Source organism: Oncorhynchus tshawytscha, linkage group LG10, assembly GCF_018296145.1.
Source record: "Oncorhynchus tshawytscha isolate Ot180627B linkage group LG10, Otsh_v2.0, whole genome shotgun sequence".
Taxonomy (NCBI): Eukaryota; Metazoa; Chordata; class Actinopteri; order Salmoniformes; family Salmonidae; genus Oncorhynchus; species Oncorhynchus tshawytscha.
The window spans coordinates 49,518,042-49,589,299 of NC_056438.1; the positions used below are offsets into that span (position 1 = coordinate 49,518,042).

Genomic DNA, 71,258 nt, shown 5'->3' on the forward strand with positions numbered 1-71,258 from the left:
TGGTCTGATGAAACAAAAATAGAACTGTTTAGCCATAATGACCATCGTTATGTTTGGAGGAAAAAGGGGGATGCTTGCAAGCCGAAGAACACCATCCCAACCGTGAAGCACGGGGGTTGCAGCATCATGTTGCGGGGGTGTATTCAGCATCATGTTGTATATGTATTTGGCTAGGTGTATGTAAACTTTCGACTTCAACTAAAACTAAATGTCCTTAGTTCAATCAAAAAAATTGTGTATACGTATGTGTAGTTTTATACAGGCAAAGTGTGTCTAGGATTTTCACATTGCCTGGAAAAGACCCATCTGCACTGTCTTTGATGATGTGGACAATTGAATAAATTGGGGAAGGGCACAATGTATGGAACATCAACCTACAGACACACAGTATACTAGGCTAGCACGTGTAGGCTACATCAGAATTTAATATTGAACTGGACAGTAATGATTTAGATTTAGTATGCTGTCGATTGAATATTTGCCATTTATAAAGGGGGTTCTCTACTTTGATAATAATATATATTGGTTTCTGATGAATAAGAGTAGAATCACCACCGTTGACACTGGATTTAATTGCGCAAGCACTACTGAGCTCATGGAAGCTAGGCTACTCTATGTGATTCATTCTCTGCACGTTCTCTGATCCGTGTGACGCTGACGGTGGTCATTCTCTGCACGGTCTCATCTTTGTGATACTGAGAGTTCTCTATCAAATGCACATAAAACATCCATCAATCACATTCACAACAAGATTACGTGGTTTAAAGCCACATATTTGTTAAAAACTGGTTACAACTGCACAAAGGCTCAGAGATTACATAGGTTATGTAATAACAAGCTAATACAGTACTGTGAAAAACAGTCAGTTCTCGCGATGGGTGTATCTTCCATCTTGCCACGTTCGAGCGCTGACGTAAAACGGTTATGTCTAGATGGAATACAGCTTTTGTCAAATGAATGTCAAAAATATATTTTTTTGCATTTTAGCTAACCCTAACCTTAACATAAGTATCCTAAACTGCTACGTTAATTATACTAACATGCTGCGTAAGTTCTTCTAAAAAACTGCCGCACACTAGGAGCTCAGATGCAATCATTTAATAACCTAATAACCAACGTTTCGACAGACAAGCTGTCTTCTTCAGCGTAGTTGTCATAACCTACGAAAAGTCAATTTTGACAAAAGCTGTATCCCTTATAGTTAAAACCACATAAAGGGGGGATAAACAAGGCGGTTCTAGCCTGCGGGGGTATCCCAATGACTGTATCCATACGATTGAATAAGACAACCACCCCTGAAAGCGAATTGGACGAGATTTTCCTTTTCTCCGCCCACCTTGTCTTCGTGAAGCTCGCACTGGCTGAGGGCGCATTCACTAAACAGCAGACGGGGTTGCTATGGGCTTCGGGTTATGAGGGCAGAGATTTGATTTCTATTGGGCCACCTTTAGTGCAAGAAATTGAGAGTGAAGCTCGTTAATTTTGAATTTGCACATTTCTACTTGAATTCAAGCAACTTCGAATAGCCATGGCCCCGAAGAAAAACGCACGAGGACACAAAATGAAAGGTTCGTAATTTTAGTAGTGGCAGTGGTGCATGGAACCAACCTTCACTTAGCTGCAGAATGGCTTTAAAAGTTAATCGGGGGGCAATATTGACATTTTCATTTAAGCATTGCAAGTTAGCCTACAACAATACGATATAACAAATACAATAAATAATACGAAGCCTATAAAACTGGAGAGTATGTAGCATAACGTCAACAATATACCAACAAAGTAAGCCAGCAATTGTGCCCCTTTTTACGGAACCATCAACTGTACAGTACATTGTTTCGAGTTATAGTAAACAACACAAACAGTGTCTCTTTATATCCAGATTTCAGACGCTTTCCCTATCTTACTATACATACTATTCATGACAGGGCATTTGTTCGATTTGAAAAATGTTCGTGCAATTCGTCAGGTTGCAAAGAATAGTTTGCACGACCAAAGCCCGTGCATTTTAGATTGGCTATGGTATCTGTATCATCTTGTGCTCACGTATGACAATATGTGTCATTTTACGCAGCGAGACCAATTACAATATCAACCTCGTAGACTTCAGCGGAAACGGCATCAGTTGCGCGTATTGTTCCCCCCCATTTACTTTTCCTTCATTTCTCCCAAGTGCTCACGTGTCAATAGTGGGAGAACGTGGGAGGGGTTACACGTGGCTTATATCGTCACTGTTGCGAACCAGGACCCATATGGATCCCTTTGAAATTATATGGACACCCCTTTTTCTCATCGCAGGACCGCTCCCCAAGTTATCGAGATGATGAATTATATTGGCATGGGCTAAGCTCCCTGCTTTAAACTTTCTAAACTATTGGTTTCAGGGCAGACTGCAAGGGGGTGCTTGTACAAGTCATGCTAAATATTGGGCCCCTTTTCAAAAACTCCAGTGTCATTGTGACACGTGTCCTTAGAAAAGTTTACCCGAAATTTTATTGTATTTAAAAAATAAATATATTTAACCTTTATTTAACCAGGCAAGTCAGTTGTTTTTCGTAGACATCTAGTTCTTGTAGACTTATATAACCTTAGAATGTGTTGCACAAAGGTAAGTAGATTGTGGCAATCTTCTGTTACTATCAGTGTTTCAGTGCCCCACATTTTTAGGCTACTTCCATAACTAGTTTTTCTTATTCATCTGATATAGAACGCAGCATTTATACCATGTTTTGTTACACTTTCAAAAAGATGATAATCATCAGGCGACTATCATGCAAATCGATCATATCGGTGTGAATATTATGGTTCCTGCCATAAGGGAACGTTTAGAAGTCATCAAGTAAGCAATTGCAAACTTTTTATCAACTTCAAGTGGTTGCAAATGAGTTGAAGGTACACACTTTGCATGTTATGCATGATCAAACGGTGGTTGTATTAATAAAAAGTCCTTTGGAACATTATGTACTGTTCTTATCGGAGCGTTTCACAACTCAAGGCTCCTCCCCTTACATGTATGTTGAAGTTGTACAGGGGCATATTCATTAGGTGAACTGTTCAGGAAGTTGCTGATAGTTCAGGAAGTTGCTGATAGAAATGTAATTTGTAGAACTGACACTATTCAACAAGAAAGACGCATCTGTGATACATTTCTGTTAGTTAACATGGGTTATGTTGCACCCCCCCTGAACAAGCCTCATACTCACTTCCCAACATCTGATGACTACCAACTGCGTGCCTATAGCTCCCGTGTGGCACAGTGGTCTAACAGGCTGACTACACCTCTCGTGTCGAGTGCGCGAGCATTGCAAAATAAAATTTGATATCTATATTATTCAATAATTGCACCCACACTGCTCGCACGCATTGCCAAGGGCTAAAATAGAAGTCAGTTCTATTTCTGACGCAGATTGCACTGCAAGTCCTGCCTCTCCCATTTCCTCATTGGTTTATAGAAGCAGGTACCCATGTGCCATCTCCTCATTGGTTATACCCACATGGCTGACTGAAAGACAAACGAGGTCAGTGACGGTAATGCACCTAATTTATGAAAGTTGCCAATCGCAATATAAAGTCAAGAGAAGAAAAGGCCTGGAAGGAGGAGAGATGACTAGAAACGATTCGGTTGACCGTTTTATGTGTGAATTAATTGGTGGAGTAGAGGACCTTGTGCATTTCAGGTAAAATAACAACTCAAATGTTTATATCCCAGGACAAATTAGCTAGCAACAGCAAGCTAGCTAAATAGGACAAATTAGCTAGCAACAGCAAGCTAGCTAAATAGGACAAATTAGCTAGCAAGTGCAAGCTAGCTAGCTAAATTGCCATAAATGTTTAATGCTTTTCGACCTGTCCCCAAATTAATATAATTGAACCTGCTTGCCGTGATCGCATTTGGTGTGGGAGGACAAAATACATTTGTGCGCGATGGCGCACAATGGGGCATGCGCGCAGCCGGGATTGGGTTCCGTGTAAGGCACTGCATCTCAGTGTGGGAGGCATCACTACAGACACCCTGGTTCGAGTCCAGGCTGTATCACAACCGGCTGTTATTGGGAGTCCCTTAGGGTGGCGCACAAATGGCCCAGCGTCATCTGGGTTTAGCGGGTGTCGGCTGTCATTGTAAATCAGAATTAGTTCTTGACTGACTTGTCTAACTAAATAAAGTTTACATTTCAAAAATAATTTAAAGCTATAGGGACTTATTGATGCCTCAACGTGAAAGCTATTTCCTAGTTTCCCTTTCAACATGCTGCATTTATGTAATAATACAGAAGAAGTATGTGGAAGTCAGTTACTATACTGTATGACCAAAATATAAAAACAGCTGTTCCTTTTGAATCTGCATCCTTTCAACATATTGTTTGTTCAGAGGTTGGATTGTCATTGATATTCTACACAGTGTTTCTATTGACATGCCATATTTTATTATGCCTTGTCATATTATTATTTATAAACAATGAATTTGCTCCCTCCAGCCTCTTCTCTCAGCCTGATGGTTTAATTGGACGAAGGCCACAGAACTGGTAAAGGCAACAACTGACATGTGACCTTGTGTGTTTTCTTTGCATTGTATCTCCCACCCCCCAAACTAAATACTATTCTTAGTTAGGGAATAATCTTGCATGTGTGGTGTGAGCTTGTTTGTAGGGGATGTTGTTTTGCTTGCCTGTTCTGCTTTGGATTTTGCACCGAGCTGTACAAGAGTTGTAGGACTGAAAATGTTGTATAACTGATGAATGAGGGTTGTGAACATTTTGCACATTCTTGTCAGCTATGCTGAAGTTTTTTGGTTTGTTGCTCTCACTGATCCTTGAGTTAATTTTTACTGCTATTGAATTGATGGCACCGAAGTATCAGTATTTGAATAAGTCAATTTGCCCACTTTATTACTAGAGTCCTTTGTACAGTATGTGGTCCTGCTGCGTCTCAGAGACCGGACTCTGTTTGTTCAGTTTGCACTATGGTTCTGAATGTCTTTGTTCTACAGACGTTAAAGGACACAAGCATGTCTTTATGGAGAGTCAGTAAGGTGGTTTTGAAACGATTTAGGCTAATTGCTTTTAAATTGTGTCTGGCGCTACATCAGCGAAAAAGCTTCATTTTAGATTTCAACTGAGCATCATAGTTCATTTCCTGATGCTCCCACATAGTCCATAGAATGCTGTTATGTTACTGGTAATGTGAGCAGTATCTCTAAAGGTAACTTTGGTTATGAATGGAGGCTGGTGTGTTGGCCCTATGTGCTTGAAGGAAGTATTTAGCAGCATCAAATCAAATGTTATCTGTCACATGCGCCGAATACAACAGGTGTAGATCTTACAGTAAAATCTGACTTACAAGCCCTTAACCAACAATGTAGTTTTAAGAAAAATAAGTGTGAAGTTAAAAAAAAAAATAGATAAGTTCAAAATATCCAATAGTTAAAGAGCACCAGTAAAAAAACAGCAACGAGGCTATATACAGGGGGTACCGGTACAGGGTCAATGTGCAGGGGCACCGGTTAGTCAAGGTATTTGAGGAGGGGGACGTGTAGCCATTTGATTAGTTTACCCTGTATCTTTCCTGTATCTGGTCTGGGAGTCTCTTCCACTCCCCTTTCTGTGGACTTGGTAACTTGTGACTGGCCCTTTTAGCCAAACCATGACAGTGTATGAAGTAACCAGGTGGTATTAGTTGGGAAACCAAACAGATCATGATTAAATCAAACTGGCCTTGTGTGAGAGCCAGGGGGTGGGGGAGTCGAGGACGGTGGTAACATTATCTTGTCAATGTGACCACATGCACCAACTTAAGTCCCTAAAATCGAGGTGTGCGTGTGTCTGTGAGAGAGAGAGAGAGAGAGAGAGAGAGCATGTGTTTGAAAGAGAAGGGGACTGTGTCAAAGCAGACATTCCACAGGATCCTTATGCAAGCTCAAACAGAACAACATACCCACAAATGACACCAGCAGAGAAAGAGAACAGAGAGAGCGAGTTTCTTACAACTAACTACACAATTAAAAAGGAAGTAACAGTATTCAGTTGGTAGTCTGTCTGTGGCCAGAAACAAGTCTGGCCAGTGTGAGTGAGGGGGTATGTCTCTCCAGAGAGAGTCGGTAGGGAAGGTTGTAGTAAACGCTTCGGCAGCAAAAATTGGATTGATACAGAGATTAGCATGGCCCCTCTGAAAGGATGACATGCAAAATCCGTAAACGCCTGCACAAATGGCTTAGGGGCTTTAAAACGTAGGTCTGCTAGATTAGGGCTGCAACCTTTTCAGGACTGTCAGTACCCATGTTCCAACGGGGAATGCAAACAGTTTAGACAGTTTGTTGGCATTTATTTTTAGGCTCACTTGGTAGGCTATTTTCATTCTCTTGTAATCTTGTGAAGGCTAAGTGTTTGAAAATGTGAGCGAGTAGCAAATACCTTATGCAAAACAGATGCAAATAGTTTTATTATTGAAAACGGATAGTAAAATGTTTCCTTGTACCTTTATTTAACTAGGCAAGTCAGTTAAGAACAAATTCTTATTTACAATGACGACCTACCCCGGATGACGTTGAGCGCTGCCCTATGGGACTCCCGATCACGGCCGGTTGTGTTTCAGCCAACTTATCATCTGCCAATATCCTGTTATTTCTGTATTCTGTATCAGCTAAAAATATGTGTATCACTTATACAGTACGCAGGCTTTTAGCATGTCCCCTTTTACACTAGGGCTGGGCGATTTTTATCGAATCAATTTGAATTGATGTTTTTACAAAATATTCCAAATGCCTTGTTTAGCAAGAATAATGTTTTTCTTTCTGTTTTTTTTATGAGCGATTGTCTTGATTGTTCTCATGTTTTCTTTTTGGTCTCGTCTCCTTCGCTTCTTCTGTGCTGTGTGCACCTTCCCATTTACACCAGAGATCTGTATGTAATGAGGTGATGCTAGGGCAGGGCGGTATACCGTTTTTTATGATATACAGTGTGTTTGGAAAGTATTCAGACCCCTTGACTTTTTTTCCACATTTTGTTACGTTACAGCCTTATTTTAAAATGGATGAAATAGTTATTTCCCCTCATCAATCTACACACAATATCCCATAATGACAAAGTAAAAATCCAAACCGGTCCGTGCATCAATACTGGTTGGTAGGAAGGTAGGTATTTATTTATTTATTGTAGGTCGGCCGATTAATCGGAATTGCCGATTAATTAGGGCCAAATTCAAGTTTTCGTAACAATCAGAAATCAGTGTTTTTGGGCGCCGATTTTTTAAATTTTTATACCTTTATTTAACTAGGCAAGTCAGTTAAGAACACATTCTTATTTTCAATGACGGCCTAGGAACGGTGGGTTAACTGCCTTGTTCAGGGGCAGAACGGCAGATTTTCACCTTGTCAGTTCGGGGGATCCAATCTTGCAACCTTACAGTTAACTAGTCCAACGCAATAACGACCTGCCTCTCTCTCGTTGCACTTCACAAGGAAGCGCTTGTTACGCGAATGCAGTAAGCCAAGGTAAGTTGCTAGCTAGCATTAAACTTATCTTATAAAAACAATCAATCATAATCACTAGTTAACTACACATGGTTGATGATATTACTAGATATTATCTAGCGTGTCCTGCGTTGCATATAATCTGACTGAGCATTCAAGCATACAAGTATCTAAGTATCTGACTGAGCGGTTTTAGGCAGAAGCAGGCGTGTAAACATTCATTCAAACAGCACTTTCGTGCGTCAAGCATTGCGCTGTTTATGACTTCAAGCCTATCAACTCCCGAGATGAGGCTGGTGTAAATTAAGTGAAATGGCTAGCTAGTTAGCGCACGCTAATAGCGTTTCAAACGTCACTCGCTCTGAGCCTTCTAGTAGTTGTTCCCATTGCTCTGCATGGGTAACGCTGCTTCGATGGTGGCTGTTGCCGTTGTGTTGCTGGTTCAAGCCCAGGGAGGAGCGAGGAGAGGGACGGAAGCTATACTGTTACACTGGCAACACTAAAGTGCCTATAAGAACATCCAATAGTCGAAGGTTAATGAAATAGTCCTATAATTCCTATAATAAGTACAACCTAAAACGTCTGAGCAAGGAACTTAAACATTAGCTTTCTTACATAGCACATATTGCACTTTTACTTTCTTCTCCAACACTTTGTTTTTGCATTATTTAAACCAAATTGAACATGTTTCATTATTTATTTGAGGCTAAATTGATTTTATTGATGTATTATATTAAGTTAAAATAAGTGTTAATTCAGTATTGTTTTAATTGTCATTATTACAAGTACATTTTTAAAAATCTGCCGATTAATCGGTATCGGCTTTTTTGGGCCTCCAATAATCGGTATTGGCGTTGAAAAATCATAATCGGTCGACCTCTAGTATGTATGTATGTATGTATGTATGTATGTACAGTGCCTTGCGAAAGTATTCGGCCCCCTTGAACTTTGCGACCTTTTGCCACATTTCAGGCTTCAAACATAAAGATATAAAACTGTATTTTTTTGTGAAGAATCAACAACAAGTGGGACACAATCATGAAGTGGAATGACATTTATTGGATATTTCAAACTTTTTTAACAAATCAAAAACTGAAAAATTGGGCGTGCAAAATTATTCAGCCCCCTTAAGTTAATACTTTGTAGCGCCACCTTTTGCTGCGATTACAGCTGTAAGTCGCTTGGGGTATGTCTGTGGCAAAAGGTCGCAAAGTTCAAGGGGGCCGAATACTTTCGCAAGGCACTGTATGTATGTATGTATGTATGTATGTATGTATGTATGTATGTATGTATGTATGGTTGAAAGAATTTCAAGAGTGTGCGAAGCTGTCATCAATGCAAAGGGTGGCTATTTGAAGAATCTCTAATATAAAACACTTTTTTGGTTACTACATGATTCCATATGTGTTATTTCATAGTTTTGATGTCTTCACTATTATTCTACAATATAGAAAATAGTAAAAATAAAGAAAAATACTTGAATGAGTAGGTGTTCTAAAACTTTTGACCGGTTGTATGTATGTATGTATATATGTATGTATGTATGTATGTATGTATGTATGTATGTATGTATGTATGTATGTATGTATGTATGTATGTATGTATGTATGTATGTATGTATGTATGTATGTATATACGTACGTACAGTGGGGCAAAAAAGTATTTAGTCAGCCACCAATTGTGCAAGTTCTCCCACTTAAAAAGATGAGAGAGGCCTGTAATTTTCATCATAGGTACACTTCAATATGACAGACAAAATTAGAAAAAATATCCAGAAAATCACATTGTAGGACTTTTTATGAATTTATTTGCAAATTATGGTGGAAAATAAGTATTTGGTCACCTACAAACAAGCAAGATTTCTGGCTCTCACAGACCTGTAACTTCTTCTTTAAGAGGCTCCTCTGTCCTCCACTCGTTACCTGTATTCAAAAGTGACCAAAACATCAGCCAGGAAGCATAGGAACTGAGAAGTGGTCTGTAGTCACCACCTGCAGAACCACTCCTTTATTGGGGGTGTCTTGCTAATTGCCTATAATTTCCACCTGTTGTCTATTCTATTGGCACAACAGTATGTAAAATTTATTGTCAATCAGTGTTGCTTCCTAAATGGACAGTTTGATTTCACAGAAGTGTGATTGACTTGGAGTTACATTGTGTTGTTTAAGTGTTCCCTTTATTTTTTTGAGCAGTGTATATATATATGTATGTATGTATGTACACATACACACACAAGTAATGGACATTAGACCTGGAGAAATTTGTCCTTTGGTCTGGAGTCCAAATTGGAGATTTTTGGTTCCAACCGCCGTGTCTTTGTGATATGCGGTGTGGGTTAACGGATGATCTCTGCATGTGTATTTCCCACCGTAAAGCATGGAAGAGGAGGTGTGATGTGTGGGTGTGTTTTGCTTGTGACATTGTCAGTGATTTATTTAGAATTCAAGGCACACTTAGTCAGCATGGCTACCACAGCATTCTGCAGTGATACGCCGTCCCATCTGGTTTGGGCTTAGTGGGATATAATTTTTTCCCAACAGGACAACAACCCAACACACCTCCAGGCTGTGTAAGGGCTATTTGACCAAGAAGAAAAATGACAGAGTGCTGCATGAGATGACCTGGCCTCCACAATCCCCCAACCTCAACCAAATTGAGATGGTTTGGGATGAGTTGGGCAGCAGAGTGAAGGAAAAGCAGCCAACAAGTGCTCAGCATATGTGGGAACTCCTTCAAGACTGTTGGGAAAGCATTCCAGTTGAAGCTGGTTGAGAGAATGCCAAGAGTATGCAAAGCTGTCATCAATGCAAAGGGTTTCTACTTTTATTAATCTCAAATAGAAAATATATTTTGATTTGTTTAACACTTTTTTTGGGTTACTACATGATTCAATATGTGTGTCCAAACTTTTGACTGGTACTAAAAAGTACAAATAAAAGCTAGGGGCGTGAATCAGAAAACCAGTCTATTTTGTGTGACCAATATTAGCCTCATACAGCGCGACACATCTCCTTCATATAGAGTTGATCAAGCTGTTGGTTGTGGCCTGTGGAATGGTGTCCCACTCCTCTTCAATGGCTGTGCAAAGTTGCTGGATATAGATGGGAACTGGAACACGCTGCCGTACACTTCAATACAGAGCATCCCAAACATGCTCAATGGGTGACATGTCTAGTGAGCATGCAGGCCATGGAAGAACTGAGACATTTTCCATAGGAAAAATCCCACTCCTCTAACAATAGGGGGAGTCATCCCAAAATCGAGAAGGCCGATGACACGCTTAGGTCCAAAATAAGCTGATAAAATGCATTGGGCTTATTTTGGACAGATTTTGATGAGTGAAACCTTGCCTCACCTCTTCCTCTCTGTTTATACACACACACAGCAACCCCCCCCCCCGCCACTCCCACAACACAATGAGAGGTCATTTCTTCCTCCCCGACAAAAAGTTTTAACTTGCTATTTGCATTTGAGGTTTGGTCCATCAGAATGGGTCATAGGCCACTTGATTTCAACATCTGAACAAAGTGGACAGGCTAGCCTGCTGTTCAAACAGTTGGAGAAGGACAGAACGGTGTGTTCATAACAATTCAACTGTTCTGCCTTGTTAACTAGCAAATAGATCAAAGTTGGCTAAACTTAGTGTTCATTTTCCATAATGCCAGCTACAAGAACTAAATGTGCATTATACATGGTGCTGGTTAAAATTGTAACAAAAAGGGCATTTTCATGGACAGATTTGAAAGCCAGATCAGTGATTATTGCAACTATTTTGATAAAATAATGTAATTATTCGTGGGTCTTGTGTTTGTGGAAGGCTTATTTAGCCTAAGTATAATTTCACAAGCCCTGAATTCATTAGATTATTGCTGACTGGGCCTCTCGAGTGGTGTAGCGGTCTACGGCACTGCATCGCTAGTGCTAGAGGTGTTACTTACAGATCCAGGTTCGTTCCAAGGCTGTGTCACAACCGGCCGTGATCGGGAGTCCCATAGGACGGCGCAAAATTGGCCCAGCACCGTCCGGTTTGGGGGAGGGTTTGGCAGGGGGGCTTTACCTGACTCATTGCACTCTAGCGACTCCTTGTGGGCGCCTGCAGGCTGACCTCGGTCGTCAGTTGAACAGTGTTTCCTCCGACACATTGGTGTGGCTGGTTCCCGGGTTAAGGGGGTGTTAAGTAGCGCAGTCTGGCGGGTTTCGGAGGGCGCACGAGTCAACCTTCGACTCCCGAGCCCGTTGGGGAGTTGCAGCGATAAAACGAGATCGAAATTGGGGAGAGAAAAGGGGGTAAAATAGACCCAAAAAATAAATAATAATAACTAAGATTATTGCTGACTGTTTAAAGTGCAGTGTATTTGACCTTTAATTGTACAACAAATCTTATTTAGAGATAACATTTTTAAAAATCTGTGAATAGCCCATAAGTTTGAAAAGGCCATATTTTACACCCCTGCTGGCTTACCCCTACTCGCTAACCACTAGCAGCCTTAAAACACCTCACTTATTAGCAGTTCATCACATTAGCATTTCTCGTATTGTTACACAAAATCAAGATGAACCTTTACCATCATAGTAGACATTGAACATCTATAACCAAACTGGCTAAAACTCTGTTGTTAGCTGTCAGTGCTATAGTTAGCCACATGCTAACATTACTAACGTTTTACTCGCAGTAGTAACAGTAAATCCAGATAATGGCTAACACAAACATTGGCTACCATGATCTCCTGCAAGTTATATTGGCCAATAAAGATCAGGCAGTTCAGCAGAAATAAATATCTTGGAATAAACTGACATTAATCTGATTTGGTATTTGAACTTAATTTCTGTAAAACGTGCAGTGTTGGAGTTGTTGTAGCTTGCTATCTAGCAAGCTTATTCCATCCCCAAACACCTGCTAGATCCGAGTGGGCTAGTTTGTTTTGCATGGCCCGGTGCTCTTAGATAGCCAGCTATTTTTTTATTTTGATCAAATAGGAACATAACTCTATGGACACTTTAGTACCTCCCGATTGGCCAACATCACCGATGCGACCAGTCGGCTGTTCCTTTGTTGATGTCAAAGAAGCAATGTATTGTTGGAGTTTTGATAAATGGAATTCGGATTGCAAAAGAAGTGTTTAATAAACAAAAAATAAGCTTAAGCATAAGAATATAATCAATCTATGCTGTTAGATTTGTGGAGTCTCTCTCTCGTGCAACCTTTCCTTTTAACATGACCAACAACTTTCCGACCAGGGTTGTGACAGCGCATGACATAGTAGTTTGTGTTTTCCTGTGTTTTATATTTTAATGTGATTTCTAGGACCGGGATGGTACCAGTATTGCAACTAAGTATTGCAACTATTTTTTTCCATGGCAAAAATGATAACACAGAAGCAGAGCTCTCTTTGGTCCTTTCAAAACAATAAAATACTGTATGTTATAGCTTGGAAAATAAAGAACTGTGAGACTTGATGACAACATAATGTTTGTTTCCAATGTTAGGGATGTTTTCCTAAAGAAGTAAAATCCGCTTTGTGCTTTGTTTCCTTGCCACGATACTAACAAGTATTGCGATACTAGTATCTCCTGGCCCTGGTGATTTCCATGTGTGCTTGGCAATGTGAGGCCCATTGTGCGTTTTGCTTTGATTTGTGGTCATGTGAGAGATATTCTGGATGAGCAACATTTTTACTTTACCCTCTTTTTCTCTCTTGTGATATCCAATTGGTAGTTACAATCTTGTCTCATCGCTGCAACTCCCCTACGGACTCGGGAGAGGCTAAGGTCGAGAGCCATGCGTCCTCAGAAACACAACCCTGCCAAACCGCACTGCCTCTTGACACACTGCTCGCACCAATGTGTCAGGGGAAACACCGCCTGACTGACGACCGAAAGTCAGCTTGCAGGGGCTCGGCCCGCCACAAGGAGTCACTAGAGCACGATGAGACAAGGAAATCCCGGGCCGTTAAAACCTTCCCCTAATCCGGACGACGCTGGGCCAAATGTGCACCGCCTCACGGGTCTCCCAGTCACGGCCGGATGTGACAACAGCCTGGGATCGAACTGCGATGCTGTGCCTTAGACCGCTGCGCCCCTCTGGAGGCTTGGATGAGCAACATTTAACACATTGGCAATAACCCAGCTCCTTCCCCAAAATACACACAATTCTTTGCAGCAGATTTGCTTTGTACTCTACCTATGTCAGGCAGGTGATGTACGTTTGTGTTTGTGAATGACGTCCCTCAATCCCGAGTGTGCAGAGAAGTTTTGAAATGACTCTACTCTCTCGGAGAGCCTGCTTAAACCGCCCATGTAGGTCTAATGAGTATCCCCCTGGCAGCCAAGCAAAGTCCCTGAAAGTCTGCCAGGATTTACATGGGCTGTGGCCTGTAGCCTTTAAATCCCTCCCCCTCAGCCCGCTCCACCACACGGTAGTGTGTGAATGAGTGTCAGCCAGTTCACTTAGTGAAGCTCTCCCCTTCTCTGCCTGTTGCTGTTTTATTGTTACTGTGGTGGGAGGTAAAAATGACAGCCATTTTTTTATGATCCTTTGAATCCCTGGGGTTCTGTCCTGAGGGATGCCGGATAATGTCACATTGGCATGGCGTTAACACCGCCTCTCCATATCAATGCCTGAATGTCTTCTGGTGGACGAGCAGACAGCTCTAAAAATAGCCCTATTAGCCGGTTCAGGTCCCATATCGGGTTCCTGCTGAGTTTGCCTGGAACAAATAGAGGAGGGTAGCTGTTGCAAAGGGGTTTGGGGGAAGGATAAGGGAGATAAGACTCACTGAAGCTTTTCCCATTCGGACGGGTCAGGGACGGTCTGCATGGATGGAAGTGCCGATAGTCAAGCCCACCCCGGTGTTGGAACCCGCGGTGGTTGTCGAACACACAGAAGGTAGATGGAGCGATGTCATCAGTTAACAACCTTCTCCGGAATGAGGGTTACTTTAAAAGACATTGGTTCAACCCGTGAAATGTTCCTTTTTTGGTGATGGTGGACAAACCGTTGTGATTATGAGGGGTGCACATCTGGGCGTTTGTTATACTCAACTGAGGCATGATGTGGAGCACGACACAGCTCTGTCGATAAGGTCATAGGATTGTGCCTAGTTTTTGGATTAGTTTCGGTGCAGATGTGGAACCACTTTATTGAACTTTTGGAAATAAAATCTCAAACTGTAGTGTGTAGATGAGGTTTGCATGAAAGTGAAGTCGAATGACCAATGGTTGCATTGATTATGACTGATGGCATTTGGAGATTTTTTTCAGGACTATTCATATCAAAAAAATATAAAGAACTGTCAATGACATAAGCAGGTGCTGTGTGTCTATATATGGTGTCCAGTAAGCGTTTCACTGTTACCCTACACTTGTTGATTATGAAGCATGTGACAAATATCAGTTAATTTGATCTGTATGTGTGAAATGGTTTGACCTAGCTTTAGGTTAGCAGACTCTGCACCTGTTCATTATTCCACTGCCGTCTCTTCGAATATACTGTTGTTTTTACCCATACAGTGCTCTGTGTTCAGTGTCAACAGAAACCTGAATGATTACTCCACTGCTTTTGTATTTTTGCCTCTCTGGGGACCATACTGAATTCTGAATTCAGTTACTTGAAAGCTCTAGGCCTCTGTTCAGGCCTCTTGAGGTTTGCAATGTGGCATTCTTTGGTTTTCATGCTATATATAGGCAACATTTTATCTACTTTTTTGTTTGTTGTAAGTATCAAAAATGTGGTCAGTGGCTTATGAGGTTTATCCATTCTTACCCATTTAACTTCCCATTTTATATCTCTGACTGCAAAACAAAACAAAAAAATGCTTAAGTCATCAGTAATATCGCAAGATATCTCTTTGCCGTCAGCTTCTTTTAACCACAAAAGCTTTCTGATTTCTGGAACATTTAGGCCTAGGCCTGTATTTTGACCACCTTACACCTCAAATGGAACACATTGCATTTGTGTGTGGCTCATGTATACACATGTCTTTATCCTGTATAGTATTAGTTTCAGGTCTGACTCTCTGACTCATCTCTCTCCCACCCACCATCACAGAAGCCAAAGCACAGCTGGCCAGTAAGAATGGCAAGAAGCCTGAGGTAGCAGGAGGAAGCTCCTTCTTCACCTGGTTCATGGTTCTTGCCCTCCTGGGCGTCTGGACCTCTGTGGCCGTCGTCTACTTCGACCTGGTCGACTACCAAGGCGTCATCGGTAAGTGACACCTTAAAGGAGCAGTGCAGTGGAAAATGTGATTTTTCCTGTGTGGCCCCTCTCTCAGGCCACTCCCAGACAGTCCTAGCAAAAGTCTTGCTTGAGAAATTGCTTTTTTGCCAAGAAGCTGTTTTTGTTTCTCTTTGGCCATTTCAATTGAAAGAAATCAAAGTAAGGTACTTAATTGTAACCCAGAACCCATTTGATATTGAGATAAAAATGGCTTCATTGAACCTTTTAACAGGAAACATAAATGCTACAGTACTGTAGCAGGGCTACATTTCCTGCTAGCTACAGCAGTCTGTCACAGTCAGTTGGTAGAACCTTCAGCCTTTGCTACAGTCATGAATGCCATTGAGGACTAACCCAAAGTGATACTGAGTGCTTTGATGCATTTTAACATTGAACTTTCAACTTCTCAACCATGACGTAGTTTTATCTATAGTGCATGTGTGCACTTGCTCAGTGTGTGGATCTGAATATGTCTGTTTACTAACTCATGTTTGGATCTCAAATTGATAGTTAATCATTTATTAATCTTGCAAATATTTGTATTTCTCCAATGTGAATGTTTTTGTCTGGTCTTAATCTTGCATGCAGCCAATGCAAAGGACTTGCACATTAAGCTCTCTGAGACACTGCAAGGTATGATATTTGCGCCCATGATCATGCCCCCAAATAACCATGAGACTCACCCGCCCTCCAGTCCCAATTGAAATAATCCATTTATTTCCCATACATATCGTCTAATCACTTGCTTTTGACTAAATTCTTATTGCAAGAAAATACAACATTTTTAAGTTGCATTTGTCATAAAAGAGATGTAACCTTTTTTTAATAGTCACACTGTATTTTTTTAATGATGCAAAGCTGGCAAAATAATATTTTGAATCATTGCTTCCTTGCTTTTTTATGCTGAGCTAGTCATGTTTATTTAAATAAGACAGTGTGGCTATGTTGTGATAGGGGTTGGAACCGGTTCAGGGAACAGTTAATAACGTTCTTTTACGTTCGGGGCATTTTTTGGGGGTCCCACAAACGCAACAACTCGCATGTGCCAAAGCCCTCACTCTGTCACTCAAATTTATTCCAGGGTCTGCCTGCCAGCTGAAAAACTTTGCACGCTCTTGTGTGTGTGTGTGTGCGCAACTTGCCTCTCCCCCTCCGAAGCTTAGGCTACTGTAACCTGTTGACATTACAAGCGTAGTTCAGAAATTGAGAAGATTTTTAATTAGAGAAGAATGGATTCACTTTTTCAGTGCTAGTTATGGATAATATAGTATCACGTTTCACATTGGATATATTAACTACTACAAGTTGAGACACGTTTTTAATTCTGCACTAACAAGCTCGTTAACTAGCTAGCTCTGGTCCAACTCTCAGAAGTTGAAAGACATTCAAAGTTCCTCTGTAGAAGCCGTTCCTCTCTAGGTGTAATTCTGTGGGTCTAATTCCGATAATGCATGTCATAAGATGCCCAGTGCCTTAAGCCAATCCTCCTCCTCCACCCACTCTCGCTCTCTCCCCGCAAAATTTCAGTCCCATCTAGCGCCCTACACTTGATTGTCTATTGCGCATTGTAAACAACTATTGCTACGCAGCCAATAGCACCCAGGCCAAAATGACTAGGCCTATACCGTGCACGCTCCATAGCAAGTGCCTGTATCCACATTGATTGGTGAAGTAATTGAATGTCAGGCTAATGTACATTTTTGTTCGAATTGGTTCAGGACTTTTTTATTTTTCCGGTAGGAACAGAACAAAAAAAAGATTGGTTTGTTTCAGAACGAAAAATGTGTAGCTCATCATTAAAACATTGAAATGCTAACATGTTACTATAAGGCTAATCTCTCATGGGCAGATTCTGCGCGTAGGCTCATGCTATTCTCGGATCCCGAAATTGAGATCCGAACGGACTTGGATCTGTGAAATTCCCAGCTCACAGGATCCTGTTATTTCTTTTCAAAGTTAGTATCCGATTCGGATCTGAGGTGGACCAGATCCTACCCAAAATATATCAGATGAATCGGATCCAAATTGGGTCGGGTCTGTATCGGACCCAAATGGATCTGAAATATTAAAAATGGCACATTATTGCTGCACAAGCCTTGTCTGGCAGGCAGTGAACGTTAAAGTTTCACATGCATTTTCTGTTGTCAGCCTATTTAAAATAATTGAGTTGTGGTCTACACTACAGCTTAGTATTTTGATAAATTACATCCCTAATTTAGAAAGTTGACACAAGAAGGGAAGGGGGTGTATGTGTGGAGAAGGCTCACTAGTAGGAACATCTCTCTCCAGAATGCCCTCTGTCTCCCGCTAATTTGTGTGCATTTATTGTTTCATTACGTCAATTGTTTGCTCTTTGTTAATGTTTGTTTAAAGAATTGCTTGAGCACGTACAGAAGTGCCTGGAAGTGCACTGAAGGCATTCTTTCAAAAAGTATACTCTGCCATTAGACTTTATATGGGCAAATAAAAATGAAAGTTTTACGTCTACCCAAGTCTGAGGGTGGTTTTAATTGTATCAACACGCCACCCAAGGCTTTTACTTGAGACATATTGTTAAATGCACTAAAGAGGAACAATGAGCAATCTTGAGGGAACCCTATTTGAGTCAGGAAATTATATTCATATTGTGGGTAAGATGAACAAAACCTTGCAGAGAGCATATCCAACTGACAACCTCTTCGGGGAAAAAAAAAAGAACTATTGGAACCATGACTTAAACATAACTGATATTGGCACAAGATGCAGAGAATGTTGGGGGGGGGCAGCAGTTTCCTTTTGCGAGGGTGGAGACTTCTAACACACATAGACCCAGAAGTTTATCACACAGCTGACCAAATTACACAAGATTTAACTTCTGGGTTAACCAAGTTTTGATGTTTTATTACTTTATTATGTAACCAGATTTACCAGAAACGCTAATATGACCATTCAAAAAATTACTCATGATAATATTGCTTATCGTAGAAATAAATAGCAATACTTCTGGAAATGCAGAAATGAACAGAGATGATTATCCTCATCCTCATCCAAGAATGATAGCAATTAACATACTGTTTTTGTTATTATAATTTCAATGCTAATATCCCCCTTCCTATGCTATTTTCATTGCGTGGGGTATAGTAACCCACCCCCATTTCACCATACATACCCAACCCCCACTGACCCGGGGATAAAGACTAACTCCAATTACTTTACTAGGTCAACTTTCGTCCTATGATGCTGATGGAGATGGTGACTTCGATGTGGAGGATGCTAAAGTACTGCTAGGCAAGTTCATCGATTTGAACTGGATTGTTATTTATTGACGTGTGTTTGTGTGATTACATAACTGATTTGGGTTTTCTTTTGCATGACTGACTGGTTTAAGCGATCTCTGCCACAAGATACTATTTTAGTCAATTCTACCAAACTGGACAATGAATCAACAAAGTCTGCATGTGCCTGTTGTGAAAAGGGGTTTCGAAGTTTGATTCCATACTGACTGTTGCGTTTCACTTCCACTGACATAACATCCAGGGGCTATTGCTGCATGCTTTAAGAATGACTCAGTCATAACAAAGACTTCTGTGTTCTCTCATCTCTAAGTCACTTGTTATATGATCTTAAAGTTGCTCATTTCTTTCTAATCAAAAGGGAAGAACCTACTTCAGGAGTGTTTGGTCCAATGAGTTGGTTCCATGTTCTGGTACTCGGTCTACTCTGCTGCTGTCTGCCATAAAGACTACTGCTCTGCTTTGTCACCCAGACCACTGCCTGTCTGGCACAGCTGTGGTCACTGCTGCTAGTGATAGATTCTATAGAGTCCCTCTGAATGCCCGCCCACCCCCCTCTAGGCTATGCTATTGCTATTCTCTCCTCTCTTTAGTCTCCAACCCTGCTTCATGCAATCTTAGACCTGCATAGTTTCCCTCGCTGCCTGACCTCGCTTAAAACTTTCCACCCTTTCCTTTCCTCCCTTTTTTCCCCTGCTCTACCACCTTTTTGTCTTCTTTCTTTTTCTCCCTCCCTATCTCCCTTTCCTTGTTTTCCCCTCTGTTTGCGTAGGCCTGACCAAAGATGGCAGTCAGGAAAGGTCGGACTCCCTCGAGGAGGTCCCGGATATGTTAGTGGAGGAGGGCTCCGATTGGTTTCAAGGCTTCTTCACCTTCCTCTATGGCCTCATACACCCGTTTGAGGATGAGGAGGGAGCGGCGGAGGAGGAAAGTGCTGGCACTTCTCAGACTGACTGGGTTCAGGGAAAGAGTTGTGTGATCTTAGGCCTCCACAACCAGCAGGCCTTGCTTACCATAACCAGTAGCCAGATCCCCCGTGGCATGAAGTCCCAAGTGGACTTGTTGCTTCTTTAGACTTGTTTCCCATTTGCTTGAGATGCGTTTGTTGAAAAACACTCTGTAAAAATCACCATTCCCTGGAAGAATCATTTGAAGGGTTAAGTCGTGTAGATGTTGACCCGTCAAGTCTTTTTTGAAGATGTTTGACGGTGGGACGAAGACTATGCCTTCAGGATTTTTGCAGCAGTTTTAAATGCCAGCCAGCTTTTCTATGGTGTGCATTTCCACTTAACAGACTGCAAACACCCGATTTTATGCAATGAACAGCTGCACTTGGGTAACAGATCGGTTCTCTTTTTTCCAACCACAGTACTGCATGCCCTAGGGCCCTAACGTTAGCACATTTTTATCCACTTAGCAGGAATTATATTTATACTTTTTTACTTTAGTTTGACCTTTCGTCTAAGTTTTTACTTTATTGAAAGTTTTGTGGAAGATTATAATTTTTCTTTATCAGTGAAGCATTCCCTCATTATCATGTTTATTTTTCTGTTGTCCATATTAGGATTACCATTCATGTTCTGTCTTTGTTGGTTTTTTAACGTATTCAGGTCTGCTATTTGTCCCTAATCCCTGTCTTCATCATCCATTTTGTTAAACACAATTAAAAACGTGTTTTTCAGATGATTTATTCGCTAAGGTTTATGTGTTTTTTTGTGAATGTTCTTTTTTTCCTTGCATGGTAAAGTATAGATTTTTGGGGGGGGATGAAACTTTGCACATAAGATATTTAGAGACCGGCTTGCTGGAGCACTGCACAGGTGTTAATCATTTCTTGTTAGCTGTCCACTTTTGTTAAAGCCAACCCTTTGAGAAACTAGCTTTCGACTGTTCCTTAAACCAATTTTTTAGACGTCCTGGGACAGGGTTAGGAAATATGATGTTGCATACTTAGTCCGAGGTGGTTTTGGAAAAACGTGCTCCCTGATGTGGAGGATTCCATGCTTTTTGAGCCCGACTATGAGTTCAAGGACTTTTACCGAATTCCACACTCCGTGGACCTTTTACCTGCTTTGAGACGCAGATCATAACCTGAACCCCAGATCTCTGAAATGGGTTAATGCTGACTCCCACTCGCCCTAAAGAGACTTACCCAGCTAGTTTAGATTTCAAACTCTAAACATGCGGTCTATAGAGGGAACTCAAGAAATTCCAGTCATTTGTGATGGTATGTATGGTCAAAAATGTGTTGTCTATGACAACATTGAAAGCAAACGAAGACAGGTTTCTTGTAAATACTCGCAAACACATGTCTGGCACAAAAGGTTTAAGGAATGGCACTGTCAAAGATACAATAAACCTGCTGAGCAAGCTTTTGGGTGGAATCCATTCGGATTTCGTATTGGCTTTCACTCATTTAGAGGCTTGACTTAGTACTCAAGTACAATGACCAAGCATTGACCGTATAGCTAGGAACAGGTTGAACTGGTGAGATTCATGCTCTCGTGTGAAAATAAGTCATAGTGGCTGTAGTAGATTATGTCGCCGCAGCTCAAGCGGGTCATGTAATACTTAACTGCCCATTTTAAAATAGAACTAGACAAGTGACCCAATTTGGTGAGGTGTGGTCATGTTGCGTGCCCTTTTGGGTTATTAGCATTACCCTGTCAAACAAGCCCTGAAGGACTTGATGTTGCTTTTTAGTTGTCGGGGCTGGCGAAGAGGCAAGTGGAGTATGCGCACAACCAGTGACTCCTGGATGGCCATTGTACAAATGGTGCTTTGACGCCCCTTTTGATTGTGGACAACTGTAAAAATGTATTTCCAGGTGAACAAAAGAAGAGCAGTCGCAGATAAAGTCAATCATAAATCAATTTGATTTAATACAAGTTGCAACAGGGAGACAACACCAGCCCAAGACGCTTGTAGGAAGCAAAAAACTAAAGGCAGTGACTGTCAGCTGCTACAGAATCATTGTTTCACAGAATACAATAATAATCAGTGTCCTCGGTCCTTGTACCTCCAATCACTATCAACAGATATGAGTTTAATCCATAACATGTGACCAACCAGTGTGTTAAAAACAGAACACTGGATATCATGTGTATTACAGAAAGGGAAAAATATATACATTTGCTAAACATTTTGTTAATCACTCTAAACTGAATATGAACTTTACTCATCTTAAATATTTCCATTGCAACTACCTATCTATTGTTTGGGCTTTGATGATGATTGGTCTTTGGCACCATTGACAAATATGATTCCAAATGTATTGATAAAGTGTAAAATGAGTTATACAGTAATGTCACACTCACATGGTCATCATTTCCAAGTCATACTCTTACAAGTAGTGTAATAAAACCATCAGAATAGGAGGTACGGGTAAACACATGCAATCGTGAATGTGTGGCAGGGGTCCACAGTGTGACCATTTTACTTGTATTTTGCACCTAAATATTTTGCTGTAAGACCTGGAATTGTATTTAGGAGCACCAGTGCGCCTAGAAAAATGAAGGATTCTAGCTTTATTACCTCAAAATATTTTGGATTGTGCTCCCAAATTTCCTGGTGTGCTCCTACATTTTTCAACTTAGGCGCACATGCTGCTTGTAAAAATGGTCAGCGTAGAGCCCTGAATGGTAGCATCTGTCCGTCCGCCTTTTGGGTTTGGCATGGGCATGTTTTGAGTTGTCAAATTTTGTTCTGGTCATTTTTGGATATTAGTTTTGCCTGGTGTTCATTAGTAATGGTCACAGTAAGTAATGGTCATTGTTAGATTCTAATGCCATGTTCCTTTTGAAAAATATCAGATGAACCTCGACCCGATCAGAAAAGAGCGAGACACAGAGGTACTTCACCTGCTCCCCTTTTTTTATTCTCTCTGCTGAGAGCAAAACTTCAAGCAGCTCTGAGTAGCCGACTACGCCACATGTCAATTTTCAGATGCGTGAATGCATGGCATTCCATTCATGGAAAGCAGGTCTGCTAGTTAAAGAAACCTGTATATTCTGCTAAAGTTTTGAAATAGAACATTGCTAGGTTAGTATTGATTTATGTTGGTGGTCATAGTTTTTTTTTAAATCTTCTTAGCCAGCTTAATCGAACCAGAATCTCCAAAAACAAAGGTCAAGAAAAAAGAGGTGGCTACTGAGACCAAAGGTACTTTGTTGTGGATGAATGTCCAGATTGCTTTGTAGTCTAGTCCATGCTCTCAACATGTGTTGAAGCGTTTTGTCTGCTTTTCCATGTTATCAACATGCACATTTAGTTTTTTTTGGGAGGGGGGCTGTAACTTAGAATCTGTTTGAGGTCTGGCTGGTTTTAGTTTTGTTAATTCGTACTGAATTTGCCCCTGATTTCGTGACTTCACCCGCAGCCACTATTTGGCAATGCCAGACGAGGGGTGGCCCAAGTAGATTCTGCCTGCATTATTACTAACAATACTCCATGTCAAAGGCTTTACTATTAGATTGTGAGAGAAAATCTTAGCCCCATCCATGAGTGAGCTTGCCACGGGCGTCAATGAAAGCTAAGAGAGGTACAAGACTTCCCTCCATCTGTTATTGGTTGAGCCTGGTTTTGTTCTGTTGTAACGGTTGCTCTCCCCTACTATAGGCAAGCTCTGCGATTCGGCTGTTCCTATTGGCGGTTGAGCACCAAGCAGATACACCAGTCTTACTGAGACTATATCCATATTTTAACTATTTGTTTTCCTAAACCTCAGATGAAAATCCAGGACATGTTTCCAAGAGAAAAGCCAAAAAAGGTATTGCATGAGGATCAGTGTGGGTTCCAGTGTGCAGTAGAGTTTGAGCTATGAAGATCTTGCTTACCATAGTTCTAATAACCACATTGGGATCTTTTGAATTTAAGTGTACTAGTAGAAAGAATATGATTGCTTCTTGACATACAATCATGAATTGGTTTCTAGCCGCATGCTGTATTTGACTACCCCTTTTGTAGTTATAAGGTATTTGGTATGAAATAATTGAAATCCATCATGTCTGCGTGGTGTGCTGAGTGTAATATTGGACAACATCATATAACTGTTGGACCAACTGAATCCCATCTGTGTAGTAAAATGTGTTTGACCACAGATGTTGTCTGGAAAGCGAAACCTTTCCAAAGTGCAGCAAAATGCCAGTTGTTGTTATCCTAACATACCCCGTCAGCAAATCCAATTACCCAGGGTGCTTTGCAACCTACTAAACGCTTGAAGTGTGGTCAGCAATATGCTTGCGTTGTGGCCCTAGCAGCGAAAAAACTGTCAAAGCCGCTAAATGGTATTCTCGTGTCCCAGAAAACCCTCTTACCAAAGACGTGGGCTGGAAGCTGAGGGAGGCCCTGAACCAGCAGCTGGCCATCATCCATGAGCGATTGGAGGCCAAAAAGATTGCCAAGATGGCGCTGGCCGAGGTGAGGAACATCCTGGCCAGGGAGAAGGAGAAGGTCCTAGGGGTGACGAGGGACGAGGTGGCAAAGAAGGCTAAGGTGGCAACGGCAGCTAGGATGGAGGACAAGCCAGAGAAGGGGGAGTTTAAGAAGGCCTTGGGCAAGATTAGGAGAGACAAAGAGAAGGAGGGAGAAAATAAGAAACAGGAGCAGGGCAAGAAAGCTAAGAAGAATGCAACAAAGCCAGACAAGAAGTCAGTGAAAGAGGTGAAGGGTAAAAGGGTGGAGGTCCCCAAAGACGCCAAAAATAAAGAGTCCCCCAAAGCGGCTGCTAAAAAGCTCAAGATGTCTGATAAGGGGGTCCGGAAATGATGCTAAACTCTTCACACCTGCACTGATGTCGGTGATCTTTCACTCCCTCTGCTGACACAGATGTTAAAAGATTCAGGTGAAACACCACCTGTGAGAGGTCTCCAGTGACAGACCCCTGCGAATGGGAGTAGGAAACCCCATACTGTGCAGGACAGCCATTTCCGCAATGTATAGTGCATAGTGTTTTAGCCACTTCCTGCTTGTGGTAAAAATCATAATGCTGTCCTCTATAGAAGTATGAACTGGACAAGGAAAGGCGCCAAGAGGATGGCAAGGTGCTGTAAGCTTAGTTTCAGATGTGGTTTAGTTTTGTGTTAATTTACATCAGAAAATATAGCTTTATTTAAAGTCGCTAGACAAGATATTTGTAGAATTAGACAATGATTTATTTTGCATTTGGTGGAGAAGTGGATTTGAAAGGATCAGCTATGTGCTTGTTCTTTGTTAATAAAGTTGCTGGATTCTTGAAGGTTTCCTGTTTTTTAATACTTTTTAATAAGATGTTTTGGTGTTACACAAATGGCCAATTGTATGCATACATCCACAAGGTTTGGGTTAGACAGTGTGCCTAAATGGGCATTCCCTCCCAGTCGTTTGTATTGGAATACTCTTTCCTTTTTCTTTTCTCCCCTGTCTTGTTATCTCTTAGCACTGCAGACCTCACCTTTTCACAGCATATCAGAACACAATACCAATTCAGTGTTTAAGTGCAAATGTAAACCCAAATCAGTCTTTCAATGTTATATTATTGTTTTTAATTATGTTAATTTCTAAAAGTGTATGCATATGACCTCCTAGACCTAAATCCCAATGTACATTACTGTATTGTTTCTAGCCATATAAACTCAGCAAAAAAAAAGAAACGTCCTCACTGTCAACTGCATTTATTTTCAGCAAACTTAACATGTGTAAATATTTGTATGAACGTAACAACTGAGACATAAACTGAACAAGTTCCACCGACATGTGACTAACATTAATGGAATAATGTGTCCCTGAACAAAGGGGGGTCAAAATCAAAAATAAGTCACCAGCTGCATTAAGTACTGCAGTGCATCTCCTCCTCATGGACTGCACCAGATTTGCCAGTTCTTGCTCTGAGATGTTACCCCACTCTTCCACCAAGGCACCTGCAAGTTAACTGACATTTCTTGGGGGAATGGCCCTAGCCCTCACCCTCCGATCCAACAGGTCCCAAACGTGCTCAATGGGGTTGAGAGCCGGGCTCTTCGCTGGCCATGGCAGAACAATGACATTCTTGTCTTGGTGGCATTGTTATGCTGGAGGGTCATGTCAGGATGAGCCTGCAGGAAGGGTACCATATGAGGGAGGAGGATGTCTTCCCTGTAACGCACAGCGTTGAGATTGTCCGCAATGACAACAAGCTCAGTCCGATGATGCTGTGACATACCGCCACAGACCATGACGGACCCTCCACTTCCAAATCTACCCCGCTCCAGAGTACAGGCCTCGGTGTAACGCTCATTCCTTCGACGATAAACGCGAATCCGACCTTCACCCCTGGTGAGACAAAACCGTCAGTGAAGAGCACTTTTTGCCAGTCTTGTCTGTTCCAGCGACGGTGGGCTTGTTCCCATAGGCAACGTTATTGCCGGTGAGGACCTGCCTTACAACAGGCCTACAAGCCCTCACTCCAGCCTCTCTCAGCCTATTGAGGACAGTCTGAGCACTGATGGAGGGATTGTGCGTTCCTGGTGTAACTCAGGCAGTTGTTGTTGCCATTCTGTACCTGTCCCGCAGGTGTGATGTTCGGATGTACCGATCCTGTGCAGGTGTTGTTACACATGGTCTGCCACTGCGAGGACGATCAGCTGTCCGTCCCGTCTCCCTGTAGCGCTGTCTTAGGCGTCTCACAGTACAAACATTTCAATTTATTGCCCTGGCCACATCTGCAGTCCTCATGCCTCCTTGCAGCATGCCTAAGGCACGTTCACACAGATGAGCAGGGACCATGGGCATCTTTCTTTTGGTGTTTTTCAGAGTCAGTAGAAAAGCCTCTTTAGTGTCCTAAGTTTTCATAACTGTGACCTTAATTGCCTACCGTCTGTAAGCTGTTAGTGTCTTAACAACCGTTCCACAGGTGCATGTTCATTCATTTTTTTAATATATATTTTTTTACCTTTATTTAACTAGGCTGATCTGTGAAGTTATTTGGATTTTTACGTATTATCTTTGAAAGACAGGGTCCTGAAAAAGGGACATTTCTTTTTTTTGCTGAGTTTACATGAATATTACTATGCCAAATACAGTATACATTATACAGAGTTGTAGCCTCTGTAAAGGCACTTCTCCTGAACAAGAGCTGTTACCATGTCATCCTCACCCCCCTGCATCACTTGTAAAACCCTCAGGGCTGAAAGAGAAGGCTACCGTCGTCATTACCAGAGATGCAGCACCAGAGGAGGCTCCTGCAGCACCTGTGGAAGAAGGTAGAACTCCTGCTGGTCTACACGTGTACACACACACACCTTAACTGTGGTAGATGGTAAAGGTCATGAGAGGAAATGTATGTCATGGAACACGCACACTACCCACAGACACAGGAGAAGGCTCCAGTAGCACCGTACTGGATACAACAAAGGCATCTTCTACACTGTTCTCAACTGTACATAAACAATGTGACCAGTGGTTATTTTTTTGAAATACTCAAACATAGCCTACTACTTAATTTCCTCATTACAATTCCATTCAACATCCCTTTGTCAGATGTTTATGCAGTATCCTAATTGCTTAAACATGCAAGTTATTCATCACTATTCTCATTGAATTTGAACTGTGGGCTTGACTAGAAAAAACAGCATCCGTCTACAACATCACGAGCTGTTAAGGCCTTCCCGCAATGTACGTCGGATTCCGTCTTTTACGATTATTAGATGCCGCACTGTGTGACGTTAACCAATTTTAAAAATCTTGACGTCAACCTGGTCAGATTGTACGATTTGCTTCAGTTCATTTGTCACATTCTGTGGTTGGCTTGCAGACAAAATGAGGGGGGAAAAAACAGAAAATCACATTTTAGGATTTTTAAATACTTATTTTCCACCATAATTTGCAAATAAATTCCTTAAAAATCCTACTACAATGTGATTTTCTGGATTTTTTCCCCCTCATTTTGTCTGTCATAGTTGAAGTGTACCTATGATGAAAATTACAGGCCTCTCTCATCTTTTTAAGTGGGAGAACTTGCACAATTGGTGGCTGACTAAATACTTTTTTGCCCCACTGTACCTACCATGGTTTAAGTCAGCCGTTTCTATTCTGAAGGGCTACGGGTTAGAAATCTATATTTGAAGGAGCATACACTTTTTTTAAATTATTGACACACCATGGAAAGTCACCTCATAAAGTTAGTGCACTTTCTTAAATGTGCCGTAAGACATTTGGAATGTTCTGTGCGAGAAGAAAATGATGAAGTATGCCAGATAAGGCCGTAGTTCAAGTAAAAGGATCAACTGCGATCAGGATGGTCTTAACTGTTCCCCTCTACCCCCCTTATCTCTTTCCCCGCGTCCCTTTGCTTTAGCCGCACCAGAACCCGTTGTTGAAGAAGTGATCGAGGCCACAGAAGCAGAGGAAGTTGCTGCTCCCCTACCAGGTCTGTAAGCTTGAAGAAGATATTGAAATGGTCTTTTTTTTCAAGGAAAAAGTCAGCCAATATCATAGACATGTATCAGACATATATCACGTAGTGTCATTTTCAGTTATCAGCTAAGTTGCATAATGCTTTCACTTCCTTACAGAGCCTGAGGTTGTGGAAGAACCTGAGGTGGTTGAGGAGGAAGAAGAGCCGGAGGTGGATGAGCCTGAAATCATTGAGGAAGAGCCTGAGGTTCTGGAGGAGGAAGAAGAGCCTGAGGTGGATGAGCCTGAAATCATTGAGGAAGAGCCTGAGGTTCTGGAGGAGGAAGAAGAGCCTGAGGTGGATGAGCCTGAAATCATTGAGGAAGAGCCTGAGGTTCTGGAGGAGGAAGAAGAGCTTGAGGTGGATGAGCCTGAAATCATTGAGGAAGATCCTGCGGTTCCGGAGGGGGGGAGGAGGTCGCCCCAGTCGAGGAGGAGGAGGTCGCCCCAGTCGAGGAGGAGGAGGTCGCCCCAGTCGAGGAGGAGGAGGTCGCCCCAGTCGAGGAGGAGGAGGAGGTCGCCCCAGTCGAGGAGGAGGTCGCCCCAGTCGAGGAGGAGGTCGCCCCAGTCGAGGAGGAGGAGGAGGTCGCCCCAGTCGAGGAGGAGGAGGAGGTCGCCCCAGTCGAGGAGGAGGTCGCCCCAGTCGAGAAGGAGGAGGTCGCCCCAGTCGAGGAGGAGGAAGAAGCCGCCCCAGTCGAGGAGGAGGCCGCCCCAGTCGAGGAGGAGGAGGAGGCCGCCCCAGTCGAGGAGGAGGAGGAGGCCCCCATTGAAAAGGTAGAGGAAGCCGCCCAAGTCGAGGAGGAAGAGGCTGCCCCCATTGAAAAGGTAGAGGAAGCCGCCCAAGTCGAGGAGGAAGAGGCTGCCCCCATTGAAAAGGTAGAGGAAGTCGAGGAGGAAGTTGCCGCCATTGAGGAGGAAGCCGCACCAGTTGAGGAGGAGGTTGCTGAAGAGGCTGCCCCGGTTGAGGAAGTGGATTCTCCCACAGAAGAGGCTGTTGAGGAGGAGGCCGCTGAGGAGGAAGTTGCTGCATCAGTTGAGGAGGAAGTCGCTGTTGAGGAAGAGGCTGCCCCCGCAGAAGAAGAGGCTGCACCAGTTGAGGAGGAGGCCGTGGAGGAGGCGGAAGAGGCAGAGGAGGAGCCAGCAACAGAGGAGGGTAAGGAAAAATGATCCAGAACAGAACAAAAGGTTTTTAGTCCAGGGGTAGGCTTAATCCAGAGGTAGGCTTAATCTGGGTCCAGAAATTATTGAAAGAAAATCCTCTCAAGGCCTCGGTTTTTGCTGATGAGGTGTTTGTCTTCACACAGTTTAAAACGAGCACAGTTGAACACCAAGTGCTGCATTGCAGAAGTGTATGCACACAATGTCTTTTCTGATAAGAGTAGCTACATGTTTGTAGAGGTCGGGCAGTGGCCCCTTTCCCATCTAATCTTGGGGTAGTGGATAGGGCACTCACTTTTCTGTCTCTCCTATCTGCTTTTTGTGTTGCTCATGTCACCTCATTTTGTATTATTTCTTATTGTTTTTGCATTGTGGAGAAGGAACCTGCAAGTAAGCATATCGTTGGATGATGTATACCATGCGTATCCCGTACATACGACTAATAAAACTTGAAACTTAAGTCTCTCTGCTCATTTTGTGGATGAATTCGTCAATTCTCAATGTGAGGCTGTCATTCATTGTCTTTTGAAAAACAGTGTTCTAATACAACTTGTTCCTTTGCTCCACAGAAGAGCTGGTAGAAGAAACAGCAGCAGAAGATTCAGAACAAACAGAAGAAGCCGAATCAGAAGCTGAGTCAGAAGAAACTCAACAGGAGGAAGCTCTTCGGGAAGAGTTTGCAGGTACGTGTTGAGTGTGATTTTATGTACATGTACCTCCACTCAGTTGAGGGCAAGAATATTCAGATGTCATTCTTCAGTGCCTCCTCTCTCTCTCCGTTTTAACTAACTGCAACTGCTGGTTTTCTGTTGCAGAGGAAGCAGCTGAAGTAGATGAGCTGGAGGAGTTGATAGGTTGGTGATAAGATTATTTTAACTCCAGTCCAATGTTATTACTATGAACAGTTCTCCTGCATAAGCTTTCATGGTGGTCATTGACCCTGTTCTCTGAAAGCATGTCCAGTAAAAAGCATGTGTGTTGAAGCATTTTTATTTGATTTTTTATTCTAACTTTGGCTTGTTTCGTTTCAACAGAAGAGCTTTCCCAGGCAGAAGAACAGATGGAAGATGAGCCAACAGGTACACTTTCATTTAAAAACTTGTCAGAACGCAATTGCATCTTCTCATTCCTTTTTACTCTATTGTATGACTGCACAGCAGGAAGTTTAGAGTCAGACATTCAACAAGTTCAGAATCATCATTTCATAGAATCGACATTTCACAGCTGAATGCTGGCCTACTGTAATTAGTCCATAATCATTGTTTAATAGATAGTTTGCACTTTGGCTATTAACCAGCAGTATGGTTTCATGCCATCTAAGAAGCCCAGCTTTCTCAGTGAAGCTGACCTGTGGGCATGTATCCACAGCAGACACAAATAGGCGGTCTTTCTTTGTATGTCGTACAATAAGATATTCCTGACTTTGAAGCCCATGCCAGTGAGGAAACACGTGATTAGTAGGTAGCGTGTGCTCTAATATGTGTAGGCCACATGTAGTCTGTGGATTAATCCTATCAAGGTAGGTAGACTTAACTCTCCCTTGTGGTGAGTAATGAAGGCCAGTGAAGCTATTTGTAGAGTATGCTATAGCTCCCCCTTGAGGCTGGTTTATGAAACACAGCTTATGAAATGGCTCTCACAGGAGTCGACTAACTAGTCAACTCATTCCATGCATTTTTCATATCTTGATATTGTTTGAGGATTTTTGTTAAATGACTTGTGATGTGACTACAACTGAAATAGAAGGCCTCCATCCTGTTTTTGTCTGTTAGATTGTGTGGTGAATTCTTTATTATATGATGTATCAATCGTGTAAAGTGTTATATTGTCAAAATGTTTTTTCTACATGATGTAATTGTATTATGAATTCAATTGAATGGTAACTGCTTTTTTATTCCATCACTGTCACTTAGTGAGGTCAGTATCTTCTTTCCATAGAAACGCCGAGCCTGCGGTCTCAGCGCGGTAAGACTGATTGAGGACCAGCCCACATCGCATCCCACTGAGCGCATGCAGCCGCGCTTTCCCACCTCCAGAGAATGAAAAGCGCCATCACGGCCTTCAACACTCTCCTATTTGTCCTATTTCTCACTCGCATACCCAGAAACTTGTTTTTCTCACTTCCAGAACTTGTTAGATTTTTTCATTTACCCTATATATATTTTTTTCTTTTCTTTTTTTTCTTCTTATAATGACAAGTATCAATGAATTTCTCTTACAGATGTAGGTAGATAATGGGAGGGTAGCTTTTCGCTAATGGAATGTAGGTTGTTTTCCATTTCCTGTGTATAGCAAGCAGAGGTACATGTTGCTAGTCAAAGAACTTCACGTCTGAGCCGAGTTCAGTTTTTTGTTAAATGTGAAGATGCAAAGCTGCAGTTTTGTATTACCAGTATGTATTGAGTCTACATGTCAAGATGTTGCATATCTAGGGCAAAGTTATGCTGACAGGTGAACAGACGAGTCTGGTGATGTAGGGTGAGTGTGTGAGCTTCCATATGTGTATGACTGAGAATGTGTATAGATGTACACTACATGACCAAAAGTATGTGAACACCTGCTCGTCGCACATATCATTCCAAAATCATGGGCATTAATATGGAGTTGGTCTCCCCTTTGCTGCTATAACAGCCGCCACTTCACTCTTCTGGGAAGGCTTTTCTACTAGATGTTGGAACATTGCTGCGGGGACATTCTTCCATTCAGCCACAAGAACATTTGTGAGGTTGAGCACTGATGTTGGGCGATTAGGCCTGCCTCGCAGTCGGTGTTCCAATTCATCCCAAAGGTTTTCGATGGGGTTGAGGTCAGGGCTCTGTACAGGCCAGTCGTTGTTCCACACTGATCTCGACAAACCATTTCTATATGGACCTTGCTTTGTGCATGGGGGCATTGTCATACTAAAACAGGAAAGGGCCTTCCCCAAACTGCTGTCACAAACTTAAAGCACAGAATCTGCTAGAATTTCATTGTATGCTGTACCATTATGATTTCCCTTCACTGGAACTAAGGAGCCTAGCCCGAACCAATAAAAACAGCCCCAGACCATTATTCCTCCTCCACCAAACTTCACAGTTAGCACTATGCATTGGGGCAGGTAGCGTTCTCCAGGCATCCACTAAACCCAGATTCATCCTTTGGACTGCCAGATGGTGAAGCATGATTCATCACTCCAGAGAATGCGTTTCCACTGCTCCAGAGTCCAATGGCGGTCCGCTTTACACCACTCCAGCCAGCTTGTCATCGCGTATGGTGATCTTAGGCTTGTGTGTGGCTGCTCGGCCATGGAAACCCATTTCATGAAGCCTGGACGAACAGTTATTGTGCTGACAGCACGTACAGTTGACTGGGGCAGCTCTAGCAGGGCAAAAATTTGACTGACTTGTTGGAAAGGTGGCATCCTATGACGGTGCCACGTTTAAAGTCATTGAGCTGTTCAGTAAGACCATTCTACTTCCAATGTTTGTTTATGGAGATTGCATGGCTTTGTGCTCAATTTTTATTAACCTGCCAGCAACGGCAGTGGCTGAAATAGCTGAATCCACTAATTTGAAGGGGTGTCCACATACTTTTGTATATATAGTGTATGTTTGCCTGTGTGCATTTTATAGACTGTATGTCTATAAAACAATCCTATGAGCCATAGTTCTCATTAAGATGCGTTTGAGACTCGTTTCAATTTCAGTTTTGTTTGTTCCAACTCCTAGTACCTTGCTCTCACTGTTACTTCTTTAATACTGAAAGTGTTTTTGACTTACTCATACCTCCAGCCAGAACGGTGAACATCTAACGGAACACAGTGAGTTATCCCCAAGCCAGGCTTGTGTCCATTTTTTTACGATTTTATTTATTTTGTGGTCTTTTTTAAACTTTTTTTTTACTGTATTTGGGTTGGATGTAAACTCTCCAAATGGGAGAAATGTTGGCATATGCCATTTGTTCTGGGAAAAACAGATTTTTACCTGGAGACGAAGGAAGGGCATGTCTCAGAGTCTGGTAGTAACTCTTAGGTGCAGCTCAGTGTGGGCGTAGCTGTTATGGGTTAATGGTCTGACCCAACCCAGTCTCCTGATAAAACAGGCTGCTGTGCAGTGTCCCAGGTCCTCCAATAGATCTGCTCTCCACACGCACACATGTGGTCCAACAGGAACATGATTATTCAAAATTCATCATTCAGTACACGTAAACTGTAAAAAAAGATATATATATATATTTAAAGTCTGCGTCAGTAATGTTCATAAACTTTGGTTCCCTTTCTCTCTAAATGTACAGTTCCACTTTCACTTGTATATTAACTGGCTCAAGCCCCGGGTAAGTGCTTCATTTGGAACAAAGGTTTTTGAATGTCTGTAATTGTTGCTGATTTAGCAGACACCCGGACCACCTCTTTTTGTCCCTCTGCATGTGTTTCAGTGCGTGGCCCCCCCCCAAAACCAACTGTTCAAAGAGAAACACTGTTGTACATCTAGAAGGGAACTTGACAGTGTAACCTGCTCACTCTGTCCTAGCGACATCTAACTCGACTTGTGCTAGTATTTAATATTGATGTTGTCGTTAATGATGTTGTCATGGTTTGTTTTTACTACAAGGATGATGCTAGCTCATGCTTTGAACTTAAGGCTGTACGGTGAAGAAAAAGAAAAATGATTTAATTTTTTTCAAGGAAACTCAGTCGTGTGCTTAGTTTATGTTCCTCCAACGATGTAATGTTTCTGTGAATTCAGATGAGTGCGTTTTTGTTTGAAATTTTTCCATTGTAGAAGTTTTCTGTACATTGTGGTAATAAGGGGCCTGCCGGATGATACAATGGTGATAAGGTGATGGACTGTAGGGAATGCTGCAATGCAAATCTTCTCTGAGGAAACCAAATAACGGTTTGGTTCGATGTGCACGAAAACAAGTGGTTGCAATCTAGTTCTTAGGACTTATTTTGTCTTTTTTTTATAACACTAGTGGGTCTTTTTCTATTACCTAACACTTTTGAAGTCAATGTGAATTTTTAACGTGGTGTTAATTTTACATTATACAGAACTTTACAAGATAGATCTGTTCTAGATTTTTAAATAAAAATACACTTTTTTAGGATCAGACCTTTTTAATTATGAAAATTTAAATAAAAAGTGCTTCACTTTTTTCAAAGCCATATGTGACAGTTGAGGCTCTGCTGCTCAGAATGGACTGTACTCCAAGGGAAAGACATTCCACAACCAGCAGTAACCGAAAACATCACTACAATCTCAGTGTTTATTTTTTATTGCAGTTCACATATGAACAGGGGTTTACACACAAAAACATGTTATACATAGAGGTAAACAGCTGTATAGGCTAACAGGTTTTTAAATGATTGTGAAAATGCATTCTGTATGCAGAGTTGGACGGCTGTCACAGTTTCTATAAATCAGGGGTGTCGAACTCATTCCATGCAGGACCTAGTGTCTGCGGGTTTTAGTTTTTTTTTTCCAATGAGGACCTAGACACCCAGGGAGGAGCGAAAACCCGCAGACACTCAGCCCTCCGTGGAATGAGTTTGACACGTGCTGTAAATGTTCTGTTCGAGGGCTGCAATAAAGGTTTGGGACAACACCATGGTGTCGTTTATCATTGTGTAACTGTTTATTGGAATACCTTGACATGGGCATAGTTAGTCTGCCATCCCATGCATGATAACACTTCACTAAGGTACCCTTTAAAAGCCTGGTGTTGTCAATGTGATTTGCTTGTGTTTTATATATACCACACATTAGGAACACCTTCCATATATTGAGTTTTATGCCCTCCTTTTGCCCTCAGAACAGCCTGAATTTGTCAGGGCATGCTCTACAAGGTGTCAAGAGAATCCCACGGGGATGCGGGCCCATGTTGACTCCAATCCTTCCCACAGTTGTCCACAGTTGTCAAATTGGCTAGATGTCCTTTGGGTGGTGACCATTCTTGATACACACGGGAAACTGTTGAGTGTGGAAAAACCCAGCAGTGATGCAGTTCTTGACACAAACCGGTGCACCTGGCACCTACTACCATACCCCGTTCAAAGGCATTTTCAATATTTTGTCTTGCCCCTTCACCCACTGAATGGCATACATACATACATACACAATCCATGTCTTAAGGCTTAAAAATATTTTTTTTTGCCTGTCTCCTTCCCTTCATCTCACTGATTGAAGTGGAGTAAGTGACATCAATAAGGGATCATAGATTTCACCTGGTCAGTCTGTCATGGAAAGAGTAGGTGTTTAATGTTTTATATACTCAGTGAATTTCCACACTATGGAGTTGGAATAATACAGTGAAATTGTGAAAATGATAATGCCCTTTTAATGTAAGAGCTGTTTGAATAGCCTGCCTGAAATTCAGCCTGTTTTGGTGGGATGGAGTTTTGGTCTGCCTGGTGACATTACTAGGAAAGAGTTCCAAACCTCTGTCAATAACAGCTAGTTTTTAGTTCTCTCTCCACTCAGACCACATAGTGACACAGCTACCAAAATTCTTGCTTGAGAAATTGCTTTGTTAATAAAGAAGCAATTTTTCTTTTTTACCATTTTAATTGAAAACAATCACAGTACTTGAGTAGTTCTTATTAAGATGTGTTTGAGAAGTAGAAATAATTTGATCTTGAGATAAAATGGCTGCTTTGGACCTTTGAAGGGCAACTTCGCCACTTAACATTTGGGTTGTTATTATGACTTATTTAGTGGTGATGTCCTACACCGTTTTAGTGTAGTTTTCATGTTTATTGACTGTTTAGTCGCGAGCAAAAACCAGATATTGCTTCTCTGTGAGGTTTTCAAGTAGAATCCCTGAGATAACTAAGAAAGTAAATTATGGACAGTCATTTTCAGCTATTTATATAACCTGTCTATAGATTTCTGATCATATTGGAACTCCCTGCTACATGTTGCTCTGGTTGTCTTCAAATAACATTTTTTAAATAGACGCTCAAAAACCTATAGTATGATATTTATAGTTGGCTTGCTACAATATTTTTCTGTTGTTCAAGGCTCAAACTCCCATGATTCCATTCGGCACAACCACTTCCACCGTCACTGTCGAAGTCGCAGCTTTGGCAGCCGTTGCATTGCGCCCTTTCCAAAGAGAGAAAATAGTAATGGTGTATTTTTAGTAGGTACTAACTCCGCCATCGTTCGTTGGACATAGCCCATGGATTAACGCAGAAAATTAGGTTTAGCAGATTTATATGTTGTGTTCTATCTGACAATCTTCATCAGCTAACTTCACTTTGTGAATTTTGAAGAATTTATGTAGTACTAAAAACAAATCCCATAAAGGCTTCTTAATTCATAACGTTCATGTTACCTGACCTCTTATCTCAGAACAAAACGTATATTTAAAAAAGCCCGTGTTAACCTCTGACTTTATTTTCGGTGTTTATTCCCGGAACCCTATTCTTTCCCCATAGGGATGGCTGAACAGACCAGATGTAATTTATTTCCGGGGTTTAAGACTACAGGCGAGCGAGCCTATATTTTCGTAGTAAATGACTTGTCAAATTCACATTGTTGTATTAGTTCCAATATGCCTACAGTGTTGTTGGCTGCTGGTTGCTTGGACAGTAGCTAAGGCTGTAATTGGCAGATAATTTTTGAAAACACTAATACAGAGGCAACAGGGTTAGCTACTTAGCTAGCGTTGTCAATGTTAGCACCAAAGATGCAGAAGTCTTCAATCATGAGACTATGACTCCGTAGTGATGTTCCTGTACATTTAATAATACATGTTGTTTGGACTGTTGTTTAAGACAGTCGCTAATATTAAACTGGGGTGAAATTGTTGTAATCTATTATTTCAGATGTAGCCGTCTGCTAGCTAGCATGCTAGCTAACCGGCATCAGACACCAATTTATTGTTGGCATCTAATATCGTCTCATTGTTCAACCTGAAGCCGTACTATTATGGCTGACTCTGTAAAACAACATGCATGCAAGCATTATAATACGATTATAACCCAAGAGCAATGTGAAATGCACTCAGAATTTATGACAAACTTAATCTTGGTTTGATTACCTGCTATATGGTGTGGAGTCCGTCGACTCCATTACTGGATGTCAAGCTTCGATCTACTACTAAATTTCTGTATTTTTGCAACGGAGGAAACTATTCTCCGTAGTCTATTTCGAGAACAAACATATTTCACAGCAAAGAGAGAGAGATATAGGGGCATAGGTAGGCATATCGGCCACCAGGCAGCACAACAGAACCGTGTATCGGTAATCAGAAGATGTAGGCTATCGCAATGCTGTTTTTCGCAATTTCTTGGCTTGCAATCTCTCGCGCAAATTAATTAAAGTAGGGGATATCAATGAGTAAGCTGAGCTATTTTACAAGCAACAGTCCGAAAACCAAACACTAGCTTTTTTTGCTGGAGTGAGAGAGGATGAGAACCGTACACGTAGGCTATATCTTGGGAATCTGTATCTAACAATGCTTCGTAAATTCACCCAAACTATATTCAAGTATATATTAGGCTATCAGTGAGTATGGCTCGGCTATTCTTCATAGTACCAGTGAATTGAAGTTGAACCTCGCCAAATGCATGTTTAATTAGGCCTAAATATGCAATAAAAAAGTATTGCCTATAGTTTATTTAATGAAACCCTGGCTGGCTGTTGATGACCTAGGTCAGGGTTCTCCAACCCTGTTCCTGGAGAGCACCTTCCTGTAGGTTTTCGCACCAACCCCAGTGCCCATGTGACAACAATTTTGGACCCCCATGCAGGCATATGCAACTGTCGGCCTTGTAAAAATTTTTACTCACATCTGTCATCACCTATGTTGATTGATTAATTCCAGTTAATAATTTTGGATTAAATGAATAGACAGCCCAGTCAGCCCAATTTTGAATATAAACCAAATTGGATCACAATCACATTTTCTCCTGACACACAAATGGACTAGAAATACATGAAGTTACCAATTAGTTACCCTGACCAAACGGACAGTGCACATAGGCTGTATGCACATGCTCTTATTAGTAGCCTACAGTTGATCAGACTGAAAAATGGTCTCGTTTTCATACCATATAGCATGTCAGATCACTAACATTTAGGTGTAGCCTAGGCTGCTGCAACATTTATGCAATGAGTTTTTGCTTCTTTCTGTCCAGAGTGATTGTGTTATCATCTTTGCTAAATAAATACCGGAGGGAAAAAATGCACTGCGTCAACCTCTCTTTAATCTAACTTTTGATGGATGATGGGATGGAAACTATCAAATAATTCTGAATTGATTTTGACATCCCAGAAAAGACAGTAGAAAGTTCTATATGTTCAACAAGTAAAGCATCATAACTTGCAATTACCTCTGCAAGCTGTCACTGATTTCCCCGGTACTACTTCTCATTCCGTGCACCAGTTCTGGAGTTCTAGTCACCGGCATCTAAGCTTCACTGAACTGTCTCATTACTCACACCTGGTCCCCATTCTCCCCCGAATAGTAATTGTATATTTAGTGCCCCCTGTTCACCATTGGTGGTTATTGTGCCCTTGGTCTTGTGAGTACCTGTACATTGTGGTTTCAACTTTTGTGCTGTGTGTATTGTGTACTCGTTATTACCTGTGTATTGTGTCACGTGTATTTATTAAAGGTTTAACCTCGCTCTTTTGTTTGGGTTACATCCCTGTGTTTTTGTATGCGTGTTTGTTTTGGGCTTCCCCCTGTGCCTTTCATGGCATGTTGTATTTTTGGGTGGAGTATTAAAACCCCATATTAGGTATTCTTGCTCCTGTCTCCAATCATTGATACCATGTGACAGTATTACCGACCCTAACACAGAACCCAAACCGGCTTCATGCAAAAATATATTTTGTCCCCCCACACCAAAGGCGATCAAGACACGCAGGTTAAAATATCAAAACAAACTCTGAACCAATTATATTAATTTGGGGACAGGTCGAAAAGCATGAAACATTTTTGGCAATTTAGCTAGCTAGCTTGCACTTACTAGCTAATTTGTCCTATTTAGCTAGCTTGCTGTTGCTAGCTAATTTGTCCTGGGATGTAAACATTGAGTTGTTATTTTACCTGAAATGCACAAGGTCCTCTACTCCAACAATTAATCCATTCTTATCTTGACTCTATATTGCGATTGGCAGCTTTCATAAATTAGGTGCATTACTGCCACTGACCTAGATCATCTTCAGTCATCCACGTGCGTATAACCAATGAGGAGATGGTACGTGGGTACCTGCTTCTATAAACCAATGAGGCGATGGGAGAGGCAGGACTTGGTCTCAGCTCTTCAAATGTCGATGCCTGCGTGAAGGCCACATGTGTTCTCCACAACTACCTGCAGAGGTCATTCCAGTAGCCGCTCCGGATGAAGACGGGCACTCCAAATGGTTCCCTTCCCTTCCTGTCACCAGGGCAGGTGCCAACAACGCCCCCAGACAGACACTGCAGGTGAGGGAGAAGCTGACCACCTAACTTCTCATCGCCAGCAGGTGCAGTCCCATGGCAGTATGCCGTGGCGTGAAACGGCTCTTAGGAGCCCCCTAACAACCAAGGTTATTTTAAGAACCATCCTCCATTGTCCATAAAATAGCATTTTTTCCCCCCAGATTATTTTTTCTCCTTGTCTCTCTTCATTTGGAGGTTATACGGCGCACAGTTAGTATGATAACAATGTGGAAAGGGTAACCTAGGGTCCATATAAATAGTACAGTTTACCACCATCTTCACTGGTCTGACAAAATGCAGGTGAAAAAAAAATTAGGAAGTGTTTTTACTTTCATCTTGTCTTTGATCTGCAAAGGTGTAGGGAAGAAATAAGAAGATTAAGTCTAATTAAACAAATTTAACAACTGACTAGGAAACATTAGAATGAATCACTATTCAAGTACAGGAAAGAACATGACAGGTACGTGTGTTGTAAAAAGGTTACAAAAAATAAAAACAATTGAAAAAGGTGTTTGCGTGTAAAAATCAATGTGCAATCTGTAAGAGAACAACAAGAGCATGTATTTTTGGCACAACTGCAGACCGATACAGGGACTACTCAAAGCCTAGATGTAGTAGAAGAGCTTCAGACATGGCCATAAAGAGAGAGAGGGCAGGGCACTGGAGATCTGATGTACAGAGAGGAGTGGAGGAGAGGTGTGTCTGAGAAAAAGTGAACATGTAACCACAATACAGGTAAACATACATTTCACCTTTAGTCTTGTAAAATAACAAATGCATCCGAATTCTCCAGTGTGTCAGTTTCAATTCAGTCAATGTTCATGCAATCTATGTACAACTAATAATGAATGCTATCCTAAGTATTGAGAAATTACTAACCAGGACATAACAAGTGGAATAAGGACAGTTGGAAAATCTTGTTGCATTTCCTTGATTCCCGTGGGGGGGGGGGGTACTGTCACAGATTCCCGCCAATGATTCTCATTCTGTGCACTAGTTCCGGAGTTCTATGTCACCGGCCTCTAGGCGTCACTGAACTGTCTCATTATGCACACCTGGTTCCCATTCCCCCCCTGATTAGTAATTGTGTATATGTGCCCTCTGTGCACCATTGTCTGGCCGGTTATTGTTCCTATGTCGGTTGGTCTTGTGACTACCTGTGGTTTCAGCTTTCGTGCTGGGTGTATTGTGCACTTGTTATTTCGGGTCTCATCCCGTGTATTGTTATTACAGGGTCCCATGTATTTATTAGAGGTTTAACCTTGTTTGGGTTACATCCCTGTGTTTTTGTATAAGTGTTTGTTTTGGGCTTCTCCCCGTGCCTTTCATGGCATGTTGTATATTTGGGTGGAGTATTAAAAAACCCTATTACGTATTCCTGCTCCTGTCTCCAATCATTTATAAACTCTGCAAAAAAAGATATGTTCCTTTTTCAGGACCCTGTATTTCAAAGAATTTGTAAAAATCCAAATAACTTCACAGATCTTCATTGTAAAGGGATTAAACACTGTTTCCAATGCTTGATCAATGAACTGTAAAACAATTAATGAACATGCGGAATGGTCGTTAAGACACTAACAGCTTACAGGCGGTAGGCAATTAAGGTCACAGCTATGGAAACCTAGGACACTAAAAGAGGCCTTTCTACTGACCCTGAAAAACACCAAAAGAAAGATGCCTAGGGTACCTGCAAGGAGGCATGAGGACTGCAGATGTGGCCAGGGCAATAAATTGCAATGTCCATACTGTGAGATGCCTAAGACAGGACGGACAGCTGATCGTGGCAGACCACGTGTATCAACACCTGCACAGGATTGGTACATCTGAACATCACGATCTAGAAGAAAAAACATCTGAACATCACACCTGTGGGACAGGTACAGGACAACTGCCTGAATTACACCACACAATCCCTCCATCAGTGCTCAGACTGTCCGCAATAGGCTGAGAGAGGCTGGACTGAGGGCTTGTAGGCCTGTTGTAAAGGCAGGTCCTCACCAGACATCAGCGGCAACGTCGCCTATGGGCACAAACCCTCCCTCACTAGACCAGATAGGACTGGTCTAGTGCTCTTCACTGACGAGTCAAGGTTTTGTCTCACCAAGGGTGATGGTCGGATTTGCATTTATTGTCGAAGGAATGAGCGTTACACCAAGGCCTATACTCTGGACCGGGATCGATTTGGAGGTGCAGGATCCGTCATGGACTGGGGCAGTGTGTCACAGCATCATCGGACTGAGCTTGTTGTCATTACAGGCAATCTCAATGCTGTGCGTTACAGGGAAGACATCCTCCTCCCTCGTGGTACCCTTCCTGCAAGCTCATCCTGACATGACCCTCCAGCATGACAATGCCACCAGCCATACTGCTCGTTCTGTGCGTGATTTCCTGCAAGACAGGAATGTCAGTGTTCTGCCATGGCCAGCGAAGAGCCCGGATCTCAATCCCATTGTGCACATCTGGGACCTGTTGGATCGGAAGGTGAGGGCAAGGGCCATTCCCCCCAGAAATGTCAGAGAACTTGCAGGTGCCTTGGTGGAAGAGTGGAGTAAGAACTGGAAAATCTGGTGCAGTCCATTAGGAGGAGATGCACTGCAGTACTTTTTATTTATATTTACCCCTTTTTTCTCCCCAATTTCGTGGTATCCAATTGTTGTAGTAGCTACTATCTTGTCTCATCTCATCGCTACAACTCCCGTACGGGCTCGGGAGAGACGAAGGTTGAAAGTCATGCGTCCTCCGATACACAACCCAACCAGCTGTACTGCTTCTTAACACAGCACGCATCCAACCCGGAAGCCAGCCGCACCAATGTGTCGGAGGGTACACCGTGCACCTGGCAACCTTGGTTAGCGCTCACTGCGCCCGGCCCGCCACAGGAGTCGCTGGTGCGCGATGAGACAAGGACATCCCTACCGACTAAGCCCTCCCTAACCCGGACGACGCTAGGCCAATTGTGTGTCGCCCCACGGACCTCCCGGTCGCGGCCGGTTACGACAGAGCCTGGGCGCGAACCCAGGGACTCTGATGGCACAGCTGGCGCTGCAGTACAGCGCCCTTAACCACTGCGCCACCCGGGAGGCCCTCACTGCAGTACTTAATACAGCTGGTGGCCACACCAGATACTGACTTATTTCTCAGTTGTTGAATCTTATGTTCATACAAGTATTTACACATGTTAAGTTTGCTGACAATAAACGCAGTTTATAAGAGGATGTTTATTTTTTTGCTGAGTTTATATGTATTTAGTATTTTCATTTTTGATGTAGGGATGTAAGGTTTTGATAATTTTGTATAATATAAACAAAATACATTAAATATAACAAATTAAACAAAACAAATTAAAATAAGAACACCGCAATAATGCTTTGCAGCACAACCCCAATACACTAGGTTCATGATCCTAATCCTATGACTGGATGGACAACATGTCAGTTCATACTGCAAAAGCTTTGATTGGTTGGAGGTCGTCCTCCAGAAGTGGTCATAATTACCATGTAGGTCTATGGAAGGAGTGAGGCCTAAGAGCCTCCTAGGTTTTGTATTGAAGTCAATGTACCCAGAGGAGGACAGAAGCTAGCTGTCCTGGTGCTACCACAGAGAGTGCTGAAGTTACTTTATACCTTCATTGCAAAACAGTGTGTTTTAATCAATTATTTGGTGACATTAATATATTTAGTATAGTTTTATCTAAAAAGGATAACTTTTTTTGTGTTTTCACTATTTTTATTACATTTCACTAAGGAGGATGGTCCTCCCTCCACTGGTGTGTGTGTGTGTGCGCATCCGTGTTGTGGGAGTCGACTCCTTTTGACTCCAATCACAGGAGTCGGGGTCGACTCCAAAAAACCTGGAGTCGTGCACCACCAGCCAGCTAAGCTAACTAGGCGGAGCATTGCATCATTGGAGATTAAATGCACCCTTGGAATTGTAGTATACTTTAGACAAAGGCAATGCAGAAGCTTAAAAAAATACAAAAACAAGGAATATACTAAATACTAACAGCATAATAACTGGTTATAAACGGGTTCATTAACCATCTCTTCTTAGAAAGAGGAATCATCAGAAGCAGTCATTGTTTGTAATTATTTCTCTAGCCATCTCAGATAGACAGTGCACGGTAACATAGCTCCCATGAACCTGTAGAAACTAGTACCCCGTTTTAAAAAGCCTGCCTTAGAGGGTTGGTACACAATTGGATAAAATAATAGAGCTCCAGTCAGGCAGTAGTCTTCACAAAGCCAAGGAAAAAATGTCAACCTAGATATCCTGCAATGTTGTGACAGATGGGAACATCATTGAGACAAGTCCAATGGCTCTACTGAACAATGCCAACCATATCTACTTCCTGCTAGCGTGATCTTGCAATCGGCGAAACACAAAGGCCACACTAATTGCTACAAAACATGACTCCGTTCATTTTTAGATCAGACAGCAGGCTCAATCAACCAACGACGTAATTGGTTGAACTCTCCCAGCACGAAAATGCAAAAATACCACTATCGTGCATAATAATGCAAGTTGAAGACTTAAGACAGGATCCTGATGTTATCTCCAACCTAGCTTGTAATGACCTAGACAGAGCGACCTCTGAGACCGGTTCTGGATCAGCGAACCACAGCTCAGAGAGGGCTCAGAGTGAAGCGCCCTGTTCATCAGCTAATATGCAGGAGCTCCTCTCTAGGGTTCTGAAAGCTCTGGATATTAATCTAGACCCTAACAGCTGCCCGGGAAGAGTGTATATTCCTCAGTGCCCCAAGTTCTTCAATAAACTGCGTCAAACTTGGGCTTAGGTGAACTCGGTCCTCCCAGACAGGCAGATCATTAGTAGGTCTCCCCGCTGTCCTCCGGGAGCTCATTGGGTTGCTGACGATCACACCTTCATGACCTTGGCAATGGTGGCTCACCTCATGAATGAAACCACTCTTCTGCAGGCATACCTACACAATCTGATAGCTTGCCTGTCCACCGATGGTGGCCCTGAGCTGACGGCTGAAATGACTCAGGTGTCCACATTCCGCTCCCTATTAAACGCTGAGATGTCACGTGCTAATGGAAAAGCCCTGCATACTGTCATCTCATCTATTGTTGGCTCTCACAGACAAAGATGTCAGCCTCCGTGAAGAAAACATTTATGGAGCTCCCCATCTCCACAGGCCAAGTTATTGGTCCAAGTGTGGACGCCATTTTGGACCAAACGGCGAAGCTGCAGAAGCACAGAGAGACCCTGCAGTCTTTCATGGGTCCCTCTGCACCGCGTTACCCTACCCAGAGACCATTCAGTCTAGACCTCAGCTCTCCCCTGTCATGAAAGGCCGCTTGGACCCACCCCCAAACCAGCCACGCCCTGACCAGCCACGCCAACACCAGCACAGGCAGCGGCATAACAAGCACTGTCCCTCTGCTCCGAAGATAGACGGGCCACCTCACTCATCCTGATGGGTGTTGTCACGGCCGCTCCTCTGCAGTGCAGGGGCGGTTCCTCCTGCAGGCAGAGAAGGGTCGTTAGTGGTTGGAGTCACATGGGCTCAAAGTATTTAAACTGTTTCACTAATCACTCGTCTCTCTGCTCCTCCAGGTATGATCCTGTTTTGTTTGTTCCTTTGTAGTTTTGCATAGTTTTCACTCAGTCTTTATTCACACACACAGATTCACGCATCCCTGCACTTTACATACACCTTACATTATGATACTTTCACACCTCATTCCTTTTTCTTTGTTTAAAGTTAATAGTTTTGGTTTACAATAAAGAACCTTTTTGATTGGCCTATACCTGTTGTTCGTGTCCCCTCATTTTTGCCACAGGCTAGGAGCCGGCCTGTGACAGTGTGGCCCCAGCATCGGCCACTTCTTGTGGAGTCCCCCTGGGTGCTGGATACCATACTACAGGGGTACAAACTCCAGTTTCAGAGGGGTTTGGTGAACTACAACAACTGACCCCCTGAGAAGCTCTCCCTTCTGGAGAAGAATGCAATCAGACAACTGTAACCACCAAAACAGCTCAGTGGGTTCTATGGAGAATATTTCCTAGTCCCCAAGAGGGAAGGCGGCTTTCACCCCATCCTGGACTTGAGGCCTTTCGACCAGTGGTTGAAAACCCACCCCTTCAAGATGCTATCTCCGTCCCGCATCCTACAGCCTATCATTCCAGGCCAGTGGGCTGTCGACATTAAAGATGCCTACTTCCACGTTCTCATTCACCCGGCTCACATGAAGTTACTGCGCTTTGCATTCAGCGGCATAGTGTACGAGTATCAAGCGTTACCTTTCGGCCTCTCCCTGGCACCAAGAACATTCACAGAATGCATGGATGCCACTCTAGCACCCCTAACATCACAAGGGATGATAGTACTAAATTACCTAAATGACTGGCTAATCTGCGCTCAGTCACGTGAACAGACAGCAGCAGACACAACCTCTCCTGAGGCACATCTCAGAGCAAGGCCTCAGGTTGAACATGCAAAAAAGCCACCTGGTCCCCACACAAACTTTGATGTTCATGGGCATGCGGATCGACTCATTTCTATTGAGGGCTCCCTCTACCAAGAGAGAGAGTCCAGAAAATTGTAGATCACCACAATCCTTTTGTCCAAGACCAGAAGATGACTGTTCTTCATTGTCAGAGACTAATAGGTCTCCTCTCCGCAGCCTCTCTTTGACCCCATTAGGCCTTCTACACTTGAGATCCCTGCCAAGGTGGTTCAATGCTCAAGGTTTACATCCCAAGGAACACAGGTATTGTTGCCTGACTGTGTCCAAGGAATGCACACGAGCACTGGCAAGATGGTGATCCCTGAATTTCCTTTCAAGTGGGATACATCTGGGCAGAGTCCATCGTAGGAAACTGGTTCAAACAAATTCCCCCTTGAGACTGGGGAGCAGTATTGAGAGGGAGGGTGGCCAGCGAGACATGGAACCCCAGCTGGTCCAAACTCCACATCAACATGCTGGAGTTGAGAGCAGTCCAACTAGCTCTGCTCAACTTTCTCATACAACTGCGGGATAAACGTGCTGGTACAGACAGACAGCACCACAGTGGTAGCATAATAAACCACCAAGGAGGTCTGGGCTCCATCTGCCTCCACCAGATGGCTCATACCCTTCTGCTGTGGTCACATAAGAATCTTGCCCCACTACAAGGGGTATACCTCCCAGGGGTCCTGAACACTGCAGCGGACATGCTGTCCAGGGAAGGCCCTACGGAAGAGGAGTGGTGACTACATCCCCGAATAATGTGGGGATTCTTTGGGAAAGCGGAGGTGGATCTGTTGGCCTCAGAGAGAAACACACAGTGCTCCCTCTGGTTCTCGATATCCAACCCCTCCTGGGCCACTTGGCCTAAATGCAATGAGAAAGAGGCCATACACCTTCCCCCTGATCCCGCTGTTTCCAGTGACTCTGGATTGAATGTTTGCCCCAAGATGGCCGAGACGCCACTGATTCAGCAAAATACAGTCACTCCTAGCGGGGACATCATGGGAACTACTTTAGCCTGTGACAATAGGTCCGGCATCTGAGATCACATTGTGGCATCTGAATCCCTCCCATCTGCTGCTGTGGGCTTCGCCACTGAACAGCGTAAATAGTCTGGTTTAGATCTTGAGCCCTCTGTTGTTAATGTCTTACAGAGTGCCAGGGCCCGGCACACAACGTCAACGTATGACACAAGGTGGCCCGTGTTCTGCCAGTGGTGTGGGGAGCAGGGGGTTGCTCCAGAATCTTGCTGCATAAAAACTGTGCTCCAGTTCTTGAGGTCTTTGTTCGATGCTGGCAGAGTTGCATCCATACTTAAGGTATATGCAGCTGGCATTTCAGCATTCCATGATGAAGAGCAGGATGGTCTGATTGGCAGACAAAAGGTTTTTTGTAAGGGAATCTGTTGAGTACTGTTAGACCTCCCTTCGAACCGTTAGATGCTATAGACTTGAAATATCTCTCTTAAGACAGCATTTCTGGGTTGGCAAGCTCCATGCTTTAGCTGTAAGTGATGAGTGTTATCATCTAGGCCGGGTAAGACAAGCGTTACTCTGCGGCCTTATCCTACCTACCTACCTAATCCTAATCCTGCCGCCAGGAAATGGTGCTGACAGCCTTGTACACCTCCATGCACCCTGGGGCTCTTGATGTTGATGTACGCGCTCTGTGTCCTGGGAGATTCCTAAATGCGTACATGGAGTGGACTCAGGCGATCTGTCGCTCTGATCAGCTGTTTGTGTACTTTGGAGATAGGCTTACCCTGTACTCTCTCTCAAAACAACGGTTGTCACATTGGATTGTAGACACTACCCTGCAAGCATATAGCCTAGCTGGCCGCCCAGCCCCATCCTCTGTGGTAGCGCACTCCACCAGGGGAGTTGCCACCTCCTGGGCACTGCTTAAGGGAGTCCCTCTCTCGGACATATGAGCGGCTGCCAGCTGGTATCGCCCAGTACCGTTGCAATGTTTTACCAGGTAAATGTGGCTGACCCTCACGGTGTGAGTTTAGATGTGCTTGGTGCTACCCTTCCCTCCCAACAGTAACCTGTGGTTGGGCAGGGTACTGCCTTGAGCAACTGTGGTGATGTGTTGTTCTAGGCCAGTGGTTAGCCTTCCTTTTTGTCTGGACTTGAGCTATTGATAGTGAAGTGCAACATTGTATCAAATCATCACCTCGTCCTGCCAGACTCTATAGCGAACTTACATTCTATCAACTAGCCTATTCCGGGCCCTCAGAGTTTCCTGCGCCAGTGAGCTCGGGACAGAATGGCAGTCAACTCCTACTCATTCAAGGTTGTTTTAAAAAAAACTATTTTCTACATTGTAGAATAATAGTGAATACATCAAAACTATGAAATAACAAATATGGAATCATGTAGTAATCAAAAAAAGTGTTAAATAATCTAAATATATTTTATATTTGAGATTCTTCAAATAGCCACCCTTTGCCACACTCTTGGCATTCTCTCAAACAGCTTCACCTGGAATGCTTTTTCAACAGTCTTGAAGGAGTTGCCATATATGCTGAGCACTTGTTGGCTGCTTTTCCTTCACTCTGCAGTCAGACTCATCCCAAACCATCTTGGAGGTCAGGTCATCTGATGCAGCACTCCATCACTCTCCTTCTTGGTAAAATAGCCCTTACACAGCCTGGATGTGTGTTGGGTCATTGTCCTGTTGAAAAACAAATGATAGTCTCACTAAACCCAAACCAGATGGGATGGTGTATCGCTGAAGAATGCTGTGGTAGCCATGCTGCTTAAGTGAATTCTAAATAAATCAGACAGTGTCACCAGCAAAGCACCCCCACACCATCTCACCACCTCCTCCATACTTTACGGTGGGAAATACTCATGCAGAGATCATCCATTCACCCACACCACATCTCAGAAAGACAGCAGTTGGAACCACAAATCTCCCATTTTAACTCCAGACAAAGGACACATTTCCAACAGTCTAATGTTCATTGTTTGGGTTTCTTGGCCCAAGCAAGTCTCTTATTATTATTGGTGTCCTTTAGTAGTGGTTTCTTTGCAGCAATTCGACCACGAATGGCTGATTCACACAGTCTCCTCTGAACAGTTGATGTTGAGATGTGTCTGTTACTTGAACTCCGTGAAGCATTTATTTGGGCTGCAATTTCTGAGGCTAGTAACTCTAACATGCTAACCAAACCGGACGTCCGCACATTGATTTTGTTCACCAGCACGAGAAGTGACCAGGACACGTAGGTTGAAATATCAAAATAAACTCAACCAATTATATTAATTTGGGGACAGGTCAAAAAGCATTAAACATGTATGTCAAATTAGCTAGCTAGCTTGCTGTTGCTAGCTAATTTGTCCTGGGATATAAACATTGGGTTGTTATTTTACCTGAAATGCACAAGGCACAATTCATTTCTCATCTCTCCTCCTTCCTTCAGGCTTATTTGTCTTTGGACTTTTGTCTTTGGACCAACTTTACAGCATTACTACAACCGACTGGAGTGCGGCCCTCCAGTTAATCTTTCAAATCACCCACGTAGGTATATGGTATATGTTCCTAAAAACCAATGAGGTAATGTTGAGTGTACCTTGTCACAACACAACTGATTGGCTCAAACGCATTAAGGAAAGAAATTCCACAAATGAACAAGTCACACCTGTTAATTGAAATGCATTCCAGGTGACTACCTCATGAAGCTGGTTGAGAGAATTCCAAGAGTGTGTCAAGGCAAAGGGTGGCTATTTGAAGAATCTCAAATATAAAATATATTTTGATTTGTTAAACACTTTTTTTGGTTACTACATGATTCCATATGTGTTATTTCATAGTTTTGATGTCTTCACTATTTTTCCACAATGTAGAAAAATAGTAAAAATAAAGAAAAACCCTTGAATGAGCAGGTGTTCTAAAACTTTTGACTGGTAGTGTATGTGATCATCTGATCATGATATTTTGCTCTTTCACATGGCTTGGTGATTATCGAGGCCGGGCGTGTTGGGAAGATTTTTCAAATACTGAGGAACTATCATTCTCAATGGATGTTTAAAAAACATACTTCGTTGACTTGTGTGAGGCAAAGTAAAAATTAGCGGTGTACGTGGTGAGTAAAGATGGCACTTACCAACAAATGCATGCATTCTTGAGAGGGACGCACCATATCTTCATCACATCCCCCTCCCCTTCTAATTGATGCAACATTTTCAATTATACTCAAGACATTATCCTCACACATATTTTAGACGCTTTTCACTGACCGCCGCAACTCAATCAGCTAGACCTATTGCCATGCGCACTACCAAATCGCGAGTTTCCCCAAACACAATAGTGATGTGAACTAATTCACAGCAACATCAGAAAAAATGTAGGAAGTGTTAGTGTTCAAATACTGGAGAGTCGAGACCAAATCACGGACGCTGGACAGAGTGGATTGCAGTTGAAACAAGGCAGTTTTAATGAGTCAAAGATATCTTGTCCTGCAGTTTAACGTGCACGGACCTATTCGCATAACTCAGTAGGGAGTTAGGTGAAAAAGGGACCTAGACATTGGTTACAGCAAATTTTATACATGGAATATGTAGGTGGAGTCTTGTCGTGTTGGTCTTCTGAATGGTCCCGAAGGGTTGGAGGCGGATCTGCTCTAGCCAGAGCAGGAGCCCCTTTGGTGCAAAGCAGAGTCTTCGGCTCTGGGCACCCGACCAGTAGAGGGGGGATAATGTGTGTGTGTTTATGCAAGAAGGTATTTGTGTGTCAGGGGATCGTAAGGTAGGGAGAACTGAGAGGGGCAGTTTTATGGCTGGGTGTGTGTGTTCGTGCGATGGAATGTCTGTGTTTCCTGGGGTCGTGAGACAAAAGAGCTGAGGGGGGCTGGGTGTGTGAGCTGGTTCCTGTTTTAGCAGGGGTACGTAAGATGACTTGAGTCAGGCGGTTTGGCTTGGCGCTGTATAATATATGAGCTATGTGTATGAATGTCTACACATATATATATGACAGAAGCTAATGATTTTCTGTGGCTAAATCATGCTCCTGGTGAAGTAGTGCGTATTTTGAACGATTTTATTTAGACCGAAGTAATTATATCATTTTGGCGAAACATCAATTTACTTTAGGGCAGTCCAGCATTCTAACAGTGCACCGTGCACTCGCCAACTTTTATGTCCAATTCACAGTAGGCTGAATCCAGAGATCTGTATATAATGACGAGATGCTCATACCTCCGCCCTAACAATGGGACTCTCTGTCCCAAAGGCAGGAAGGCAGGTTTAGGACTGCATATTGTTCTCATATAATCAAATTTTATTTGTCACGTGTACCTAATACTTACAAGCTCTTAACCAACAATGCTTTGAGGTTTTAAGAATAATAAGTGTTAAGTAAAAAATAAAAAATAAGTATTTAACAAAGAATTAATCAGCAGCAGTAAAATAGCATTAGCGAGGCTATATACAAGGGGTACCGGAACAGAGTCAATGTGCGGGGCACCGGTTAGTCGAGGTAATTGAGGAAATATGTACATGTAGAGTTAAAGTGACTATGCATAGATAAATAACAGACAGTAGCAGCAGCGTAAAAGAGGGGTCTGAGTAGCCATTTAATTAGCTGTTCAGGAGTCTTATGACTTTGGGGTAGAAGCTGTTAATTAAGAAGCCTTTTGGACCTAGACTTGGCACTCCGGTATTGCTTGCCGTGCGGTAGTAGAGAGAACAGTCTATGACTAGGCTGACTGGTCTTTGACAATTTTTAGGGCCTTCGTCGCCGGGGACTCCGGGCCGTGGATCGTCGCCGGGGACTCCGGGCCGTGGATCGTCGCCGGAGGCTCCGGGCCGTGGATCGTCACTGGAGGCTTCGTGCACGGAGCAGGCACAGGATATACTGGACCGTGGAGGCGCACTGGAAGTCTCGAGCGTAGAGCCAGATCTGGTTCCCTCCAGACCTGACTGCCCTCGACCAGCACAAAAACATCCTGTGGCGGACTGCAATAGCATTGAATAGTCCCAGCGATATGCAACTGTTCAGGGAAGTCAGGAACCAATACACGCAGTCAGTCAGGAAAGCAAAGGCCAGCTTTTTCAATCAGAAATTTGCATCCTGTAGCTCTAACTCCAAAAAGTTATGAGACACTGAAAAGTCCATGGAGAACAAGAGCACCTCCTCCCAGCATTTCTCAACGGCTGGCCATGCCTTCCTCCTGGCTACTCCAACCTCGGCCAACAGCTCCACCCCCCCCCTCCCCCCGCAGCTACTCGCCCAAGCCTCCCCAGCTTCTCCTTTACCCAAATCCAGATAGCAGATGTTCTGAAAGAGCTGCAAAACCTGGATCCGTACAAATCTGGTCTTGACAATCTGGACCCTCTATTTCTGAAACTATCCGCCGCCATTGACGCAACCCCTATTACCATCCTGTTCAACCTCTCTTTCATATCATCTGAGATCCCCAAGGATTGGAAAGCTGCCGCAGTCATCCCCCTTTTCAAAGGGGGAGACACCCTGGACCCAAACTGTTACAGACCTATATCCATCCTGCCCTGCCTATCTAAGGTCTTCGAAAGCCTAGTCAACAAACAGATCACTGACCATCTCGAATCCCACCGTACCTTCTCCGCTGAGCAATCTGGTTTCTGAGCCGGTCACGGGTGCACCTCAGCCACGCTCAAGGTACTAAACGATATCATAACCCGCCATCGATAAAAGACAGTATGTGCAGCCGTCTTCATCGACCTGGCCAAGGCTTTCGACTCTGTCAATCACCATATTCTTATCGGCAGACTCAGTAGCCTCGGTTTTTCTAATGACTACTTGCCTGGTTCACCAACAACTTTGCAGACAGTGTTCAGTGTGTCAAATCGGAGGGCATGCTGTCCGGTCCTCTGGCAGTCTCTATGGGGGTGCCACAGGGTTCAATTCTCTGGTCGACTCTTTTCTCTGTATAGATCAATGATGTTGCTCTTGCTGTGGGCGATTCCCTGATCCACCTCTACGCAGACGACACCATTCTGTATACTTCTGGCCCTTCCACTGTGCTATCTAACCTCCAAACGAGCTTCAATGCCATACAACACTCCTTCCTTGGCCTCCAACTGCTCTTAAACGCTAGTAAAACCAAATGCATGCTTTTCAACCGTTCGCTGCCTGCACCCGCACGCCCGACTAGCATCACCACCCTGGATGGTTCTGACCTAGAATATGTGGACATCTATAAGTACCTAGGTGTCTGGCTAGACTGTAAACTCTCCTTCCAGACTCATATCAAACATCTCCAATCTAAAATCAAATCTAGAGAGTCGGCTTTCTATTCCGCAACAAAGCCTCCTTCACTCACGCCGCCAAACTTACCCTAGTAAAACTGACTATCCTACCGATCCTCGACTTCGGCGATGTCATCTACAAAATATCTTCCAATACTCTACTCAGCAAACTGGATGCAGTTTATCACAGTGCCATCCATTTTGTTACTAAAGCACCTTATACCACCCACCACTGCAACCTGTATGCTCTAGTCGCCAGACCCACTGGCTCCAGGTCATCTACAAGTCCATGCAAGGTAAAGCTCCGCCTTAGCTCAGTTCACTGGTCACGATGGCAACACCCACCCGTAGCACACGCTCCAGCAGGTGTCTCACTGATCATCCCTAAAGCCAACACCTCATTTGGCCGCCTTTCCTTCCAGTTCTCTGCTGCCTGTGACTGGAACGAATTGCAAAAACATAAAATAAATTAAATAAAATAAATCGCTGAAGTTGGAGACTTATCTCCCTCACCAACTTTAAACACCTGCTATCTGAGCAACTAACCGATCGCTGCAGCTGTACATAGTCCATCGGTAAATAGCCCAACTTTTCTGCTCTTTTGCACACCAGTATCTCTACCTGCACATGACCATCTGATCATTTATCACTCGTGTTAATCTGCTAAATTATAATTATTTGCCTACCTCATGCCTTTTGCACACAATGGATATAGACTTTTTCTTACTGTGCTGACTTGTTTACTCCATGTGTAACTCTGTTCACACTGCTATGCTTTCTTGGCCAGGTCGCCATTGTAAATGAGAACTTGTTCTCAACTTGCCTACCTGGTTAAATAAAGGTGAAATAAAATACAAGTTAAGACTGGTTAATACATATATGAAGTAACTTTTTTTATAGAGGGTAGAGTTGAGATTAAAGATGTTTCTATAGATATGGACTTGAATGCCAGGGGGATATGAAACCTGAAGAGAAAAGCTTTTTTTGTAAGGACTGCAACGCAGATCTTGTTTTTGTTCAAGGAACACATTCATGCAAGGACTATAATTACAAGAAAAATATCAGTGGGGTGATGTAATTTTTTTGGCCCAATTTTAGCACTCTTTCAAAGGGAAATTTGTTTACTCAAATGGATATTAGCGGTCATCGACCACATGGACAGATTGTGTTGTAATGTATATGGATTTGTGGAGGACTAGAAACAGTATCCATATACATTTAACTTTCATACATTCACAAGTGCAAAACACCAAATTAAAGCTTAACTTCTTGTTAATCTACCCACTGTGTCGGATTTCAAAAAGGCTTTACAGCGAAAGCACACCATGATTGTTAGGCCAGAGCCTAGTCACAAAAAAAAAATCCAGCCAAAGGCACAAAGCAGAAAGAGACAATTAAATCAACCTTTGATGTTCAGATGGCACTCATAGGGCTTCATGTTACACAATAAATGTTCGATAAAGTTTATATCCAAAAATCTGTTGGCGCGTTAATGTTGCTTCAAAAACATCTGGCGAATTTGCAGAGAGCCACATTTGCAGAAATTCTTATCATAAATATATTTTCAAAGTTTAATTCTGTGTTATGCACAGAATTAAAGATACACTTCTCCTTAAGGAAAAGGACCAGTTAGAAATGCTAGTGCCGATTCCTGGTTCCAGTCCGCCAGTGGAGGTTGAGGGAAGAACAGCACGAATGGCAAACACTTGGAAACCATGGGTTTGATACCATTCCACTGCAGTTACCACAAGCCCGGTCTCCCCAATTAAGGGGCCACCAACCTCCTGTGCAGTCCACCTATTCCTCAGACCCTTCATAGCAAGCCCAATGTCTCAGAATGCCCTGCAGCTTACATGCTCAATCAGGAACCTCGGGACAGTCACATTAATCCAGGATGTGATGTCTGGCTACGCAAACACCAATACAGACCAAAGACTAAGCTAGGAAATGTCAGTTGGCAGCAACAGGCCCTCACTTCAACAAATGAAGGCAATATTTCAGATTACTCTAGCATGTAGTGCATAATGGTGAAGACAGAAAGTCAGTCAAAGTAGCATTAAATCATTTATTTTTCAAAGAGATTAACAGGCATCTCTTGAGATATCGTCTCAGTGTTGTGGTAGTCCCTTCACTGGTTGAGTTCACCAGGAGCAGATGTGGTGCTTATGTCACTTTGTTGTAGGGTCATCCTCCTTGTGTGCTGGGACATCAGGACCGGCACCAACCTCAGTGAGTTGGAGTGTGCTGCTGCTTGGAGCAAGTCTATTATGGGCCACCACGACAACAGCGCCTTCCAATTCTAGAATTTGGATATTGGACTGGGAACATATCCCTTCTTTATGAAACCACATCAAAAGCAGATATTTAAAAGTGATACTGGCAATTGCCATGTGCAGGTTGACATTTGAGACGCTATTGTCCTGGAGGCAGAACTGAGCGATTTCCACTAGATGTGCCAGATGGAAAGTCAAAATTGGCTACATTGTAACAATGTATGCTTTTAATTTAATGTTAGACATTAGGGTTGGCAGTGAGGTTAATGTTTAAAAATGATATTTTATTACCTTGTGGCTGTGCCAGCTAGTGAATATTCTGTGGAGCCATCCCAATAAGTGCTAACCTGCTTGCCATGTGCAGATTATTTCCCTCTATAATAGCAGTACCATCATCCCATACATACCCTTTCAATAGGTTCCAATCTCATACTGATCCTCCTCTTCACCCAGACACTCTTTCTCTGTGATAACCTCAAGGTCTCCAATGGGCTCAGGTGTAGGAATCAACTCAGGGTCTGGAGTGGCCTCCAGCTCTGAGAACACACTATTTAGCACAGAGCCTACATGCAATTATCATACATTCAAAACAGTAACGTACTGTCATTACCTCGTTGGGGGATTTGTTCTTTCTGCCTGATGAAGCCATCATATGTTGCAGAGCTAACGAGACCATGCTTGTTGTTGGGTCCGACCCTTGGGCCCAAGGGACTAGCCTCATTATGGGATTGGGCGAAATAAGGTCCTGGAATTAAATGTAACAGATTAACACAGCCAGTGTTGGCAGAATTACTAGCCTATAGGGATAGGAAAAGACAGGTGTCTGAAATGACACCCGATGACCTATAGAGTGCACTACTTTCGACCAGTGCATCATGGTCTGGGCAATAGTCTAGACATCCTGGTTGCCTCCCACAGATTTAAAAAAAAAAAATAAAAAAAAAAAAAAAAAAAAAAAAAAAAAAACTGGCTTTACACTTCTGTACGTACCAGAATGAGAGTTTGGCATAGAGGAACTAAGTCTGCCTATGTCACTAACTTATCCGCTTGAATACATACAAAATATCTAGCAAGGTGGAGATCAGTTATTTTTAATGAGTGCATTATTCAAGTGGCTAGTCTGCCTCAACTACCTTCACTAAAACCACTGCAAATGTATTCCCTGAAAAATGTGGTTTCAAATCATGACGTTCTGCCTCGTGATTTGTTGGGAGAAGTTGCCAAACGAGTCAGTCATTGAAACCAGACCCTGGTTACTGCTGTTGCCTAGGGTTGGGTTCTCAAGACTACCTGTTCAAAGGTAGTGCACCTACATAAGGAATAAGATTATGCCATGTCAGAGTCAAATTACCGCTCTTGAAGTCCATGCCACGCCAACGACTGCCAGGTGATACGGGCTTCCTGTCCCCTGTTGAGGCAGGGAAGCCAGGTATATCGATACCTCCACTCGTCCGTGGAGATAGAGGTGTACTCTTCTGTTTACTTGGGAGGACCATCATGGGGCCCAAAGTAGTATCCTGGTCCCATACTAAAATACACATTAATTAAACACATACATTTGCAGTCAAGACACTCAATTAGTTCTCGAATATGGTTGAGATGGAAATTGGGGGAAGGTCCCGCCCCTGAAATGTGTTTTGAGAAGGTGGTGATGGAATAGATGGATTAAGATGTCAAATACACCTTTCTTGGCCTTCATCCCAATACTCCAATTGTCACCAGAGGCTGAGGGTTTGTTGCGGTAGACACGAGGTTCAAGTTGGCTACCACCTAGTCTTGGAGCTTGAACAAAGCCCTTCTGTCTACTCAGGCTTGGACAACGCCCACATAGCAAATCATTTTCATCAGCAGACCTCCATCTGAAATGTATGAAAGATTTACTCATGGACCAAGAGCACATCACTTTTAAAAAGCTATGGTTATTGCAGTGAATAGCTCACAGCCCAGTAACAGTAGCTAAGGAAATGTGACTTATCCCACCTGCCATCAATGAAGGAGCATGCCTTGTTGCTAGGCTCTGCATGGTCCATGACAGAGACTGCCATAAGGTGGCAGGTGATGTACAGCTGTGAAAAACAGGATAAGCAAAACAAAGATGTAGAATCACAGTAGCTTACATAATGTCTATAAATTAGGTTACTGTAGAATAATGCAACTACAGTACCCATAATGGCCTCTACAACATTGTTTTTATTAAATACTGCCCTCACCTCTGCCCTGTCACCCTGGTGGAACCTAAAGGCATCAATGTGGAACCCGAGCTTGTTGTCCTGGGTTCTATGCATGAAACCAGAGCGGGAACCAGGCAGCTGGGAATCCATCAAGCACCTGGAGAGAGATAATATTAAAATACATTGGGGCATCTTCCTTAGTAACCAATTGAGAAGTCTCAAAGAAATCAGTTGACTACTTTAAAAATGGTGGAAGCCCTCAAATGGCATATTCCATCGTTCTCTACGGGCCAGCCGGATAATAGTCGTTCTAAGCCATCCCCCCCTGCTTACCCATTACTCTCAATGAAGACATATCTGGGGACAGAGTTGCTATCAGGGTCCAGTGTGGCCACACAGCTGCTAACAAAGACCCTGAGCCTGGTGTGGTGAGCAACCCTGACAGACGCCTCAATGTTGATGAGATCACCCAGGAAGTAGACTCCAGAACCCCGCTCATAGAGCCAGTCACCTGGAAAGGAAATGGCAGTAAAGAAAGATCGTACTGCAACCGATTAGTTTTAAAGTTACGAACGCGAGTCGCTATTAAAACTACCCCGGCCAGAACATAGTCAATAGGCGCTCAACTAGTGAGCATCTAATAATGGATTAAAATGAGGGCCATGTTTAGGAGGCAAACTGTACAACGTTGCAGATAGAAGTGTCCCCAATAACAGTTGTCTGATGTGATTCCGTATTTTGCATGTCAGAGGGGCATTTGTGCTACATAGTACATTTATAATCTGCCTGCGGCTATGGAACCCTGACCTGTTCACCGGACGTGCTACCTGTTCCAGTCCTGCCGTTTTCAACTAGAGACAGCAGGAGCGGTAGAGATACTCTCAATGATCGGCTATGAAAAGCCAACTGACATTTACTCTTGAGGTGCTGACCTGTTGCACCCTCGACAACTACTGTGATTATTATTTGACCATGCATGAACATTTGAACATCGTTGCCATGTTCTGTTATAGTCGCCACCTGGCACAGCTAGAAGAGGACTGGCCACCCCTCAGAGCCTTTCTAGGGAGTTTCCTAGCCACCGTGCTTCTACACCTACATTGCTTGCGGTTTTAGGCTGGGTTTCTGTACAGCACTTTGACATATCAGCTGATGTAAGAAGGGCTATAAGAAGACATTTGATATCTTAACATGCAATTCACAGGTTTTTACCAAGCTTCTGGGAGAGCACCATTGTATCCTTTTGATTTATCTGAATGGTCAACAAAATTGGACCCTGCGAAACACAGCCCAGGATTTATATACCCACTTGTCATAAGCGTCAATGAGAACTGCAGAGTGTCTTCAGCAGACACTGTGGCGGTGAAAGGGATCCAGGTCGGCTGGAGAGAAGAGCTGTCCAAACTGTACTTCCTGAAACAGAAAGTACAGACCGGTAAATACACCAATAGGTCAACGCAGGATTCCTATGACCGTCATACAACAGTATAGCCAAAACTCACCTTTCATAATGACACTCAATTGGGATTACAGCACCAGCCATTCGAATAACGCCATCTGGTGTAGTTCTGGGTGTATATCTGAGGAGGTTTGCGTAGATCAATGAGTCTTCGTTCAGCTGTGGAGTCAATAAGCAGCATTTAAAAGAAGGTTGTTTCAAGAAGTCAACTACTGAAAAAAAAAATATATATATATATATATATTACCATGTACTTGGTTCCACAGTCCGAAAGTGCTGCAAATATTCTGTACTCATCTCCGGCTGCTGAAGCTGTAGCCCTACACGGCTCTTGGTCTTGGTACTGTTCAACTCCAAGTCGCAGGTCATCCACGTCGACTAGATTACCGAGTTTAAACAGATCAGCCTTCACTACTATCTCCATGTAGTCTGAATGGCACGTCACAGCGACAGTTTCTACTCGAACTGGCCTTGAAACTGTTTGTTGGAGTGGAGGCTGTTTAAAGCGTGGACGATTGTCAAATTGCAGTGTTCGCCTTGGAAGTTGTTGCCATGTGTCAGTGCTATAAGTATATGACAAAGCAGGAGATATTAAGAAGTTTTTCACAAGTAAAAACCAAACCAGTTGCTTGAACAATAACCTGAGCATGTTTGCCATCATGAGTCCCATGCCAACAACTAATGTGACTCTGTAGGTTAGAGGACAGCGTGCCTCTGCTATGCTACAATTGATAAAACTGAGGTAGCTTTTATCAAACAACCAGGCTGCACACCTGGGCTGGATTACGCACTAATTTGGCCTTGCATCTGATTAGTCAAGATCTTTAATTGGCACACATGTTCAAATCAAATCACATTTTATTTCTCACATACACATGGTCAGCAGATGTTAATGCGAGTGTAGCGAAATGTTTGTGCTTCTGGTTCCCGACAGTGCAGTAATATCTAACAAGTAATCTAACAGTTCCCCAACAACTACAGCTAATACACACATCTAAAATGGGTGAATGAGAAAATGTACATATGCGGTTCCACAGTGAACAATGGCCAAGCTGCATAGGCAAGGTGCAATAGATGGTATAAAATACAGTACATAAATATGATATGAGTATTATAAGATATGTAAACATTATTAAGTGGCATCGTTTAAAGTGACTAGTGATCCATTTGTTAACGTGGCCAGTGATTGGGTCTCCATGTAGGCAGCAGCCTCTCTGAGTTAGTGACTGCTGTTTAGCAGTCTGATGGCCTTGAGATAGAAGCTGTTCTTCAGTCTCTCGGGTCCCAGCTTCGATGTACCTGTACTGACCTCACCTTCTGGATGGTAGCGGTGTGAACAGGCAGTGGCTCGGGTGGCTGTTGTCTTTGATAATCTTTTTTTGCCTACCTGTGACATCGGGTGCTATAGATGTCATGGTGGGCAGGTAGTTTGCCCCCAGTGATGCGTTGTGCAGACCGCACCACCCTCTGATAGAGCCTTGCGGTTGAGGGCAAGCAGTTACCGTACCAGGCTGTGATACATCCTGACAGGAGGCTCTCGATTGTGGATCTGTAAAAGTTAGTCAGGGTTTTGGGTGACAAGCCACATTTCTTCAGCCTCCTGAGGTTGAAGAGGCGCTGTTGCACCTTCTTCACCACACTGTCTGTGTGGGTGGACCATTTCAGTTTGTCGTTGATGTGTATGCCAAGGAACTTTCCACTTTCTCCACTGGTGTCCCTTCAATGTAGGTGGGGGGGGGGGGCTTCTTCAGCTGTTTCCTGATGTCCACGATCATCTTTTTTGACATTGAGTGAGAAGTTGTTTTCCTGACACCACACTCCACACACTGTTCTAGCTGTGTCTGAATCCTGGCTTAGGAAGACCACCAAAAATTCTGAAATTTTCATCCCAAACTACAACATTTTCAGACAAGATAGAACTGCCAAAGGGGGCGGTGTTGCAATCTACTGCAAAGATAGCCTGCAGAGTTCTGTCCTACTATCCAGGTCTGTACCCAAACAATTTTAACTTCTACTTTTAAAAATCCACCTCCCTAAAAACAAGTCTCTCACCATTGCCGCCTGCTATAGACCACCCTCTGCCCCCAGCTGTGCTCTGGACACCATATGTGAACTGATTGCCCCCCATCTATCTTCAGAGCTCGTGCTGCTAGGCGACCTAAACTGGAACATGCTTAACACCCCAGCCATCCTACAATCTAAGCTTGATGCCCTCAATCTCACACAAATTATCAATGAACCTACAAGGTACCTCCCCAAAGCCTTAAACACGGGCACCCTCATAGATATCATCCTAACCAACTTGCCCTCTAAATACACCTTTGCTGTCTTCAACCAAGATCTCAGCGATCACTGCCTCATTGACTGCATCCGTAATGGGTCAGCGGTCAAACGACCTCCACTCATCACTGTCAAACTCTCCCTGAAACACTTCAGCGAGCAGGCCTTTCTAATCGACCTGGCCGGGGTATCCTGGAAGGATATTGATCTCATCCCGTCAGTAGAGGATGCCTGGGTATTTTTTTAAATGCCTTCCTAACCATCTTAAATAAGCATGCCCCATTCAAGAAATTTAGAACCAGGAACAGATATAGCCCTTGGTTCTCCCCAGACCTGACTGCCCTTAACCAACACAAAATGGCGTTCTGCATTAGCATCGAACAGCCCCTGTGATATGCAGCTGTTCAGGGAAGCTAGAAACCATTATACACAGGCAGTTATAAAAGCCAAGGCTAGCTTTTTCAAGCAGAAATTTGCTTCCTGCAACACTAACTCAAAAAGTTCTGGGACACTGTAAAGTCTATGGAGAATAAGAACACCTCCTCCCAGCTGCCCACTGCACTGAAGATAGGAAACACTGTCACCACTGATAAATCCACCATAATTGAGAATTTCAATAAGCATTTTTCTATGGCTGGCCATGCTTTCCACCTGGCTACTCCTACCCCGGTCAACAGCACTGCACCCCCCACAGCAACTCGCCCAAGCCTTCCCCATTTCTCCTTCTCACAAATCCAGTCAGCTGATGTTCTGAAAGAGCTGCAAAATCTGGACCCCTACAAATCAGCCGGGCTAGACAATCTGGACCCTTCTAAAATTATCTGCCGAAATTGTTGCCACCCCTATTACTAGCCTGTTCAACCTCTCTTTCGTGTCGTCTGAGATTCCCAAAGATTGGAAAGCAGCTGCGGTCATCCCCCTCTTCAAAGGGGGGGACACTCTTGACTCAAACTGCTACAGACCTATATCTATCCTACCCTGCCTTTCTAAGGTCTTCGAAAGCCAAGTCAACAAACAGATAACCAACCATTTCGAATCTCACCATACCTTCTCTGCTATGCAATCTGGTTTCAGAGCTGGTCATGGGTGCACCTCAGCCACGTTCAAGGTCTTAAACGATATCTTAACCGCCATCGATAAGAAACATTACTGTGCAGCCATATTCATTGATCTGGCCAAGGCTTTCGACTCTGTCAATCACCACATCCTCATCGGCAGACTCGACAGCCTTGGTTTCTCAAATGATTGCCTCGCCTGGTTCACCAACTACTTCTCTGATATGGTTCAGTGTTCCAAATCGGAGGGTCTGCTGTCCAGACCTCTGGCAGTCTCTATGGGGGTGCCACAGGGTTCAATTCTTGGACCGACTCTCTTCTCTGTATACATCAATGATGTCGCTCTTGCTGCTGGTGAGTCTCTGATCCACCTCTACGCAGACGACCCCATTCTGTATACTTCTGGCCCTTCTTTGGACACTGTGTTAACAACCCTCCAGGCAAGCTTCAATGCCATACAACTCTCCTTCCGTGGCCTCCAATTGCTCTTAAATACAAGTAAAACTAAATGCATGCTCTTCAACCGATCGCTGCCTGCACCTGCCCGCCTGTCCAACATCACTACTCTGGACGGCTCTGACTTAGAATACGTGGACAACTACAAATACCTAGGTGTCTGGTTAGACTGTAAACTCTCCTTCCAGACCCACATCAAACATCTCCAATCCAAAGTTAAATCTAGAATTGGCTTCCTATTTTGCAACAAAGCATCCTTCAATCATGCTGCCAAACATACCCTTGTAAAACTGACCGTCTTACCAATCCTTGACTTCGGCGATGTCATTTACAAAATAGCCTCCAATACCCTACTCAACAAATTGGATGCAGTCTATCACAGTGCAATCCGTTTTGTCACCAAAGCCCCATATACTACCCACCATTGCGACCTGTACGCTCTCGTTGGCTGGCCCTCGCTTCATACTCGTCGCCAAACCCACTGGCTCCATGTCATCTACAAGACCCTGCTAGGTAAAGTCCCCCCTTATCTCAGCTCGCTGGTCACCATAGCATCACCCACCTGTAGCACGAGCTCCAGAAGGTATATCTCTCTGGTCACCCCCAAAACCAATTCTTTCTTTGGCCGCCTCTCCTTCCAGTTCTCTGATGCCAATGACTGGAACGAACTACAAAAATCTCTGAAACTGGAAACACTTATCTCCCTCACTAGCTTTAAGCACCAACTGTCAGAGCAGCTCACAGATTACTGCACCTGTACATAGCCCACCTATAATTTAGCCCAAACAACTACCTCTTTCCCTACTATATTTATTTTATTTATTTATTTATTTATTTATTTTGCTCCTTTGCACCCCATTATTTGTATTTCTACTTTGCACATTCTTCCACTGCAAATCTACCATTCCAGTGTTTTACTTGCTATATTGTATTTACTTAGCCACCATGGCATTTTTTTTGCCTTTACCACCCTTATCTCACCTTATTTGCTCACATTGTACAGTGGGGCAAAAAGTATTTAGTCAGCCACCAATTGTGCAAGTTCTCCATCTTAAAAAGACGAGAGAGGCCTGTCATTATCATCATAGGTACACTTCAACTATGACAGACAAAATGAGAAAAAAAATCCAGAAAATCACATTGTAGGATTTTTAATTAATACATTTTCAAATTATGGTGGAAAATAAGTATTTGGTCAATAACAAAAGTTTATCTCAATACTTTGTTATATACCCTTTGTTGGCAATGACAGAGGTCAAACGTTTTCTGTAATTCTTCACAAGGTTTTCACACACTGTTGCTGGTATTTTGGCCCATTCCTCCATGCAGATCTCCTCTAGAGCAGTGATGTTTTGGGGCTGTTGCTGGGCAACACGGACTTTCAACTCCCTCCAAAGATTTTCTATGGTTGAGATCTGGAGACTGGCTAGGCTACTCCAGGACCTTGAAATGCTTCTTACGAAGCCACTCCTTCGTTGCCCGGGCGGTGTGTTTGGGATCAATGTCATGCTGAAAGACCCAGCCACGTTTCATCTTCAATGCCCTTGCTGATGGAAGGAGGTTTTCACTCAAAATCGCACGATACATGGCCCCATTCATTCTTTCCTTTACACAGATCAGTCGTCCTGGTCCCTTTGCAGAAAAACAGCCCCAAAGCATGATGTTTCCACCCCCCATGCTTCACAGTAGGTATGGTGTTCTTTGGATGCAACTCAGCATTCTTTGTCCTCCAAACACGACGAGTTGAGTTTTTACTAAAAACGTATATTTTGGTTTCATCAGACCATATGACATTCTGTCTGGTCAGGGTGTATGATGGTCAGGGTGTATGATGTCGGAAATACATTTTTGGCAGGGTAAACCTATTACCTATTGCAGATTCAGTCTTCCCAGCCTGGTGCAGGTCTACAATTTTGTTTCTGGTGACAGCTCTTTGACAGCTCTTTGGTCTTGGCCATAGTGGAGTTTGGAGTGTGACTGTTTGAGGTTGAGGACAGGTGTCTTTTATACTGATAACAAGTTCAAACAGGTGCCATTAATACAGATAACGAGTGGAGGACAGAGGAGCCTCTTAAAGAAGAAGTTACAGGTCTGTAAGAGACAGAAATCTAGGTTGTTTGTAGGTGACCAAATACTTATTTTCCACCATAATTTGCAAATAAATTCATTAAAAATCCTACAATGTGATTTTCTGGATTTTTTGTCTCATTTAGTCTGTCATAGTTGAAGTGTACCTATGATGAAAATTACAGGCCTCTCTCATCTTTTTAAGTGGGAGAACTTGCACGATTGGTCGCTGACTAAATACTTTTTTGCCCCACTGTATATAGACTTGTTTACACTTTATTATTGACTGCATGTTTGTTTTACTCCATGTGTAACTCTGTGTCGTTGTATGTGTCGAACTGCTTTGCTTTATCTTGGCCAGGTCGCAATTGTAAATGAGAACTTGTTCTCAACTTGCCTACCTGGTTAAATAAAGGTGAAATAAAATAAATAAAAACTCTGAGTGCCCTCACCTCCTCCCTGTAGGCTGTCTCGTCGTTGTTGGTAATCAAGCCCACTACTGTTGTGTCGTTTGCAAACTTAATGGTTGAGTTACCACGCAGTCGTTGGCCACGCAGTCGTGGGTGAACAGGGAGTACAGTTGGGGGCTGTGCACGCACCCGTGTGGGGCGCCAGTGTTCAGCGAGGTAGAGATGTTGTTTCTTACGTTCACCACCTGGGGGCAGCCCGTCCGAATAGTCCAGTAATCAATTGCACAGGACGGGGTTGAGGCCCAGGGCCTCCAGCTTGACGATGAGCTTTTAGGGTACTATGGTGTTGAATGCTGAGCTGTAGTCAATGAACAGCATTCTTACATAGGTATTCCTCTTGTCCAGATGGGATAGGGCAGTGTGCAGTGTGATGGCGATTGCATCGTCTGTGGACCTGTTTGGGCGGTATGCAAACTGAAGTGGGTCTAGGGTTGCCGGAAGGTGGAAATGATATGATCCTTGACTAGTCTCTTAAAGCACTTCAGGATGACAGAAGTGAGTGCTACGGGGCGGTAGTCATTTAGTTCAGTTATCTTTGCCTTCCTGGGTACAGGAACCATGGAGGCCATCGTGAAGCATGTGGAGACAGCAGACTGGGATAGGGAATGATTGAATATGTCTGTAAATACACCAGCCAGCTGGTCTGCGCATGCTCTGAGGACGCGGCTAGGTATTCCGTCTGGGCCAGCAGCCCTGCGAGGGTTAACACGTTTAAATGTTTTACTCACGTCGGCCACGGAGAAGAAGAGGGGCGCTCATGGCGGTGGCACTATATTATCCTCAAAACGGGTGTTTAGTTTGTGTGGAACGGGTATTTAGTTTGTCTGGAAGCGTGACGTTGTCCGTGATGTGGCTGGTTTTCTTTTTGTAGTTCGTGATTTCCTGTAGACCCTGCCACATACGTGTCATGTCTGAGCCGTTGAATTGGGCCTCCACTTTGTCCCTGTACTGGCATTTCGCTTGTTTGATTGCCTTGCGGAGGGAATAACTACACGGTTTATATTCAGCCAAATTCCCAGACCTTTTTCCATGGTTAAATGCAATGGTTCGTGCTTTCAGTTTTGCGCGAATGCGCCATCCATCCATGGTTTCTGTTTAGGGTAGGTTTTAATAGTCACAGTTGGTCCAACATCTCCAATGCACTTCCTTATAAATTCACTCACCGAGTCAACGTATAGGTTGATGTTATTCTCTGAAGCTGACCGGAACATATCTCAGTCTGCGTGATCAAAACAATCTTGAAGCATGGATTTCGATTGGTCAGACCAGCGTTGAATAGTTCTAGTCACTGGTACATCCTGTTTGAGTTTCTGCCTATAAGACGGTAGGAGCAAGATGGCGTCGTGGTTGGATTTGCCTGAAGGGAGCGCTTTGTATGCATCACGGAAGTTAGAGTAGCAGTGGTAGAGTGTATTACCCCTGCGAAAAGTGCAATCAATATGCTGATAGAATTTAGGTAGCCTTGTTCTCAAATTTGCTTTGTTAAAATCCCCAGCTACAATAAATGCAGCCTCAGGATATATGGTTTCCAGTTTACATAGAGTCCAGTGAATGTCCTTTAGGGCCATCTTGGTGTGTGCTTGAGGGGGAATGTACACAGCTGTGAAGATAACTGACGAGAATTCTCTTGGAGGGTAATATGGCCGGTATTTGATTGTGAGGAATTCTAGGTTGTGTGAGCAGAAGGACTTGAGTTGCTGTATGTTGTTATGATTACACCATGAGTCGTTAATCATGAAGCATACACACCCACCCTTCCTCTTCCCAGAGAGGTGTTAATGCAACCGCTGTGTCAGATTTCAAAAAAACTTTACGAAAAAAGCACACCATGCAATAATCTGAGTACGGCGCTCAGACACAAAAACAAGCCATACAGATACCCACCATGTTGTGGAGTCAACAGACATCAGAAATAGCATTATATATATTATCTTACCTTTGATGATCTTCATCAGAATGCACTCCCAGGAATCCCAGTTCCACAATAAATGTTTGTTTTGTTCGCTAAAGTCCATCATTTATGTCCAAATACCTCCTTTTTGTTAGTGCGTTTAGTTCACAAATCCAAACTCACGAGGCGTGGGAAAGTCCAGGCGAAAGTTCAGACCAAGTCCAAAAAGTTATATTACAGGTTGTAGAAACATGTCAAACGATGTATAGAATCAATCTTTAGGATGTTTTTAACATAAATCTTCAATAATGTCTCAACCGGAGAATTCCTTTGTCTTTAGAAAGGAAAAGGAACGCAGCTACCTCTCACGGGCACGCGCGAGACTGAGCTCATGGCACTCTGCCAGACCTCTTACTCAATCAGCTCTTATTCTCTTCTCCTTCACAGTAGAAGCCTGAAACAAGGTTCTAAAGACTGTTGACATCTAGTGGAAGCCTTGGGAAGTGCAATATGACCCCATTTACACTGTAGATTAGAAAGGCAATGAGTTGAAAAACTACAAACCTCAGATTTCCCACTTTCTGGTTGAATTTTTCTCAGGTTTTCACCTGCCATATGAGTTCTGTTATACTCACAGACATAATTCAAACAGTTTTAGAAACTTCAGAGTGTTTCCTATCCAATACTACTAATAATATGCATATATTACCTTCTGGGCCTGAGTAGCTGGAAGTTTACTCTGGGTTATGCTTTTCATCCGAATGTGAAAATGCTGCCCCCTATCCCAAACAGGTTCATTTGAACCCTGTAACTGAATCTGTCAACAACAAGAAATATCCTCATGGTTAGGGAGGGATTTAAGTCTTCAAGAAAGGGTGCTTTTATCCAAAGCTGAGGGGCTATCTTGTGCATCCTATCTTTTTTCATCTATTGACATTCCAAAATCCACTTGCTGTACCTTAGATAGGCTTTTGTACAACTTCATATGGAAAGACAAGCCACATAAAAAGAGATGTAATCACCAACAGGGTTTGTGATGACAGTCTAAATGTCTTAGACTTCACTCTCTTTAATCAGATATCAAAGGTCAACTGGATTAAAAGGTACATAAAAAATCTTCATAGTTCCTGGAATATTATACCTCATTTTGTTTTTCAGAAGTTCGGAGGGCTTAATTTTTTACTACAATGTCCATATATTTTGGGTAAACTTCCTGTGCAACTGGAGGCTTTTCACAAGAAGGCTTTAATGTGCTGGGCTTTGTTGTATAAACACAACTTTTCACCTCATAAATGTTTTATATGGAACAATGGGTCAATATTACAAAGAAACAAGATGTTATTTAACCATAAATGGTTCTCGATAAACATTGTCCTTAGCCAATTAGTTAATATTAGTGGGAATCTATTTACACGAAGATCATTTATGGAAAGATATAACTTTGAGGTTTCAAGCAAGGAATATGACACTGTTATTAAAGCTATACCTAGTGGAATAAAAACTTTACTTCAGAATAATTCAAATTTTGGAATATCTCCGATTGTAAGTGATATCCAGGTGAATGGCATTGGTCTACTAGATACGAAATTCAACAATCGATTATTAAGGGATATTTTCTACAGGAAGTCTATTCCCTCTGCGATATTTTGTTGGGCTTCATTGTTTGATGTAAACTGGCACCATGCTTGTCTCACTCCACACAAATTTATGGTGATCAATAAAGTAAAGGAGATCTCCTTTAAGATTATTCTGTCACGCCCTGACCTTAGAAAGCCTTTTTATTTCTCTCTTTGGTTAGGTCAGGGTGTGATTTGGGTGGGCATTCTAGTTTTCTATTTCTTTGTTGGCCGGGTATGGTTCCCAATCAGAGGCAGCTGTCTATCGTTGTATCTGATTGGGAATCATACTTAGGCAGCCTTTTTCCCACCCATGTTTGTGGGTAATTATTTATTTTCTGTGAGTGTTTGTGTGCGCCACGGTTGCGTCACGGTCTGATTCTGTTTTACTTGGGGTTTTTTTTGTGAAAGGTTTCACTTCGATTAAAGATGTGGAATTACATGCACGCTGCGCCTGGGCTCATTTATGATAGGGAGTTTGAAGATACCTGATGTTACCAGTGAATGCAGTTTTTGTGAACTAGAAACTGAATCTATTGAACACTTATTCTGTCATTGTTTATATAGTGAAGTGTTCTGGACTAAAGTAAAGCTATATCTTGGCCTCATTGCATACAACCATTGACATTTCTAAGTTTGACATTATTTTACTACACTGATTCCACAATTGATTGTGAGTATGTCATAAATCTATTTTATTAGGAAAAATGTTAATACACAAATCAAAATTTATGAAGAAAAAGCCACTTTTCATAATTTTATCTGATTTGGAAAACTATTTAGAGTCTTTAAAACAAAATGTTTAAAAAAATGTATTCGCTATATGTTTGTATTTGAATTGATATAATGTGGGTTCGTTTTATTTTTGTAAAAAAAAAACTAATTTCTTTGTGGAATCCCTCTGGCTGTTATGTTAATGTTTTGCATGTTACTGTAAATAAAAAATCAAATCTGACCACTTCCGTGTTGAGCGAGTCACTGGTACTTCCTGCTTTAGTTTTTGCTTGTAAGCAGGAATCAGGAGGATATAATTATGGTCAGATTTTCCAAATGGAGGGCAGGGAAGAGTTTTCTATGCATCTCTGTGTGTGGCGTAAAGGTGGTCTAGAGTTTTTTTTCTTCCTCTGGTTGCACATGTGACATGCTGGTAAACATTTGGTAAACCTGATTTAAGTTTGCCTGCATTAAAGTCCCCCGGCCACTAGGAGCACCGCTTCTGGATGAGCATTTTCTTGTTTGCTTATGGCCTCATAGAGTTGGTTGAGTGCGGTCTTACGAATAATATAGATAGTGTGGTCTACAGCTTATCATAAGGTACTCTACCTCAGGCGAGCAATACCTCGAGACTTCTTTAATATCGCGCACCAGCTGTTATTGACAGAAATACACACACCCCCACCCCTCGTAGCATCTCTGTTCTGCCGGTGTATGGAAAATCCAGCCAGCTCTATATTATCCGTGTCGTCGTTCACCCACGACTCGGTGAAACATAAGATATTATGGATATATATTTTTTTTACCCCTTTTTTCTCCCCAATTTCGTGGTATTCAATTGGTAGTTACAGTCTTGTCTCATCGCTGCAACTCCTGTACGGACTCGGGAGAGGCGAAGGTCGAGAGCCATGCGTCCCAACCCAACCTAGCCGCACTACTTCTTGACACAATGCACATCCAACCTGGGAAGCCAGCCACACCAATGTGTCGGAGGAAACACCGTACACCTGGCGAGCTTGTCAGCGTGCACTGCGCCCAACACAGGAGTTGCTAGTGCGCAATGAGACAAGGATATCCCTGCCGGCCAAAACCTGCCTAACCCGGACTAATTGTGCGCTGCCCCATGGGCCTCCCGTTCGCAGCCAGGATCTCTATACCAGGCGGTGTCAGAA

The 71,258-nt window shown here is 43.0% G+C and overlaps 3 protein-coding genes and 1 long non-coding RNA gene across 9 annotated transcripts; 2 read left to right on the forward strand and 2 right to left on the reverse strand.

Annotated features, from left to right (window-relative positions):
• The first annotated feature begins 1,356 nt into the window (after window positions 1-1,356).
• Window positions 1,357-25,368, forward strand: LOC112260387 (triadin). 5 transcript variants are annotated; one of them, XM_024435440.2, is made up of 8 exons: window positions 1,357-1,568; window positions 4,473-4,520; window positions 15,510-15,665; window positions 18,876-18,944; window positions 22,762-22,800; window positions 23,042-23,110; window positions 23,676-23,717; window positions 24,252-25,368. In XM_024435440.2, the coding sequence occupies exons 3-8, from the start codon at window positions 15,587-15,589 to the stop codon at window positions 24,713-24,715; spliced, it is 762 nt and encodes a 253-aa protein (XP_024291208.1). In that variant the 5' UTR covers window positions 1,357-1,568; window positions 4,473-4,520; window positions 15,510-15,586; the 3' UTR covers window positions 24,716-25,368. The 5 variants fall into 5 exon arrangements, with proteins under 5 accessions (XP_024291208.1, XP_024291205.1, XP_024291204.1 ...); XM_024435437.2 differs by lacking the exon at window positions 4,473-4,520 and having other exon boundaries at window positions 24,252-25,359; XM_024435436.2 differs by lacking the exons at window positions 1,357-1,568; window positions 4,473-4,520 and adding an exon at window positions 14,182-14,348 and having other exon boundaries at window positions 24,252-25,349.
• Window positions 25,369-27,123: 1,755 nt separating this feature from the next.
• Window positions 27,124-32,161, forward strand: LOC112259588 (probable serine/threonine-protein kinase kinX). The gene is made up of 8 exons (XM_042329579.1): window positions 27,124-27,190; window positions 28,260-28,331; window positions 28,477-28,754; window positions 28,862-29,510; window positions 30,085-30,198; window positions 30,331-30,369; window positions 30,550-30,594; window positions 31,454-32,161. The coding sequence occupies exons 1-8, from the start codon at window positions 27,124-27,126 to the stop codon at window positions 31,492-31,494; spliced, it is 1,305 nt and encodes a 434-aa protein (XP_042185513.1). The 3' UTR covers window positions 31,495-32,161.
• A 2,050-nt stretch (window positions 32,162-34,211) lies between these two features.
• On the reverse strand, window positions 34,212-38,032 carry LOC121847457. Its single transcript, XR_006084321.1, has 2 exons — window positions 37,538-38,032; window positions 34,212-35,463 (listed from the first exon to the last, which is right to left on the reverse strand). It is a non-coding gene; the product is annotated as an uncharacterized LOC121847457 (long non-coding RNA).
• A 17,653-nt stretch (window positions 38,033-55,685) lies between these two features.
• Window positions 55,686-60,271, reverse strand: LOC112261099 (zona pellucida sperm-binding protein 3-like). 2 transcript variants are annotated; one of them, XM_024436443.2, is made up of 11 exons: window positions 59,785-60,271; window positions 59,581-59,696; window positions 59,388-59,491; window positions 58,412-58,589; window positions 58,118-58,235; window positions 57,888-57,973; window positions 57,591-57,766; window positions 57,259-57,435; window positions 56,518-56,652; window positions 56,315-56,443; window positions 55,686-55,952 (listed from the first exon to the last, which is right to left on the reverse strand). In XM_024436443.2, exons 1-10 carry the CDS (start codon window positions 60,205-60,207, stop codon window positions 56,319-56,321), a joined length of 1,638 nt encoding a protein of 545 aa, XP_024292211.1. In that variant the 5' UTR covers window positions 60,208-60,271; the 3' UTR covers window positions 55,686-55,952; window positions 56,315-56,318. The 2 variants fall into 2 exon arrangements, with proteins under 2 accessions (XP_024292211.1, XP_024292212.1); XM_024436444.2 differs by having other exon boundaries at window positions 55,686-55,969.
• Between the last annotated feature and the right edge of the window lie 10,987 nt (window positions 60,272-71,258).

Excerpts from the sequence above, each read along its gene's own strand:
- LOC112260387 (XM_024435436.2), top strand. The coding sequence starts at position 14,282 with ATGGAAGTGCCGATAGTCAAGCCCACCCCGGTGTTGGAACCCGCGGTG. Across the intron at positions 18,945-22,761 it reads GGATGCTAAAGTACTGCTAG|ATGAACCTCGACCCGATCAG; the intron begins GCAAGTTCATCG and ends GAAAAATATCAG. Across the intron at positions 23,718-24,251 it reads CAAGAGAAAAGCCAAAAAAG|AAAACCCTCTTACCAAAGAC; the intron begins GTATTGCATGAG and ends CTCGTGTCCCAG.
- LOC112259588 (XM_042329579.1), top strand. The coding sequence starts at position 27,124 with ATGCAGCACCAGAGGAGGCTCCTGCAGCACCTGTGGAAGAAGGTAGAA. Across the intron at positions 27,191-28,259 it reads ACTCCTGCTGGTCTACACGT|CCGCACCAGAACCCGTTGTT; the intron begins GTACACACACAC and ends CCTTTGCTTTAG. Across the intron at positions 30,199-30,330 it reads TCTTCGGGAAGAGTTTGCAG|AGGAAGCAGCTGAAGTAGAT; the intron begins GTACGTGTTGAG and ends TTTCTGTTGCAG.
- LOC112261099 (XM_024436443.2), bottom strand. The coding sequence starts at position 60,207 with ATGGGACTCATGATGGCAAACATGCTCAGGTTATTGTTCAAGCAACTG. Across the intron at positions 59,492-59,580 it reads ATTGAGTGTCATTATGAAAG|GAAGTACAGTTTGGACAGCT; the intron begins GTGAGTTTTGGC and ends TTTCTGTTTCAG. Across the intron at positions 58,590-59,387 it reads CTCATTGACGCTTATGACAA|GTGACTGGCTCTATGAGCGG; the intron begins GTGGGTATATAA and ends TTTCCTTTCCAG.